The 62812-nt window shown below is 40.0% G+C and overlaps 8 protein-coding genes across 8 annotated transcripts in view; 4 read left to right on the plus strand and 4 right to left on the minus strand.

Moving 5' to 3' along the window:
* LOC121749388 overlaps window positions 1–1220 on the plus strand; it is a 2451-nt gene extending 1231 nt beyond the window's left edge. The window contains exons 3-4 of the mRNA XM_042143960.1: window positions 17–128; window positions 678–1220. Of these exons, the coding sequence (XP_041999894.1) occupies window positions 17–128; window positions 678–1220 (655 nt within the window). The remainder of the gene's footprint in view (window positions 1–16; window positions 129–677) is intronic.
* A 5576-nt stretch (window positions 1221–6796) lies between these two features.
* LOC121748759 (ectonucleotide pyrophosphatase/phosphodiesterase family member 3-like) lies at window positions 6797–8370 on the plus strand. The gene has a single exon (XM_042143258.1). The coding sequence runs from the start codon at window positions 6877–6879 to the stop codon at window positions 8275–8277; it is 1401 nt and encodes a 466-aa protein (XP_041999192.1). The 5' UTR covers window positions 6797–6876; the 3' UTR covers window positions 8278–8370.
* A 13738-nt stretch (window positions 8371–22108) lies between these two features.
* On the plus strand, window positions 22109–24309 carry LOC121747994 (60S ribosomal protein L18-2-like). Its single transcript, XM_042142189.1, has 5 exons — window positions 22109–22307; window positions 22384–22473; window positions 22548–22676; window positions 23382–23564; window positions 23982–24309. Exons 1-5 carry the CDS (start codon window positions 22305–22307, stop codon window positions 24138–24140), a joined length of 564 nt encoding a protein of 187 aa, XP_041998123.1. The 5' UTR covers window positions 22109–22304; the 3' UTR covers window positions 24141–24309.
* A 609-nt stretch (window positions 24310–24918) lies between these two features.
* LOC121747993 (tetraspanin-2-like) lies at window positions 24919–27223 on the minus strand. The gene is made up of 2 exons (XM_042142188.1): window positions 26599–27223; window positions 24919–25368 (listed from the first exon to the last, which is right to left on the minus strand). Exons 1-2 carry the CDS (start codon window positions 27085–27087, stop codon window positions 25057–25059), a joined length of 801 nt encoding a protein of 266 aa, XP_041998122.1. The 5' UTR covers window positions 27088–27223; the 3' UTR covers window positions 24919–25056.
* Window positions 27224–35582: 8359 nt separating this feature from the next.
* Window positions 35583–36782, minus strand: LOC121747826 (1-aminocyclopropane-1-carboxylate oxidase 1-like). The gene is made up of 2 exons (XM_042141950.1): window positions 36616–36782; window positions 35583–36535 (listed from the first exon to the last, which is right to left on the minus strand). Exons 1-2 carry the CDS (start codon window positions 36718–36720, stop codon window positions 35735–35737), a joined length of 906 nt encoding a protein of 301 aa, XP_041997884.1. The 5' UTR covers window positions 36721–36782; the 3' UTR covers window positions 35583–35734.
* Window positions 36783–39780: 2998 nt separating this feature from the next.
* Window positions 39781–41369, plus strand: LOC121747825. The gene is made up of 3 exons (XM_042141949.1): window positions 39781–40068; window positions 40315–40653; window positions 40856–41369. Exons 1-3 carry the CDS (start codon window positions 39781–39783, stop codon window positions 41336–41338), a joined length of 1110 nt encoding a protein of 369 aa, XP_041997883.1. The 3' UTR covers window positions 41339–41369.
* Window positions 41370–41397: 28 nt separating this feature from the next.
* LOC121747824 (protein EFFECTOR OF TRANSCRIPTION 2-like) lies at window positions 41398–44194 on the minus strand. Its single transcript, XM_042141948.1, has 3 exons — window positions 44004–44194; window positions 42881–43240; window positions 41398–42478 (listed from the first exon to the last, which is right to left on the minus strand). The coding sequence occupies exons 1-3, from the start codon at window positions 44103–44105 to the stop codon at window positions 41786–41788; spliced, it is 1155 nt and encodes a 384-aa protein (XP_041997882.1). The 5' UTR covers window positions 44106–44194; the 3' UTR covers window positions 41398–41785.
* An 862-nt stretch (window positions 44195–45056) lies between these two features.
* Window positions 45057–46334, minus strand: LOC121746787. Its single transcript, XM_042140719.1, has one exon. It carries the CDS (start codon window positions 46093–46095, stop codon window positions 45187–45189), a length of 909 nt encoding a protein of 302 aa, XP_041996653.1. The 5' UTR covers window positions 46096–46334; the 3' UTR covers window positions 45057–45186.
* Between the last annotated feature and the right edge of the window lie 16478 nt (window positions 46335–62812).

Consider the following 62812-nt stretch of genomic DNA (forward strand, 5'->3'; position numbering starts at 1 on the left):
TTGTGAATATGGTTAGGGCATCTTGTAAGAGAAAGGATCAACTTAGGAAGTTGCAACATGAAAGATTAGTTGCACAACTTGATGAAGAAGTGACTAGTGGAAGAGGTCAAAATCAAGAAACTACTTTGGTAAGACCAGGAGACACTCGTTGGGGCTCACATTACTCTACATTGCTTCGTTTATGCTCTATGTGGCCTGTGGTTGAGAAAGTGTTGGAAATTGTTAGAGATGATGCCACTATCCTTGATAATAGAAGTACTACTGAAGGCTTTATCGAAAGGATGGATAATTATGAGTTTGTTTTTACTTTGCACTTGATGAAACACTTACTAGGAACTACAAATGAATTGTCTCATGCCCTACAACGGAAAGATCAAAACATTGTACAAGCTATATCATTGATCCAAAGTGTGAAATATTAATTGCAGAGTTTTAGGGAAGATGGATGGGAAGCCATGTTAGACCAAACAAATAGATTTTGTGAGTTGCACAATATTTCACAAGTTAATATGGAGGACATTATACCACGCCCTAGTCGAAAAAAGCATGGAGCAGAGTTGATCACAAACTTACATCATTATCGGGTAGAGATTTTTTATCAGGTAATCTAATATTGTTATTCATATTTTTATCGATATATTTACTTGTCATTAACTTATTGTGGCTGCAATGTTAAGGTGGTTGATTTAATTATACAAGAGATGAATAATCGGTTTTCTGAAGCTAGCACCGACTTGCTAAAATGCATAGCGTGTCTTGATCCAAGAAATTATTTCTCTGAATTCAATGAGCATCAAGTCATTCATATTGCTACTTTATATCCCGAGGACTTCTCTGCGAGCGAATGTTTACATCTTCCACGGCAAGTTAGTAATTTTATTGCTAATGTGCGGTGTGATCCTCAATTTGTTGCGCTTAGTGATTTGAGAAGTTTTGCTATGAAAATGGTCAAAACTAAGAAGCATTTAGTTTTTCCATTGGTCTATCGGATTATTGAGTTGGCCTTGGTTTTACCTGTTGCTACTGCTTCTGTTGAGATAGCATTTTCTGCAATGAAGACTATCAAGACTGATTTACGAAATCGAATGGGAGACGAGTGGATGAATGACAGTCCAGTTGTGTACATTGAGAAGGATATTTTTTCAACGATTGATAACGAGCCGATCCTGCAGCATTTTCAATCGACGAAAACACGTAGAATTCAGTTGCCGCCGCTTTAGCAAACTGTATTATTCTTTTTGTCAAACTTGTTTTGGATTAATTTTATGTATTAGATATTTATTTATTTTTAGAATTTTTATTATTTTTTTTTTATAATATATATATATATATATATATATATATAGGATTGTGATCAAGATAGAACCATTCTTAAACGTAGAACCATTCTTAAACGTAGAACAAATGCCAAACGGAGGTCGTTAGATCTTTTAATCCAATGGTGTTGATTTGCACAACAACTTCCCATTACAACCAAAACTATTATTAATGGGTGAATGCAGATAAGTGAAAAAATAAAGCATGCATGGACTCTTCTTCGTTTCATTCATTCTTCCATCAACATGTGAGTTTTTTCACATGTTGAGTCCGGAATGTCGTGAAAACATAGTCTAATATGTATGATTTTTAATCTTGACCGTCATTTTTTCCTCATCCAATGAATAAAATATGTAGAGTTCTAGGTTCTACACTTAGGAATGGTTCTATCTTTAACGCAACCCTATATATATATATATATATATATATATATATATATATATATATATATATATGGGAGCGTTATTCTCCTATTCATCCCTTAGATCCTTTATTCTTCTAATATGAGCCGTTAGATCTCATTCATCAACGGTCCAGATGATCTGCATTATTACACTGTAATGGTTCATTATTAGTCGGTGTGCATTATTCAATTGAATATCTGCATTATTACACTATAATGGTGCATTATTAGTCGGTGTGCATTATTCAACTGAAAATCTGCATAATTATTAAATGAAACGTGTCACCAATCTAACCGTCGGATGACAAAATCGTGGGGCTGAGAATAAAAAGAACAAAGAACAAAAGATACAAAAAGGAAATGAATACATCTATATATATATATATATAATGTGTGTGTCCCCTGCCAAGATTTTTTAGTGAAGCTCCTGCCAAAATTTATTCATGCGTCCGCCACTGTCCATGCCTACAAGAAATGTCTCTATTAACAAGAAATGAATGGAGTAATTTTATAATAAAATGTTACTGAGAATGAGTCAGTGAAATATAATAAACTTGTGAGACAGAGAGTAGCAATTTAATTTTGACCAAAACAGAGGTACTAAAACAATCAACAATATGCACCGTTTAATAAAAAAATAAACAATATCAAAGCAGTCAATTCTAGATATTATGACATAACAAGAATCCTAAAATTGGAAGAATATCCATTAATTTTACAGTAACATAAAATTATTGATTAAAGAAAAAATTACAAACTAGTAGTAAAACTAAAAATAAACAGAAATGTAATCACATCATATCACGATTTAAAACATAAGAAAAGCAATAGAAGAAAAACATGCAGAGTGATAAACCTATAGCGGCGATCATAAGGAGAGAGAACGAAAGAGCGAAGCTTGATTCCGTGATTGCTTCGAGCACCGAGAGCGAGAAGAAGTGAGACTATAATTGTTGCCTTGGGATACCTCGTCAATGCTCTCCATTGTTATGAATCCGAAGAAGTATATAATTTTGCAATTATATTAGTACACAAAATGATTGGGAAGAATCTATACATATTAGCCAAATTAACAAATATTATCTCAACTCACAAAAAACTTAAATTGATTGGGAAAATTCTAGACATATTAGCCAAATTAAAAAAAATATTATCTCAACTCAATTTGTAAGTTCGTTCCGATAAATGTCTTAAATATTTTCAAATCCTAAAAAATTGTTGTATCAAATCAAATCATATTTTGTTTTCTTTCTTTTTCATTCTCTTACGGTCATGACTAACGAGAGCATCCACATCCGTGCTCTTGCCAACGAGCACGAATGTAGGCCCAGTCCCACTTTTACTCCCTGCTCTTAGGCAAGAGCACAACACCCACATTTGTGCTCTTCCGCAAGGACAAACTCAAGGGTCCCACCATTCTATTATTCAATTTAAATAAAAACATTTCCACAAAATTAAAATGCATTAAAAATACCTGGAATAATATTACAAATTACAAAAAAAATAAAAATTACATAATTAAAATACTAAAAATTAAAAATTACATAATTAAAATCCTAAAAATTAAAAATTACATAATTAAACAACTAAAAATTAAAAATTACCCCCTGGATGACTATTCATCCGGCTCTACCCCCAATGTTCTTTGGAGACCCCGTATCATCGCCACATGCGATCGAAGTTGCTCAGGAGTCATAGTTGACCTATCGGCCAAATTGAGTTGGGTCAAAATCCCCCACAGCGAGTTGGTGGGGGGTTGAGGTGGCACATAGGGAGCGGGAGCGGGTTCGGGAGCCGGTAGCCACCCGGAACTTGCGATCCTTGGGTTTGAGGAGGGGCCGAATATTCCATTTCCGGACTAGGAAATGGTTGTAAACCGAACCAATTGGGGTTCCAACCGTGGGAGCCGGAGAGGTGATCGCCGGAGCCGGACATTTTTTTTGTTGTGAGTGTAAGAAAGATTGAGAATTGTAATAATAGAAATGAGAGAATTTAGATGAGAATTGTGTAGTGTGGTGTGAATTTTGGAAGTGGGTATTTATAGATGAAAATGTGTATTTTTGGAGAAAAAATTTGAAAAATAAATTAAAAGTGTGTAGAAAACGGATATAATTTTTTGGGAAGTGGGAAAATATTTTTTTTTATTTTTAATCAGATTTTTTAATTAAAATCCGATTTTTTTTAAAAATCAAATTAACAACGACATTGTCGTTATACTCGAGGTCGTTGCCGACTACTGGCTATGGATTTGGCATGCATATTTCGGGGTCCTGGGATCGAACAACGACGTCAACGTGCTCAACCAATCCGACCTCTTCACCGAAGTTTTGAATGGTAAAGCGTCGGCCATCAACTTCATCGCTAACAACTGGCATTATAAAATGGGGTACTATCTTGCCGACGGCATCTATCCAAACTGGCCAACCTTCGTGAAGACGCTCAACAGGCCGGTGAACGAAAAACATGTTCTTTTTTAGCAGAAGCAAGAGGCTACTTGCAAGGATGTGGAGAGAGCGTTCGGGGTTCTCCAAGCTCGCTTCAACATTATCAAAGCTCCGGCTCGTACGTGGTTTATGGAGAATATGGTCGACATCATGTATACTTGCATAATCTTGCACAACTAATCTTGTCGCCGACGAAGGACCTGAGGCGGGAAATTGGTTCGACCCTGAAACCCCGGGAAGCTATACCGCAAGTAATCCGCCTCGCAGTGGAGTGCATCCGTCTATGCAAGATCGGTTGTCTATTCGGGCAAGGACACGTGATTGTACTGCCCACGCCCAACTCCAAGATGATCTAATGGAGCACATTTGGGCAAACTTTGGCAACCAGTAGAGTGCACCGAAGAAATTAAATTATGTATTTTTTATATTTTTTTAGGATTTTAATTATGTGTTTTTTAAATTTTTTAGAATTTGAAGTTGTAATTTTATTTTATTTTGTTTAATGAATTGTGTTTTTATTAATTGAATTTGTTGGAAATAAAAATAAAAAATGAAATTGAATGAATAGTTAAGAGATGAGATTATTAAGAGACGGATAAGAGATGGAGGGTTGCAGGTGATGTCTCTTAGTTCAGAGATGGAGTGAAAAGTAAAGTGGGGCCCATGAATAGTTAAGAGATGAGACGATTAAGAGACGGATAAAAGATCGCGTTGCAGATGGCCTTAATATAAATATAAATGGGTCGTTGATGGAGTAGTATCTTTATTCTTTAGAGCATGCACAACGGTGAGCAAGACGGCGTCCGTCCGTCTGTGCCAGCGGCACGGAGACACTGTCCGCCGCTGCGCTCGCGCCGCTGGCACGGCGCTGCTCGATGCATCGAGCACGTCCGTGCCAGCGAGCAGGTGACGTGGCAGCCAATTTTGAATTTTTTTTTAAAAAAAATCAGTTTTCAATTAAAAAAACCGATTAAAAATAAAAAAAAAATATTTTCCCACTTCCCAAAAAATATATATTTGTTTTCTACCCACTTTTAATTTTTTTTCATTTTTTCCCCAAAAATACACATTTTCATCTATAAATACTCCCACTTTCACACCCAAAAATTCACACCACACTACACAATTCTCATCTACATTCTCTCATTTCCATTCTCATCTACATTCTCTCATCTCCACTCTCAATCTTTCTTCCACTCCTACAACATAACAATGTCCGGCCACGGCGATCACCCCCCGGGCTCCCACGGTTTGAGCCCCGATTGGTTCGGTTCACAACCGTTACCTAGTCCGGAAACGGAATATTCGACACCTCCTCAAACCCATAGTTCGGGAGTTCCGGGTGGCTACCGGCCTTACCCGATCGACGACCAAGATGCCCTCGAAGGGCAATACGGGTGGACACCCGATCCTAGAGCGAGGTCGAGCGGCCCCTCCCAAACTCCGACTCCTCCTATTCGCGGTGTCCACACACCGTATACTCCGGCAGAGATGGAGCAATTGTTCAAGGCGTTCTTGTCAATCTCCGAAGATCCGGAGGTTGGCACGAACCAATCCGGCGATCATTATTGGTGTCGCATCTGTCGCCGGTACAATGAAAATCGGTCGGCGGGAACAATCGAGCGCAACGAGAGTATGGTGCGCAACACCATATACAGAGCCAACGAAGAAATCCAAAAGTTCCAGGGGTATTACCTCCAGGAAGAGCGGTCGGAGCGAGGTCGACATCATCAGTTCGCCTTGTCGACCTACCAATCCATGAACTACAAGCCGTTCAAGTACCTCAACATTTGGCAGGAGACGTGGTGGCATCCGAAGTATAGGGGAGGCGTAACATCCTCCTCTAGCGGCTCCTCCAAACGGTCAAGGTCGGTATCCCTATCCGACGCCGGCTCCGAAGACGTGGCTAGCCAACTTGTCGGAGCTAACTTAGGTAGCCCCGACGCCTACCGCAAGGAAGGAAGAAGGCGGCGGCCAACCGCCGTCGCGCCGCGACTCCATCCGGCGATGCTCCCGAACCCGCTGCCGTTCCCGTTCCCGTTCCCTATGCGCCACCTCCACCCCCACCAACTTGTTGTGGGTGATTTTTGCCCAACTCAATATGGCCGATGATAGGTCAACTATGACCCCCGCGCAACTTCGATCGCATGAGGCCATGATATTGGGTCTCCAAAAACAATCAGGGGTAGTGCCGCCGGATGAATAGTCTTCCACGGGGGTATTTTTAGCCTTTAATTATGTAATTTTTAATTTTTAGGAGTTTAATTATGTAATTTTTAATTTGTAGGAGTTTAAGTATGTAATTTTTAATTTTTAGGATTTTAATTATGTAATTTTTATTTTTTAGGATTTTAATTATGTAATTTTTATTTTATTTGTAATTTGTAATATTATTTCAGTTTTTTTTTAATGAATTTTAATATTATGAAAATGTTTTTATTTAAATTGAATAATAGAATGGTGGGACCCTTGTGCTCGTCCTTGCGGAAGAGTACGACTGTGGGTGCTGTGCTCTTGCGTAAGAGCAGGCAGAAAAAGTGGGGTTGGGCCCACAACCGTATTCGTTGGCAAGAGCAGGGTCGTGGATGCTTTTAGTAGTGTCCCCTACCTACCCTTCTCTTCCTGGCGGCCATTGACCCCAACTGTTGATTAGCCATCTCACACTCCCTTAAATCTCCTCAATAATCTCTCACCTTTCTTAATTCCACACCAATGGCTTCCCATCAAGAATCCTCTGCCCTCCTATCCACCGCCGGCCCCAGGAAAACCGCCGCTTCAACACTCGTATTCATCTCCCTCGCCATCACCACCGCCGTCGCTCTCTCCGCCGCCGCGGCATTCTCCTTCCTTTTCTTCTCTTCCTCTTCATCTCCCAGCCCCCATTCCACCGAGGCCCTCTCCTCCCGGCCCCTCTCCAAGCTCAAACACCCCGTCGTCCTAATCATCTCCTCCGACGGCTTCCGCTTCGGCTACCAATTCAAAACCGATCTCCCCAACATCAATCGCCTCATCCGCAACGGCACCGCAGCCGAGCTCGGCCTAATTCCGGTCTTCCCAACCCTAACTTTCCCCAATCACTACTCCATCGTCACCGGATTGTACCCTCCCTACCACGGCATCATCAACAATTATTTCACCGATCCAATCGACGGCCAGGTTTTCAATATGGGCAGCCACGAGCCGAAGTGGTGGCTGGGCGAGCCCCTCTGGGAGACCGTCTCGAATCACGGATTGAAAGCCTCCACCTATTTCTGGCCCGGCTCTGAGGTACACAAGGGGTCTTGGAATTGCCCTAGCAATTACTGTATGCCTTACAATGAATCTGTTCCATTTGAAGAAAGAGTTGATACAGTTCTTAGCTACTTCGATTTGCCTAGTGATCAAATTCCCTCGTTTATGACCTTGTATTTCGAGGATCCTGATCATCAGGGCCACCAGTACGGCCCTGATGATGTCCGGATTACTAATGCTGTTGTTGAGATTGATGCATTGATGGGGAGATTGATTCGTGGAATGGAGGAAAGAGGAGTTTTTCAGGATGTGAATATAATCTTGCTAGGTGATCATGGTATGGCTGGCACTTGTGACAAAAGAGTCATAGCTTTAGATGATCTTGCTGAATGGGTTAAAATCCCGAAAGAATGGGTGCAGTCTTACACTCCGCTGCTGTCAATCCGCCCGCCTCCTGGCTACTCCACGAGCGATATTGTTGCTAAAATGAACGAGGGGTTGGAGTCGGGTAGAGTGGGGAATGGTGAGTTCTTGAGAGTTTATCTCAAGGAGGACTTGCCTAGTAGGCTGCATTACTCGGATAGTTATAGGATTCCGCCTATAGTGGGATTGGTCGGGGAGGGGTTCACGGTGAAGCAGACGAGATCAAGTGGGCAGGAATGTGGTGGAGCTCACGGATACGACAATGCATTCTTCTCGATGAGGACTATATTCATTGCTCATGGGCCGCGATTTGCGAGGGGGAGGAAAGTGCCATCTTTTGAGAATGTGCAGATATATAACATGGTTACTAGAATCTTGAAAATTGATGGAGCCTCCAATAATGGTTCAGTGTCATTTGCAGACGCTGTTGTTTTGCCTACTCACTCAAATTTGGAGTGATGACTGCAATTAACAACACTGGTATTTGCAAGTTCATGTAGTCATCAAGTCTTTGTTGTATGATTAAGTGAATAATGGTGTTGGTTTTTATCATTTTTATGTGCTTCTTCTGCACTGTCTCTTGAATATTCGACTGATCCTTGTGGCCGTTTTTCATTAGAGGTTAGCTGCAAAGCTAGTTTATTCCATCATGTACTGATTTGATGGAAATTAGTGTTTCTTAGAGCATCTCCAGTGGGCGGACATCCCACTAGGACATCCACTAGAACATACCAAAAACACCTCCTGCCACGTCACTAGGACTTCCCATCCCACTGCCACGTCACTAGGACATCCTCTCCTATGTCCGCCCTTCCCATTGCCCTTCCCACTAGGACATCCCGCAATAAAAAAAATCATACATTTACAAATAAAACAATTTACATTTACGGAAATAAAATTTGACGTCAACCCCTCCGAGTTCAAACCTCATACATTATTCGAAAAAATTACGGGAAAAATTAACAACTTCATCGGAAAAATTAACAACTTCATCGGAAAAAACATACATGATTCGAAAAAAAAAAATTGCATACTAATAAAAAAAACCTCATACATTATCACGTCAACCCCTCCGAGTCCAAACCTCTTCGATGATATCCTGCTGAAGTCGAACATGGGCATCTGTTTGCCGCATGTCGGCAAATGCACGCAGCCGCGCGACCTCTCCATGAGGTACCCCCATATTCACATTCGCGGTGGCCACGCCGTGACTTGGACCTGCACCCGTATCAACAGCGACCTCCAACTCATTCTCGCTATCACTTTCACTAGACATTCTAGATATACTTGAAATTAGAGATGTAGAGAGACTAACTTGTTAACACAAGTGGTGCGAATGAAATAAAATTCGACGAGCTGTATATATAGAGTTTTAAAAAAAATTTTAAAAACGGGACGTCCGACTGGACGCCACAATGGCGGACGTCCGCCCGCCCGTCGCGCCGACGTCCGAGGACACCCGACGTCCTCACGGAACGTCCGTATCCGACCCTAAACGCCACAATGGCGGACGTCCCGGTCGCCCGTCGCAATGTCCGACCGGACGTCCGCCATTGGAGATGCTCTTAGTTGTGCATTAACTTCTCTTTTCCAATACTAATTAAGTTGAAGTGCCAATATAATAAGCCTTGTGATTTTAGTGGATAACGAGTACCTAATATGGATGGAACTATAGAGTGGACTAGCAAAATTTAAATATACTAATGTCAACTTTTTATTATAAAAAATGTCAAATAGGATTAAAACACGAAGTTCACTATAAGAGCGTTTTAATTTATAATATGGATTTGAAAACACCAAGTTAAACCAAAGCGCTATTATAATGAGGAATTAGGATTTAGTTCACTACAAAGACGTTTAGTTTATAACACTGTTTTAAAAACACAGAATGAACCAAAACGTAATTATAGTGAATTTGGTATTTTCAAAATCCATTCAATCCCATCTTTCTATATTTTGATTAAATGGTTGAGATTTGTCTTTAGTTATGCATTAAGAATTAGTTATGCATTGATTTATCTCATTATATGGATATATATTGGGTCCTACTAAAATATTACCACTATCTTAATGGATAAAGACAATTCTCTCTCCATTGAATACAATAAATATTTTTTTCTTAATATTTGAGCAAAAAGAAACGCCTCAACTATGGTGCTATAGTGGAATGAGGAAGTAGTTGATATTACCAAAAATGTACTAGTTAACATTTTAAGCATCCCTATATATAGCTATATAATCATATGATAACTTACATCAATAATAATAACTAAGGTCATCCGCAACGCTGTCTCTTATCCGTCTCTTAACCGTCTTATCTCTTCACTATTTATGGGCTCACTGTACTTTTCATCTCATCTCTTAACTAAGAGACAACACCTGCAACCCTCCATCTCTTAACCATCTCATCCCTTAACTATTCATTCAATTTCATTTAAATTTTTATTTCCAACAAATTCAATTAATAAAAACACACTTCATTAAATAAAATAAAATTACAATTTAAAATCCTAAAAAAATAAAAAAGTGGAAAAAGAATAAAAACACATAATAAAAAAGTGGAAAAAAAATTAAAATACATAATTTAAAAAAAAAATTATATAAATTATAAAAACTACTTCCGCCGGCGAATCATCCCCCGAAGGCGGTGGCGGTGCAATCAAGCCACCTGTAGGCGGAATATCAATTTGTCTTGCCATATACTCAATTCCGGCAAGATGAGCTTGATATTGGGGAGGCGTCATGCGGGAAGTGTCAGCCATCGTGGCGGTCAAATACATGGACAATAGGGTGTTCGAGCTCGAGACCGAGCCCGCATGGCTTGATTCACCTCGGCCCTTCCTCTCTCTAGCTGCCTTCGCCGCCTTGGTCGACGGCGCCCACTGGAGGAGCCCCCTGCATCGGTGGCCGTGCCCTCAACCTCCTGTGACCCATTGCCTGACCCGCCCTCACTAGACGAGTATTGGCCACTCGCCGTGTGTTTCGTGCGTTTCGAGCTCGAGCCCGTGCTGGACTGGACACCGCCAGCCCACCTTTCAACGTCTTTGACCGCCTCCCAAACATCAACATGTTTGAATTCTTTGCTGTTGTCGTCAAAAAAGACTCGCAAAGCCACTCTCAGAATGTCGGCTCCACTGACTCCGCTTTGGTAATTCGCCGCTTCATTCTTGTAGATTCCGCAAAATTTTTTGACATCTCTGTCGACTCGGTCAAAATGATTGCGGTGCATCTTCATGGTGCGGCGGCGTGAGCCCTTTGGCTTGTTCTCGTTGTAGGCATCGGTGACCTTTTCCCTAAAACACTTGCGGGTTTGTTGATTCCCGACGATGAGATCGTACGAGACGCTGACCCAAGCGTTGAATAGAGTCATCGTGTCTTTGCGGCTGAATGGATGACGACCTACATCCTCTCCTCCTCGATCTCCTCCTCCTCTTCCTCCACGACGTCGAATGCGCGACCCCCGGAGCTTCCACCGCCTCGTCCTCTTTCCGGAGTGGGTTCAGCCGGAAAATCCTACCTAATTTGGGATAATCCCTGCGATTGACCATACCTCAGGACGAGGGACGAGAGTATGCATCCACGTCAAAATAGGGTGGTTGGTACGCTGCCTGCGTCGACAAACCGGAACCGGAAGCACCCAAGACATTGTACATGCCCCACAGTCGCCAAACGTGTTCAAGTCATAGCCGCCAGAGTTTCCGTCGCCGGACATTTTGAGATTAAAATTGGAGAGGTGACATGAAAATTTGAGAGGAAAGATAATGATTTGAGAAGAATAGATGTGTGTTTGTGTGTATAATGAGAATGAAAGAGAAGTATTTATTTTTAAATTTTTTTTATTAAAATCAAATTTTAAAAAAAAATAGTTTATTGCGTCAGCATGACGACGCCCACTCGCAAGCCGGCGCGTGACGAGCTGTTTCGTGAACCCACCCTCCGGGACGAGACAGGGGACGAGACCGGGACGAGACGAAGGGCTGCATCGGCGTCTTGCTGCCGTCTCGTCTCGAAAGAGACGCGACCGAGACGGGGGCGAGACGCGTTGTTGATGCTCTAATAACTTATTTTAGACCATATAATCTTAATATCTAGTGGCTACAATTAATCCCTCGTTTTCTGTAATGACCCGACCTTTGAAAACTTTTATAGACTCGGAAGACATATGTCATGAGTTGAATACATGAATTTTATGTTATAATCTTTGAGATATCACAAGATGTTAAAGAAAGACTAAGTTGTGATTATATAAAAATCAAGACAAGCTATGTAAGAAACATGGTTGTGTTCTTTTGTTTTGAGAAACGTATTTGAATACAAATTGTTTTGAATATCCATTTGTGAAAGAATAATCCCAAAATGTTCGCTTCACTAATATGAAAGTTTGATAGATACAAGACAATCAAATGATAATCTATTACAAGTAAAGATGAGATACCAAGTCTTCGGGCATTGCTAATGTCTTCCAAATGGTCTTTCTCCATGAAAGAGAAATAGAGAAATTTATTGAAAGAATACAAGTATCTAGAAAATATCATATCCAGATTTGAAAATTTCAATAAAATCCTAAAAAGGATTATTATCAAGATTTACTTGAGAGGGTAATATATGCATTGATTCAAAAATATTCATAGCATGTCAACAAATCTTAAGGCATTAAATGTTGTCCAAATTGAGAGGTGAATTAAATGATACTAATGGTTCCCAAGGAAAAATCAAATCTCTCAAAATATTTTTTTACCAAACACAAATTTCTTTGGCAAAAGGACAAACATGTGTATTTAATTCAAACTATCATTTTACAGATTTGGAAATCCTAAATGATCATTTAGGTTGGCAGAGCATATCAAAGAAAAGATTTTGTCAGGCATCAAGCTAAGCTATTTGACAAAAGGGTATGCGATTTTGTGATAATATATTCGTCCAATAAAAATAGTCTTCCTTTTCCATCTTGGGGTGTCCCACAAAATTAGCCACATTCTACTTTTGGCATATTTTTTTCTCTCTTATAAGGTTGGTCTCATTTTCTATTAACAAAATACTCCAATCACTTTTTCTTTCCATCTCTCTCATACTATCAATTTTGCATCAAAATTCTTGTTATCCCCAAAGTTTCTATTTTTATGGAACGGGTGAAGTAGATAACATTCTTTAGAAACACCAACACTTTCATTAGCCCACCACCAAAACATTGAAACTTTCAAGCATTTTAAATTATCAACCGAATGAGAAGAGGTGCAAACAATTAGAGAAATAGGCCAACAATCTTTTCCTCACCACTTTCGGTGTGAATTCTATAATTATTTTTCTTTAAATTACATGCATCGTATAAAAAACTTTAAACTTGCTCCAAAGCACCTATTGGTGCAAGATACAATCAAATGATAATTACCAAACATGTAAATATACAATAATAATACCAAAGCACATTCAATTCACCAAATTAATCAAATACTAGTCATATATTCCAAAATGTACATGTTAAGCGACGAAGTGGTAGAGTAAGTGTTACTAAGAAAAGACATTTGATTCAGTCATATTAAGACTCTTGGTCCAATGTCTCCATTCATGGAACTGCATTCAATTGCTTCTATTTTGCATTTTAAAAGTTTCAAGTCTATATTGTTTCAAGACTCATATATTGAAATTTATACGAACAACTACTCGAGTCTTTATAATCGAGTATTTCTAGTTCTAAGTACCACCAATTGATGGCCATGAGTTGCAACCAATGTTTGATCTTAATTTCCCTATTTATTTTCCCCACTTCTTATACATTTACTCATAATTCCCTATATTATGCTATCCTTAGCAAATGCGATAGTAACAATGTGGTTTCAGAAAAGTTCCTTTTTGCTCCCGAATGCGAGAGTCTCCTTTCACCTATCAGTGTAGGTTCGTTCCACTAGACTATCTAATTAGCCAACTCAGCACTCCACCTATAGCACTCAACGAGGAAAAGGTAACTTGTTCTTTTGTAAAATACAAACAAGAAGTTTTAAAAGTTTGAAAGGTAGAGATAACTCGTTCAATTGTTTTACGTGAACAATTGAATGTATGAAGCTTCGTAAAACAATTGAATGTATGAAGCTTTAAATAAAGAGTTGATATGTCTTTAGTGACTAAAGAATTTGACCGTATGAATGAATGAAGTAACTTTTCCTTTTGGGAAAAAGTATTGAAATATGAAAGAAGCAGGTATATCAGTTCTGTACAAATTACTGGAGAAAGAAATATTGTTCATCTTCAACGAAAGTTAAAAATTTTCTGAAAGGACGTCTCTTTTTGAGTTAGTTTGTGTATCACGTTGCAAGAATGGGGATATCAAAATTCCCAAGAACTTAGGTTTTTTAAGTCAAGTGTTCCTTCTAGAACACAATATGAGCTCGAACTTAGAAGAACTATTATAAACATTTCTTGCTTTTCCGAGCGATAGAAAAAAAAGTATGTGATCAGAATGGAATTTAGTAGTGAGGAAAAAAATTAAGTTGAGAAAAAATAATATTTCTTGAAAATGGCAAGGAACAAACGTTATTCTATACGTCCCAACAACGTCAATAATCTGAGTTAGCTACTGTCTTTTGGGACAATCCAATAATAACAAAGAATTGTACCCTTAGTCCAACTAAACAATGTAATATCAAGAGAATTTGAGTACAATCCAGTTAATGAATCTAGACTCGTGTAATAAATCAAAAGTAACAATGCTTTACAAGAATGACTGTTATGATGTGCTGGGAATGCCAAATAATAATAATTTTCACTCATGGTCATCTGACACGATCATTAAGTGAATGCAACTTGAGATCAAAGTTTTCCATAATTCATATTCCATATCATTCCACCAATGAGATAAACGAGGGAGTATCGCCCTTATAGATGGTAATGATGATTTCAATCTACAACTTACTTAGATTCTCATGAATTTGGAGCCTTCTTGTCCGACTAAGACCTTAAATGACTCATGTTTACAAAGTAATATGCCTCTATTTTCTCTTTTCGATGTCCATGTTGTGCCTCACTTTCAGTTTAATTATGGTGAGCTTGCTCTCATGTTTTTAGACCACCTTGATTGACTATTGTTCTTCTTGACTCATCATGTGTAAAAGCAATATCTTCATTCTAGGAGTTCCTACCTCCAAATTCAAGGATAATATATTCTACCAAGATGACTAGTTGACATTTTGTGTCTTCGAACATGACAAGCTCTTTAATGTTATATGAGCAATCCTTTCTTCTCAATTCCAATACAATTATTGTTTACTGCTTCACGTTTTTCTGCAGCTCCAAGTTTGAGGCGAGCAATTTGCCTTCTCCTTAACCAGTTTGCTCCGGTTGCCTTCTCTATCTCTATGAGTTAATTCCCTTGATTTTCTTTGATCAAATGACAATTGTTTGTCTTTCTTCTTTTTCAAATGCACTTGTGACCAATCATTTTATGTCTTATTATATTGGAGTTGTCATCTAGTGATACCCGAAGCTTTTCAATTAGACTATTAATTTAGATAATATTATTGTCAGCCTATCATGGAAATCTACATTCGATTCATTCATACCCTCATTTTTGCAATTAATTTCGACTGACAAGCTCTTCCTAGAAGGAATTTCTCAATCTCTGAGTACAGCTAAAAACCGTTGAAGTTCTAATTTTTTCTTAAGTGGACGTGATGACTCCAATTGAACCTAGTCTTTGCACTTCAGGAAGACTCATCGTTGCAAGTTACCAGTAAGTGTCTTTGGTAAAACTATATGATCATGTAATCGAACAACTCCGCTAGATTATCAATTGACTTCACATAGTCAATTGTAATCACCCCTGTTGTGATCAAATGTCTCACGGTGTTATGTCGTCGACGAATGTGTCGAGACTTCCCGTTGTACAAGCCATTATTCACCCTTCCAATAGCGGCTTGGCTATCGCAGTGAATCATCACCAGAGGCACAGGTTTAGACCAACATGGAATGTCCTCGAGGAAATTCTTAAGCCACTCGGCTTCCTCACCAGCTTTGTCTAAAGCTATGAACTCGGATTCCATAGTTGATCGGGCTATACAAGTTTGTTTCGTGGATTTCCACGAGACAGCAACACCCCCAATAGTAAAGACATATCCACTAGTGGAAAGTGAGTTTTTATTATCGGATATCCAGTTCGTATCACAGTACCCTTCAAGTACCGGGGGTTTCTTGCAAAATGCAACCCATGATTTTGAGTATGTTTTAAGTATCTCAAAACCCTTACAAGAGCTTTCCAATGTTCTTTGCTTGGATTACTCGTGTAGCGTGCTAACTTGTTCACGGCGCAAACAATATTGGCTCTCGTACAATTAGTCAAGTACATAATGCACCCGATAACCTTCGCATAGTCTTCTTGTGCGACAGGTTCGCCTTTGTTCTTGCTAAGGTGAACATTTAGCTCTATAGGCGTCTTAGCCGGCGTGCTGTCATTAGCATTGAATCTTTTTAGCACTTTCTCCAGATAGTGAGATTGTGTTAAGGTGATTCCCTCGGGTGTTCTTAGAATCTCCATTCCAAGAATTACATCGGCTAGACCCATGTCCTTCATGTCAAAATTTCTTTTCAACATGGCTTTAGTTTCGTTAATTATTCGGGTACTACTGCCCATGATTAACATGTCATCAACGTAGAGACATACTATAACATATCCATTATTAGTATTCTTAATATAGACACACTTGTCACACTCGTTGATTTTAAATTCATTTGATAACATTACATTATCAAATTTTAAGTGTCATTGGAGCGGCGCTTGTTTTAATCCACATAAGGACTTAACCAGTTTGCAGACCTTATTCTCTTGTCCATGTACTACAAAACCTTCAGGTTGTTCCATATAGATCTCATCTTCGAGTTCACCATTTATAAATGCAGTTTTGACGTCCATTTGGTGAATCCCAAGATTGTGCAATGCAGCAATCGCGAGAAACACTCTTATAGAAGATTCTCGTTACAAGTGAGTACGTATCAAAGAAGTCATGTCCTTCCTTTTGTTTAAATCCCTTGACTACTAATCGGGCTTTATATTTATCAACTGTTCCATCGGCCTTAAATTTCCTTTTAAGGACCCATTTACATCCTAGAGGTTTAGCACCTTCGGGAAGATCAACCAACACCCAAGTGTGGTTTAGCAAAATTGAGTCAATTTCGCTTTGAACAACTTCTCTCCAATGCAGCCCGTCTGGGCCTGCATATGCTACTTTCAAAGACGTTAGTTCTTCATCCAACATGAAGGCAATGTAGTCGGGACCAAAAGATTTTGGTGTTCTAATCTTATTGCTTCGTCTCGTTACTGCCTCATTTGGATCAGGCCTAGCACGCTTGCGAGATTCAGGATCTTTATCTAATGACTTAGAGCTCGTTATTTCATCATCAATTCTTGCTTCAGAATTAGGTGCTACATTTTCTTATTTTTTACAAGGAAATGTATTTTTCAAGAAATGCAGCATTTCTTGATTCAATTGTTGTTCCAACAGTCACAGTCGATATTTCAGACTTGTGAACAACAAATCTATATGCACTACTGTTAAGTGCATATCCAATGAAGATGCAATCAACCGTTTTAGGTCTTATTGTAACTTCTTTGGGTGGAGGAACGATCACCTTTGTCAAACACCCACACACTTTGAGGTATTTGTAGGATGACTTCCTTCCTTTCCACAACTCATAAGGAGTAATATCTTTTCCTCTGAGAGGGATTTTATTCAAGATATAGTTGGCTATCAGAACAACTTCCCCCCACATGTTATGTGGTAATCCTGAAGTCAGAAGCAGTGCATTCATCATCTTTTTTAGAGTTTGATTTTTGCGTTCTGCAACCCCATTAGATTGGGGTGAATAGGGAGCAGTTGTTTGATGAATTATGCCACTTGCGTTGCATAGTTCTTCAAACGGAGCTACATATTCGCCTCTTCTATCGCTTCGAATAATTTTGATTTTACAACCAAGTTGATTCTCAACTTCGTTCTTATAATTTATGAACGCTTCTATTGCTTCATCTTTACTTCTTAAAAGATAAATGTAGCAATACCTTGTGCAATCATCTATGAAAGTGATAAAGTACTTTTTACCACCTCTAGTTTGCACCATCTTTAAATCACATACGCCCGTGTGAATTAATTCAAGGGGTTTTGTGCTTCGTTAAACCGAGTGAAACGACAACTTAGCCATTTTTGCTTCAAGACAGATTTCACATTTATCTTGGGTATCCACTTCATTAGCCTTTAGTAAATCTAAATTCATTAATCTTTTAATGGCTTTTGAATTTACATGTCCCAATCTACAATGCCACAAATTTGAACATTCAGTCAAGTAAGAGGAAGTAGATGCTTTATTGTTATTAGCCAACGGCTTTGCAACACTTCGAGTTGCCACACTAAGCTTGAAAAGTCTATCGGTTACATAACCTTTTCCGAGTGACTTTCCAAACTTTTACAATGCAAACCTATCAGGCTCAAATACAAGTTTAAACCCCTTATTAACTAGTATTGATCATGACACTAGGTTCTTGCGGATGTGCGGGACATGCAGCACATCCTTCAAAGTGATAGTGACGCCATACGTCATCATGAGAATCACGTTGTCAACGCTGAGGATTTCGGACGATGCTTGATTCCACATGTTCATCTTCCTCCCTTCAACAGCAGTGTAGGAGGCAAACTTGCTCCTATCTGAGCAGACATGAGCAGTAGCGCCGGTGTCGATGTACCAGCCACCCTTGTTATCAACAAGGTTAACTTCCTTAGTGACCACAGCAATGAGGTCGTTTTCATCCCAGTCTTTGAACTCCTTCTCAACGACGTGGGCTGCCGGCTTCTTCTTCTTGCTGCGGCAGTCTTTGGCAAAGTGACCCGGTTTGCCACTTTTGTAGCAGTCGCCTTCAAACTTCTTTGTAGGCTGTTTTCCCTTTCCTTTGTCACTTAGACGACTTGGACGAGGACGTTTGTTGGAGGGACCGCCCCGCTCCAACAGGTTGACTTTTGCATCAAAAGAGCCCTTATCCTTTTGATCGATTTTTCGCACGTCTGCCTCTATGCGCAGTTTCACGATCAAGTCTTCAAAAGTCATCTCCTTTCGCTTGTGCTTGAGGTAGCTTTTGAAGTCCCTCCAGCTAGGTGGAAGCTTCTCAATGGTCGTGCCCGTTGTAAAGTTTTCGGGCAACGCCATTCCTTCGGCAGCAAGTTCATGGATGATCATTTGGAACTCCTGAACTTGTTCCATGACTGGTCTTGTATCGACCATTTTGTAGTCTAGGAACTTAGCTATTACAAACTTCTTATTTCCCGCATTATCACTGCGGTACTTTCTCTCTAGGTTTTCCCACACTTGCCTAGAGGTGTTTACAACTGAGTATACATTGTACAAACTATCATCTAAAGCATTTAGAATAAAGTTTTTACAAAGGTAATCTCCTCTGCGCCATGTATCATAGTGGGCCATGACCTCGATGTTCGTCTCTTGGTCACTTGGCGCGGGCGGCTCGTCTTCTGTGAGGAAGTTCACGACGCCCAATGCTGTCAAGTAGAACAACATCTTTTGGTGCCCCTCTTGAAGTCCGAACCTCCAAACTTTGGTGGCTTCTCGGTGGGTGGCATCATTCTTGGTGTCATTGGTGCCGGATTGACCCCATGGAAGGAGCCTATCCCGTTGCCCCCGTAGGAGCCAACAGTTGGGTTGGGCATAGAACCCCCCAGGTTCGTGTTGGGCATAGTGCCCCCCACATTCGTGTTGATCCCGAAAGATCCAACACTAGTATTGAGCCCGAAGGTACCAACACTCGATCCATTAAAGGATCCGAAGGAACCACTAAAAGTGGAACCAACCGAACCACCAAAGGTGGAACCAGTTGACGCCCCAAAAGGGTTGTCCCAAACCCATAGGACAGTTGAAGAGGCGGCTGGGAAGCTAGGGGTCGGCATCATCGAGATGGTGGATGCATTGACAGATGCACCGGTTGATGGAGTGGAGAAAGGGACGGCGGCGTTGGTGGCCGAAACAGTGGATGCGGCGGTGGCCGGAGTGGTGGCAGCGGTGGTGTTGACGTTGGTCGACATTTCCAGCAAATGATTAAGTTTCGAAAGTTTTATTTCGTTTTTTGAAAGTCTAAGGTCTTCTGTAGTGTCTATCTCGTCTTGCGATTGTTGGAGATATAGCTATAAAACACTAACCGGGCGTAATACAACCCGAGAGAAGATCGAAGAAAGAAAAAAAAAATAGAAACGGAAATTACAATTGAAATTCGATACTGTACATATGAACTTATCCGAGTCGAGGAAGGCCTCTTTCCGCAAGACGAGATACGCCCCGGTAGTGTTCTCGGTTTTGGCGCGTCGTCCCCAAAGATAAAACGACTACGTCTCGTTCGTTGCAACACCGCAGTTGGAACGAGCTCCGACGAACTGGAAGAGGAAGAGGGCAGAGCTTCGAAAAGACTATGCAGAGAAGAAGTATGCTTGTGATGGATATTCAGTGTGATGGATATTCAGTGTGTGAATATCCATCACAAGCCATGAAGGCTCATCACGGCGCATTCGTAACCGTCGGCGGTTACAAGCTTGTGGTAGGAGTGTGCCTTTCGCGTGTGAATTTCTCACGTGGCAGCTTTGATTGTGCCACGCTTGACGATGTGTCAAGCTACTTGGATTGCTGACTCAGCGGTGGTCTAAAAAGATTACTACGGGTCCAGACCCGAGCCCAAAGACCACCCAAAGACCAATTGTCAAGTCCAAGACCAAGACCAAGACCAAGACCAAGATCAAGATCAAGACCGAGACCGAGACCAGGCCCGAGGCCCGCGACCGCGAGCACGGGCGGGCGGGCGGCGCGCGCGTGTGGACTCTTTCACCCATCTTGATCCACTATAATTATTAAGTAACATAAAGTCACTTAATTTAAGCACCTTAAAAGATGTGTCACTTCTCCTATGTGGGATAATTAACACTAGTTAATTATTCCCTAAACTCAAACTCCAAGTTTTAATTAAAAGCTAATTATGTCCAACTTTAATGCACTATTTCTCACTCACCGGAAATCGGATTTGAGAATGTGAATATACTACATTTATCTACGTAAAATGTAGATCGACGTTATATCATTTAATTTCACAAAATTAGATGTCTCATCACTTTTATTATTTGGTCAAAATCCATTGACCGGACATATTTTATTCCATGATTTCTACACGGGAAAGGGAAAGCATTAATCTTTGTAGAAAACATCCAAAGAGAAAATAGCCTGAAATAATAGTTAACCTTATTTTCACTAATTCTACTGGCACTACCTTTTCAAACCTATATTCTAAATTTACCTTAATACCTTATAGCTACACCAATATTTAAAAAAACAATAATTACAAATGGATAAATTGTCAAAATTCAAATGAACAGGGTCCCATAAAAAGTTTGAAATATAAATTAAAAATGAAATAGATCTAAAACTCTTTGAAACGAATATATGGAGATGGTCAATGAAATTGTTGTTAATTACTCGCTCCGCTTCCTTAAAATTTGTTATTTGTTTTCATTTTTACTCATCTAAATTTATTACCTTTCACTTTTATCATTTTTTTAATAGACCTCCGCATTCCACTAATTCATTACTAATTACATTTTATTATAAAATTAATATATAAAAATAGGACTCACATGCCACAAACTTTTTCAACCCATTTTATATTACATTCTTAAAACTTGGTATGTAAAAATTAAACAAAACATGATTCTTTTAAATTCATAATGAGACACACGGTAAATTTATAATTGCATATAATTTATATCAAAGATGTATTTTGATTAATAGTAGAATACTACTCGTCTACTCCCTATTCCCACAAGAATATGCACTTTTGGTCGGGCACGAGTTTTAATGCACGATTGGTAAAGTAAGAGAGAAGTAGCAGAAATAAAGTAATTAAAGATTGTTAGTGAAGAATGAAAAGATTTTCTATAATTAGAAAGTGCATATTTTTGTGGAACACACAAAAAAGGAAAAAAGTATCTTCTTGTGGAACAGAGGGAGTAGTATTTTGTAACTCACGCCTCTAAATTACTACTCCCTCACTCCCATTAAGATGACATACTTTTTTTTAGTTTTTCCACCAAGATGTCATATTTTCATTTTTAGTAATTTTTCTCTCTCCAATAAATAAACAAATAACTTTTTTTGCTCTCTTCAATTAAATATTTAGCTCTCTTTTTCTCTCTATTTAATATTTGAACAGTTAAACTCACTCACTCTCTCTCTAATTAATGATGATCAATAATTTCTAAAATCTAGTGTTAAACAAAGACAAAAAAAAAAGTTGTTCCAAAGTTTGGGCTACCTCCCCAAATCTGTGAGCTTAAATGGGCAGCCTATTCTGTTCTGAATAGTAGTTCGATTAACCCTAACTCATTGTAAACCCTAAACCTAATTCCCAAATAAATACAAGCAATCCTTAGTTTAATCAAATTACCAGCAGGTGCGGCGGAATAGCCATGGTACGCCGCCGATCTTCGTTTACCCGTGATTCCGCGATGTCAGTTTTCTCTAATTGTTTGATTGTCTTGTGTCTAGGGTATTGATTTGGAAGCCGGAGGCAAGTGCAAGAAGACCAAGCGCACCGCGCCTAAATCCAATGATATTTACCTCAAACTTCTCGTCAAGGTTTCTCTCTCTTCCCTTCTCTCCTCAGAATCACCGAATTATCAATCTCACTTGTCAATTTTGATTGTGATTAGCTGTACCGGTTTCTCGTGAGGAGGACTGCGAGCCGGTTTAATGCGGTCATATTGAAGCGTTTGATCATGAGCAGGGTCAACAAATCCCCGCTTTCGCTCTCCCGGCTCACGCAGCTTATGAAGACCAAGGTGTAGTAGCTTTTTATTAGGTTATAAGCTTTCTAATTTGTTTAGTTATTCATGTTAGCTTAATATTTACTGTAATTAGGAAATTGAGTTGATGGAAAATTTGCATTTTTATTTATGTTAGCTGAGTTGATGTTCTATTTTCATGTAGAAAATAGTATCAAAATATAATCTAGGATTAATTTGTGAGATTATTTTAATTGGAGTAGGTTGGCTATGACTATTAGATTCAATCTCATGAACCAAACACACTATATATTTAATCCCGAAATACAGTTTTGCGAATCAGACAGACAGCCCCTTAATAGGCTGTTTAGTCTTTCGTTATTGAATTAATTGTGTTTGTATTGTTAAAAAGATGTGTAATGCCTTATTGTAGGTTGTAAGATGGAAAGTGAATCATTCCCCAATAAGGGGAGATTAATCATTAATGTTGATGGCATTGCTGAATATTTGAATTTCAATTGATTCATGTGATTAATTTATCATTTGTGGGATGATGTATTGGCACTGCTTATGTATGTTTGGTAATTTTAGCCTTAGATGGTCATATTAACAATTTCATTCGTATATGATGTAGGGTATCCTGTGTTGGTTGTTTAGTTGTAGGTGGTTGGCCATAATAACAATTTCAATCATGCATCTTATCCTTTGTAGTTTGTGTATAATTAATGGTTTAGTGTTTTTTGACATTTGTGTTATTGGTAGGAGGACAAAATTGCTGTAGTTGTAGGGCCTGTCACAGATGATATCCGGGTGCATGACATCCCTACCATGAAGGTAACTGCCCTGAGGTTCACAGAAAGAGCCAGGGCCAGGATTGAGAAGGCTGGTGGAGAATGCTTGACTTTTGACCAGCTCGCACTCCGAGCTCCTCTTGGGCAAAATACGGTATTCATTCTTTTCTTTTGAAAAGCTGTTTTATATGTTGATGGAAGTTAACTCAATGACTTGGAAATGGATAGGATTATGTTACTTTCTTGTTGCTTCTTTTTTAAGGGACCAGAGAGTTTGAATTTAGTTTTATATAGCTTCTGTAACCAAAAATTTCTAAGTGTTGTTTTGAAAGGTATCGTGAGCTCCTCTTGACTTTTGATTTCCTAATTTTTTGAGTTGAACAACCTAGTTTGAAAAGACTACTTCAGTTCTATTGATGAAGCAGTAACCTAATATGTGACATATATATCTTGCCTTTCCCTGAAGGGAAGGCAGTTCTCATGCTCGTATTTCAAATGTTGATATAGTGTCTTTTTTTCTAGTGTGTCTCTATGAAAGTAAAATCGACTATACCATGCTTGTGCATTACAGGTACTACTGAGAGGTTCTCCTAAAGCTCGTGAAGCTGTGAAGCACTTCGGTCCAGCTCCTGGTGTGCCACACAGCCACACTAAGCCTTATGTCCGAGCCAAGGGAAGGAAGTTTGAGAGGGCAAGAGGAAAAAGAAACAGCAGGGGATTCAGGGTTTGAGTAAATTATTTTATTATCATAAAAAGTTGATTTGCAAATTTTTCTTTGGTTGAAAGTGAGATTTTGGCCTTGCCCTCTTAGTTTCTTTTTTTTTCAATGTTTGATGTAAACCTTTGATTATATTCTATATTTACTGGTGAAATGACACATCTAATTCTTCGCTTGCTTAGTTTTTTTTTTCAAATTTCGCCCAAGTAGGTTGGTCAGTCGTTTTTGTTGTCCATTTCAGTCTCTTAGTTTAGCTAGGTAGTGTACATAGGAAGACCACAATCATGATGGTTTTTTACTATAAATTCATTATAAAATTATGTTCCCTGTAACAATAGACTTTAGGGATGACACTTATTTAATCTAAAATTAGTAGAGGAGAAGATAACAAAATTTAACGCGAGATTATTAAAGTAAGAGGAAAAAAAATTTTAATTATAGTATTATTAAAGTAAGAGATAAAAAAAATTTAATTATAGTATTGACAGTAAAGAATGTGGTAATGAGACATGCTGAAATGACAAAAGGAGACTACTAATACTACTAAGTACTATCAGGCTTTAAAAGATTTTTGTCAAAATAGAAGAGCATATAAATCATAATACATTTTGAAACGTTAGTCAAAATGGAAATGCACAGTTTAAATGACATGTTCACAGAGGTGATTTTACACACAAAATTTAGATACATCACCATAATCAAATAGACATGGTCTACTTTTAGTGGACGGTTAGATCGATCAGGAGAGCACCATGACCAAGTTAGTAGGAAGAGAATTCAAAACACAAAGTTGCCAAATTCAAATTCAAATTCAAATTCAAATTCAAATTCAAATTCAAATTCAAATTCAAATCGAAAGATGACGACCTAGAATAACAGAAAAGAATATATACCTGTAAATTGATCATGAAAAACATAATAAAAGAAATCAAGCCCATCCCTGCTTGTATCTGGCGAAGAGTTCTTCCGTTTGAGCATTCTTGTAAGCGCTGCAAGCGATCAGATACACCCAGATCAGAACCACCACCGTGACGATGAGTATGACATTCACCTTCCTCCACTCGTGCCTTAGGTTCCCCAGCAACCCAGCCTTGCACGAATCGCAGTTATAGCACAGCTGGCTTGGGTCGTTGCTCCACTTGCCACAGTCCGCATCTGCTGCCACGTTGCCTGCCCCATTCCATATTGTCGCCCCTGCATACTCATACCCGCATATCATCGGCGGCTTGCAGCATCCGGCCTTGGAATTAAGATCATGAATGTTTGTTGGTTTCATGGAAACGAGAACAGAGCACAACATCTACATTCTCTATAGCATATTTGTATCATCACAACTACTTTTTGGCATAATTAGAATAGTACGATCCCCATAAATCAAATACTATGACTTTGTTTAATAGATGATTATAAGTGGGAATAACACCATAAGGATGGGAAAATGCTCAAGGGACCTACACCTACTACCAATAGGTAAAAGATTGATGGGGTGATTTTAAGTTATAATGAAGTCTCTTGACAAATTTCAATCAACACATGACATTGTTTGTATCAAGATAAGGGTCCACAAAAATTATTTAATTTGAGGGTCTATAAAATATCATGCTTGCATCCTCTCAACTAATTACAGAGTGTCTCCGCAATAATGAAATGCGATCCAGAAGATCAAACCATAACAAAGACAATAATGCACCCATAAATCAACTTGTGATTGTTCAATAATACTAATTCCGTCTAAAAAAATTAGACAAAGTTGTAAATGTCACATATTTTATTGCACAATTGGTAAAGTGAGAAAGAAGAAAAAAATAGTAGAAGTAGTGTTAGCAGATTATGAAATCCATATTTAGAATTATTTGTTGGGTTACTACTCCATCTTTCTCTGAAAATTTGTCACTTATTTTCATTTTTGTTCATCCACAAAAAATTGCCACTTATTTCTATTTTCGTGAGTCCCTAAAAATTTGTCATCTTTCACTTTTACCATATTCTATTAACTCATCTCTACTCACGTTATATTATAAAACTAATATAAAAGTAGGATCTACATCTCACTAACTTTTTCAACTCACTTTCTATTACATTTCTTAAAACAAAACTAATATAAAAGTAGGATCTACATTCCACTAACTTTTTCAACTCACTTTCTATTACACTTCTATCCCACTAACTTTTTCAACTCATTTTGTATTACATTTTTATCTCACTAACTTTTTCAACTAACTTTCTATTACATTTCTTAAAACACGTGTCGAGTCAAATAGTAACAAATTATTAGGGATGGGAGAGTATTTGTTTAAACTTCAATATTCTAATTTTTATAGATAAGCTAAAATGGTACTCCATAATTAGTGAGGTAGTATAAGTAATTGAGATGGGAGATGGGAATAAAATAAGAAATTAAACAGTGGAAAAGCAAAAGGCAGTAAAATATTCGGTGAGAAAGAGCAAAAGAGAAAGGGGTTTGATTGACCTGAATAGGAGAGAGATGTGCAGCGAAGAAATCAGCGGCGGAGACGTAATTTTGGGAGCAGATTTGCGAGTCAGCCAAACAGGCCCTAATCCGGGGCCAATTATCATCGCTGGTGACGTGGTCGCGGAGCCAGCCCGAGAAGCCTCCAAGGCGGTACTCGCGGAAAGCGACGCCGGGGACGGAGTAGGCCCCACCCGGGCGAGTGACGACGAAGGCGAGGACGAGGAGGATGAGGAGGAGGAGGATGAGGATGAACATACAGACGAGGTAGAGGCCGAGGAGGCCTTCCTTCTTCCAATAGGCGCCGACGAAGCCGGTGAGGGCGACGAGGAGGAAGGCAATTCCGATGAAGACGAGAGGCCAGCGGAGCCACCTGATGCACTCGTTGTCGGGCTTCGAGGCCAGCCAGATGCCCGCGGCTATGATGGGGACAGAGCACATCAGGGCGATGAAATTCAGCAACGCGGTGATGTTGTTGCTCATAGCCATTGCCTTGATTGATTTTCACTTTTTGAGAGAGAGTTAGATAGAGATTGGAGAGAGTGAGAAATGGAGGAAATTTGTTGGAAGTTGGTCAAAGGTTAAGTTGAAGAGAATTGATGATGTGGATAGTGAATGTCATACGTGTCGAAAATAATCATGGACAATAATTTGTTTATATACTCTTGTGTGCTAATAAAGTTTGGGAAAAAATAGGATAAAATCTTTATAATAAAACTTACTTCTATGAATTTTAAAAGTTACTACTGCTACTAAGAATAATAAAATTCATAGTAATAAACAGAATCGAACAATTACTCCAGTGAATTCGTAATAATAATAGACTATGTTTATCGGTTGGGTTGGCCGACCGCCACATAATTTTGGATTAAAAAAAAAAAGAAAAATTGAATGGAGCGGTCCCCCTCTCTCCAGGACCGTGGCCTCCTTCACCCTAAACATGCACAAACCGAACCGGCCCGTTGGTCAACCGGCGGTTCGGGCCCACTGGAACCGGCGGTTTGAACCGTCCGGCGGGTTCGCGGTTCAGGCGGGCCGGTTCAGGGTCGAGGGATTATTGAGCTGTGAACCGGCGGTTCAACGGTTCCAACGGTGGATTCCGGCTAGGGGCGTACGGTTGCAAGCTAGGGTTGCGGTTCAAACCGGCGGTTTCTGACGAAAACCGCCGGTTTCCGGCGGTTCCGGTGACTTTTCAGGTGGCAGGTCGTAGGCCTGAAAATCGGTCAGAAACCGGCGGTTTCCGTCAGAAAACCGTGGATTGAACCGCCGGTTTATGGTTGAACCACCGGTTTCGGCCGAATTTGAAATTTCAATTTTTTTTATTTCTTCCAATTTTACTCCTATAAATACCCCACTTCCCACTCATTTTTACTCACCACATTCTTGTGTTGACAAGGATTTCATTATGAATCTCTATTTCTCTATTCTCTCCTCATTCTCTCTAATTGCTCAAGTTGTTTACTAGTTACTAGTTTACTTAGGGCTGGGTAAAAATACTGAAATACCGCATTTATCGTATCGAAAAATACCGAAAATACCGGATTTTCGGTATACCGCAATTTTCGGTAAGGTATCATACCTTACCGATTTATTTCGGTACGGTAACTGTATGAATTTTCATATACCGAGGTATACCGGGGTATACCGAAAATACGGTATATACCGTAATTTTAGGTATATACCGAAAATATGGTATATACCATAATTTTCGGTATATACCGATATCTATGCCAAATTATATCAAGTAAATTCATACTTTTACCAAACAAATAAATATTTACATGTAGAAATCAAAGTTTGCCTCATTATAGTTGTCGGATAATCATGTAAATATAAAATCAAATAAACTCAATTAGGAAAACTTGATATCGTTGAATAAATTAGTTTCAAACAAATATAAGATTTTAGTTAAATTAGTTCCAAACAAATATCGTTGAACGTTATGTGCTTGCATGGAGTTTAATTGTTGCAGTTTTTTTATTGAATATGTTTGAGTTTGATTAAATTTCAAGTTTTTTTAAGTATTTTTGAATTTTTATTTTTATTTGTGTTTGTATTTAGAATTATTTACAAAATAATGATATTTTGGTATGACGTATTGTAGTCCGATATACCGTAAAACTCTGGTATACCGCAAAAGTACGGTATACCGAATTTAGATATGACACACTGAAAATAAGGTATGGTATCGATATTGAAATTTGTCATACCGAAAATAAGGTATACCGAAGTTCGGTATACCGAAGTTCGGTATACCGAAAATTTTGGTAAGGTAAAGGTATGATATTTTCTCATATCGAATTTTCGGTAAGGTATACGGTATGATGGTTTCGGTAAGGTATACCGTACCTACCCACCCCTAAGTTTACTAGTTACTACTTACTACTTACTACTATATTTGTTGTTGTGCTCGTAATTTACCACTTATTCCATACTTCATATTCAATCCATACTACTTTCATTTATCACTATGTCTTCTTCTCGTGGTGGACCGGGACGTGGAGATCGGGGCAAGAGAATTGCCCAAGATCAAAGTATTAGTCGTCCCTCAAAATCAAGGCGACATAGTCGTCGAGAAGTTATGGAAGAGGTTTCCCGAGTGGCGGCTGAACGCATGCAAGTAAGTAATGAAAAATTATTTTTACAATTCATAATTTCATAAGATTGAGTTTTTAAATTTTTTGTGTTCCTAATTAAACTTCAACTTATATTATATTTATAGATAGAAGAAGATCATAGGATGGTCATGCTACTCGCTGAAATGCATCAAGGTGGGGGCGGGGGCGGTGGTTCCCAACAAAATGACGAGTACGACGTGTCTATATCGTCGGACTCGGACAACAACGATGATAGATCTCATTCTCGTATTCCGTCTAGCACCGGTGGAAATGAGGAGATGCCTCCCCCCTCCACCCACTAACACGACAAAAGCTTTGAAATCTGATATTTTTGTCAAACACTACAAGAAGGTCCCGGTGGTGATTCCAAGTCCTCATGATCCGCACTCTCAAGAAGAGACATCGGCGTTTCATGCGTATTGCAACTATTGTGATAAAGTCTACAAGTTCTCGAGTGGTGGGGGATATGGCACCCTCCATCGCCATTTGGTGACAAAACATCAGGTAGAATGCGGCACTACCTCTACCCAAACCCAACTAAACTTCCAACCCGGTGGCTCGGGTTCGTCAGGTACGCCTCTTTTTAAATATGATCAAAAAAATTTTCTGATGTTATGACTAGATGGGCGACAATGAAGCATTTTCCTTTTAACGTTTATGATGACAAAAAAATTGAGGTTACTATGCAAAGTGGTTTAAACGTAGCTATCAAAAGAATATGGCGAATGACCGTTCAACGATCTACCGTTAGGCAATGTTTAGAGAAAAAGGTTGAATTATCACGTTATTTAGTTAACTTGGGCCACAAAGTGAACATTTGCTCAGATGTGTGGATTGATTGTTTTAACCGGCATTCATACATAGGCATTACGGTTCACTTTGTGGACAATAGTTGGACTTTAAACAATCGTTAAATAGGTTTTAGAGAATTTGAAACTCCAGACACTGCACCCGAAATTACTTCTTTGATTATACAAGTTTTGAATGAGTTTCAATTATGCAACAAGATATTTTCTATTGGTTTTGATAATGCAACTGCTAACACCGCAAGTATTAGCGATTTGATTGCGGCTTGTGCTCCGGTAATTGGAGGTAAGTATTTTCATCAAAGATGCATATGCCATATTTTAAATTTATGTATACAAGATGCGCTTGAATTATGAAAAAAGCATGTTAGTCCTATTAGAACTGCAGTTAGATTAATCCATCAAAAGCCGGCTATTGGCAAAGCATGGAAGAAATATTGCCATCAAAAGAATGTTAGATATACGAATTTACTATGGATGTGTCTCATATATGGAATTCGACATATGATTGTCTGAATTCTACTTTGACGCATAAAGATTCTTTATGTGATTTTCATAGAACCTATCCCGTTCATGATTTATATCTTTCACATAGTTGTTGGGAACATAGCGTGGCTTTATTTAAATTGTTCAAATATTTCAAAAATGCTACTGTTGAATTATCAGGTGTTTATTACTTCACTGTTGTTCGTGTTTTAGAGCATTGCATGTATATATCACTTAGTTTTAAAAATGCAATGAAAATGCTTCCTCTTCACCTGAATTAATGTATTTTATATTATATGATTGAAAAATGGCTTAAGTATTTCAGTGAGATTCCAACCATGTTTTTGATTGCAAAGGTATTGGATCCAAAATGGAAATTAGCCGGTACCTCTAGGATTTTAGATTTTTATTATAACAATTTGAGTTCTATTGATCTTGGCCCCCTTCAAGCATTCCAATCCGATACCAGTGACGAATTTGGAGTAGACCTCTCAGAAACATTTCAAATAACCCTCCCGGACCGGTCCATTATCCAACAAACCCTGGAGTTTAACTTGTGCGCTCTCTACACCGAATATGAAACTAAATATAACACTACCCACCAAGTCAGAAGACCCCCCCTCCTCCACAACATAACTATGGCTTCGCATTTCAAGCCGATTATGATGACCCCGACGCGCAATCCCAATTAGCCGACCTATACAGCTACAGCACCGGCGGAAGGTCCTCAGGTATGGTGAGTGAATTAGATTTATATTTCGATTCACTATTTTCCTTTGGTGATGAAGGTCCTACTCCTCCCGCCCAAATCGACGTCCTCGATTGGTGGGGAACCCACGAGAAAGATTTTCTCATCCTTGCGTCAATGGCCAAGGAGATTTTTTTGTTCCAGTTTCCACTGTCGCCGTCGAGTCCGCTTTTAGTGTTGGCTCGCGTGTGTTGGATGAATCAAGAAGTAAGCTCTCGGCGAAAAATATGGAAGCCGTGATGTTACTTAATGATTGGGCCAAAGCTGACGTCCGAGAACAAGAAAATGATTGGGATGATCATCAGGAGGGATCACAAGATGAATTCACAGGGGATGAATCGTAGGCCAACCGTCAGCCGCCGCCGGCCAAGCCAAATAGGTAAGTAAGGTAAGAGAACTACGTGTGCTTTGATTCCCTAATGCAAATGAGCATTGGGGATACGTAGGCACCTCAACTTAAATTTTAAATTTAAGTTGAGCTCAAGTCCTTTTTCCTTTATTTCTTTTTTTTCTATTTGTTCCTACTTTAAAAATATGCAAATACAATTACATAATTGTATTTGTATATACTCTATTCGATGAAGTAGATTTCTCTATACGGCTAAATCCGGGAAACTTTTGACAATTCTACTATAATTGTTGATTGTTAGACTAAACTCAACATTTAAAGTTGAATTGCTAAAGGTGTCCTTAATTTAGTTATGTAGAGAGATCTCATTCGCCGATTAAGAGTATATATACTTATAAGTTTTTTTTATAAGAACTTCTACGTCTTTTTTGTCATTTGTAATTAGCTTCGTTGTTGACTAGTACTCTTGTTTGTATTTAAATTTTTGTTTAAGACTTCAAGACCTCAAGGTTTTTTCGATTTGTAATTGTTGTAAACGTGTAATCTCAATAAAATTGCAACTTTCATCGTATTTTTTTGAAATTTATTTACGCACATTTCATACATAAACAAATAAAAATAATGCAAAAAAAAAATTGGACGAACCACCGAACCGGCGGTTTTGAACCGACACGTAAACCGCCGGTTTTTTGAACCGGAACCCTTGGCGGGCCGGTTTCGGTTCATGCATATGATGAACCATGAACCGCCGGTTCATGAACCGGAACCGGCGGTTCCCTTCATCCAAAATGGCACAATCTCACTGGTTGATATAATTTTTTTATAATTGATATATCTTTAATATATTATATTAAAAAATTATAAAAATTATATCAAAATTCATAAATTTTCTTCCTCTATAAATAAAGACCACATTTGCTATAGTTTTGCATACAAAAAATTATCATCTTTTCTCCTCCTATAATCCTTGTTTGATAAAATTTCAAATTTTTTAGTTTCCTTTGTTGCTAAGAGCATCCACAGTGGGACGGATGTCCCGACGGACTTCCCAAAAACAACTCCTGTCGCATCATAAGGACCTCCCACTGCACTGCCACGTCATAAGGACATCCTACTGCACAATGTCGGACATCCACAATAATAAAAATTCACAAATTCACCAAATTAAACAATTTATGGAATTAAAATTTCGACACGAATACAGACGGAGAAAGTGCAATGATAATTTCTTTAAATTAAAAAATAAAAAAAGTACAGTTCAACAAAAAAAACTTAAACTAATTACATTAAAAATATCAACGTGCACCCCTCCGCATCCATAGCTCTTCAATTATATCATTCTGGAGTCGAATATGGGCACATGTCGGTAAATGCACGGACCCGATCGGCCTCTTCATGGGGTATCCCCATACGTAAATTGGCGGTGGCCACGCCGTGGCTTGGACCGACAGCATCAACATCATCACTGGCCCAATCAGTCAGTGCTGGACCTTCATCTTCGACAATCATGTTGTGCATGATAATACATGCGTACATGACATCAGTGATGCTGTCAATATACCACATCCGTGATGGACCCTTCACTGCCGCCCATCGAGCTTGGAGCACACCAAATGCCCGCTCCACATCCTTGTGCGCTGCCTCCTGACGACCCGCAAAATAGATCTTCTTTTCGTCTGTTACGCATCTGATCGTCTTCACAAAGACGGGCCACATAGGGTATATCACATCCACCAAATAATAGCCAATATTGTGCTGGTTGCCATTGGCGACGAAACTGACGGCCTGACCAACGCCCATGCACTGCTCGTTGAAAAGGGGCGACGACTGAAGGACGTTGATTTCGGTGTTCGACCCGGCTACTCCAAAATACGCATGCCAAATCACAGCAGGTAGTCAGCTACCGCTTCAAGGATAATCGTGGGATTCTTGCTTTTGAAGCCGGTAGTGTACATCCCTTTCCAGGCGGCGGGGCTGTTCTTCCACTCGCATTGCATACAATCTATGCTGCCCAACATTTCCGGAAACCCGTGCTGACTCCCGTGCATATCCCTCAGAGCCTGGCAGTCTTCGTAGGTAGGCTTCCGAAGATACTCATCCCCGAATATCTCCCTAACGCCCTCACAAAAATATTTCAGGCAATCACGGTCAGTCATCTCGCCGATGTTGAGGTACTCATCAAACATGTCGGTCGCACCTCCGTATGCCAGTTTCCTGATTGCGGCAGTGCACTTCTGTATGTGCGTGTGGTCGGGTTTACCAACTGCATCCTCCCTCATCCTGAAATACTCGTATCGACACTCTAAAGCGCCCACAATACGCAGAAATATCGGACAACGCATCCTAAAACGTCGCCGTAACATGTTCTCCCCAAACCGCGGCTCCGGAGCGAAGTAGTCCTCATACAACCTACGGTGTGCAGCGATGTGGTCCCGGTGTACTATAGCTCGACGTCCGCCATTGCTAATGCTGTAACTATGGAGGATGATGAGAATAATATATTTTCCGATTCCTCAAATTTCTATCACTCCCTAAACTTCAACCCTTCCCAAAATTCTAATCTTTCTCAAGATTATTTCCCTAGCTTTGATGATTTTCCGAATTCTGGTCAATTCCAAAGTTCATGTCTTATTTGGGATCGTGATATTATGGAGATAATAATGATTACTTGCATAATCTTGCACAATATGATAGTGGAAGACGAAAGAAGAACGTATTCGAACAATTGTGATCCAACAGAATTTATTCAAGATCGACTTGACAAAGTAGTCGTGAGAATGAAGATGGAAATGCGAATAATGATTTCATATATTCTACAAATAGGATTGCGAGTCTAGCTTCTTACATGAATAATAAAAGCCCAACTTCAAAACAAAGAAGCTCACAAAGCTCTGCTAAACGATTTGACTGAGCACATATGGAAAAAATTCGGCAATTGCAATAATATAATTTTTAATTTCATATTTCAATTATTGTAATTCTTTTACTTATTACATGTATTTTCAATTTCATATTTCAATTATTGTAATTTATGTTTTTTATTTGTTTGTTCTTATAATTTTTAGTTTGTCATTTATTACGTTTTTCTATAAATTTACAATAATAAGTATTTCATGTAATAATAATATTATAAAAAAATAATATAAAAATAAATATATAATAGTGTGATTGGGTGGTCATTGATAAACCATGAAAATGTGTGTGGTTGAGTTGGATGAATATTGATGATGTGGAGGAGAAAGAAATGAATTAAATATTGAAAAAGTGGATAGTTGGGTTGGGGGTTGCTGATAAACTTAGTCTTATAGGCGATGGTCACAATAATACACCTCAACTGGTTCGTAAATAATATCCTTTCGTTTGCGAATAAGAGTTTTATTTTTCTATTTTACTCCGTTTGCGAATAGAATTCACGATTAATTATTACTGTAAAAAAAAGTCTTTTCTAATCTTTAATGCATGTGCACAAAAATACGGCACTTGAGAGGAATTACATAACAATGATAACATGAATACAAAATATTTAAAAGGGATACGATTTGTCGATTGTCAAAATTTGTTTCCAAGAATGGATAAATCGAGCAAGAAATAACTTCAAAGTTTATTTTTTGATTGAAATATCATATTTTCAAGGGTAACTAAGCTGTTGATATGCTAAAATATGAGGTGGAGAAAACATCCTGATTGTATTCATTGGATAAACGATGTCAAATGATGAACTTACTAGTTTAATTTGGTGAATAAAGTGAATCATGCGTGCACAGAGCAAGTCTTATTTAATTGCTTGAAGCAGGAATTCTCTGTAAATATCAAAATAAGAAGGATTAGAGAGCCATTATGTCTCCAAAACTTAAGCCGTAAAACACTCTTAATGATGTCACAATCATAATTCAATCAAGGACTAAACTTTTTGCTGCCTTTAATTTTGGTTGTTCCCTCTCTTTTGACTTGGTACATTGTAAATCAATATCTAGAAGTAAAAGAAGGTGGAAAACGTTGATTGAAGAATTCTCAGATAGAAATTAAGTTTGACAGACTTTATGCATACTCAAAGATGCATTTCTTTAATGAAGGTAAAAATGAAGAAGAGCAACAAAAGCATAGAAAGCCGATGGGTTCGGTTATGAGCCTAGTTGTTAGTGGCCATGGCTTTAAGGGACTGAAAGCGGATGGCTTTGTCCCCAAATTTGGTCTGAGTGTATAAGCTCAGATAATCCTTAAACCTAATATCCTTGGGGAGCAGGAGGTCGGCTGCCGGAGAAATCACGGCGTCGCCAGCCGGGTTGTAGAATGTAGCAATGGAGAGGCGGTTCCCCTCCTTCATCGCCATCACTCTGTGCACCGCGCTCTTGTACACCCCGTTGCTCAAGATCTCCACTTGGTCCCCTATGTTGACAAATATCCTGTCATTCTTGGAAGGCGGGATTTTGACCCATTCCCCGCCTTTCAAGAACTCTAGCCCTGGGACCTGGTCGTCCTGGAGGAGGAGTATGATCCCTCCAGCGTCCGTGTGCTCCCTGAGGCCCCTCATGAGGTCGGGCCGTGGGCACTCTGGGTACATTGCCACTTTGGTCCCGACCGAGGGGCCTCTGCACCCGGAGAAGGCCTCCATCATATGGGTCCTTTTGATCCCAAGATTCTGGCACATGAGCTCTGACAGCTTCTCAGCCAGCCTCATCAGCTGGCTGATGTACTCCTCCATCAACTGCCTGAGGCAGTTGGGGAGGGCGGTGGTAGTGCTGTCAGGGTGGTGCCAAATGAAGAAGCTACTCTCCCAGTCGCGGTCGTGGATGTACTCGTTTTTGGTGGAGGAGAGGCTCTTGGCGGTCTCTGAGGCCAGGAAGGCGGGCTTCATGGCCTGCTCGTAGTGGGCCTTGGTCTGCGCCTTCACCTTCTCCATCACCTCCATATCCACATTGTGATTCTCAATCTGCAACACAACCAAACAAACCTCAATACAATGCAGAATGGTCCTGTATAAGAAGTTGGTTAATTTGTCACTTTGGTTACCATGAAGAAGCCCCAATTTTCGCAGGCCTCGTGGAGGAGCGCCATGGTTTCGCTTGTCTCGAGCTTGCTGAAGTCGATCACGGGTATCTCCATCTTCATCTCCATCTCTCACAAATATTCACTTCTTTTTTTGCTCTCTATGTTGTGTGTGTGTGAGGGTGATGTTAGTTTGCTAACTTGGTTGGATATATATAGGCGTGGCGTGGACACGTGATGTGAGAGAGGGAAACTAGAATTAGTATTTGCATGATACTCCGTTCATTCATCACTTAAAAATATGAACTATTTTCATTTTAGTCTGTCCATTTAATTTTGATTTTAAAAAAAAATTCTCTCTAATGAGATAAGACCCATTCTCGTTCTTTCTGTCTCCTTGCTTTAACAATTATACATTAAAACGTGTATACAGGTAAAAATTCATATTTTTAAGGGAGTGAAGGAGTATAAAAATGAAAACAGTTGATTGCAGTTACAGTTAATAAAATCGACAAGTCAGATCGTTAGATTACAGGATGCATGTGATCTCTCCTTTTTTTTTTAACTCGTCAACGCCCCTGCACTCTATTGTATGGTATTGCCCTTTTCTTCTGCTCTAAGTTTGTCTTGTAGCTTTAGATCATTGTTTTCCAAAACTAGGTGCACTTATGGTAATGGAGTTTTCTTCAACAATTCTACTAAAGTATTTTATATGAACAATCATAAATTTCAAATATTCGTTCTAGACTTCTAGTAATAGGTTTGTGATGAATTTTGATACGTATCCATTAGATTAACTAATGAGGGCCTTCATGGACATGGATAGTTTATATGTGAAGAATTTATATTGTTAAAATTTATTCTAGTTAAAGGATAAATTGCTAATAAATAACATAATATTGTCGATTCTGGTTCATCTCACACTTTTGAAAAATCTAAAAAATAAATTAGGAAAAATGAAATTTTCTCAATTATCACATTTTCCCATTTCCTATGAATTACACACTAATGTAGCAGATAGTTTAAAATATGTGGATAAAACATCGTTGGAAAGATAATATTTATTTTTTTAAATGGAAAGAGACTAAAGTATTATATTTCTCTTACTTTACTATTTTTTTATTTTAAATATTATTTTCTTAAAATAATTACTTAAAAGAAACGCATAGTTTATCATGTGCCAGAGGAGAGTAATTTATTTGAGAATTTTGCCCCACTATAATGAGATGTAGAGTGGAAGTTTATACTCTATTCGTCCCACAAGAATATGTATTTTTGGTTGAACATGAGTTTTAATGTATAATGGATAAAATAAGAGAAGTAGAAAATATATAATTAAAATATTATTAATGAAGAATGTGATCCATTTCATTAAAAAAATAAATTTAGAAAATACATATTCTTTTATCTTATGGGACGAAGGAGTATAAGTTATTAAAACCACATTTGGGAAAAGGGAAGGGGTTCCAAATTCCAATGGGCAGTAAGATCTGTGGGCGCGATTATAAAATTTGACGGAACATGATTCTATGTCACAAACAGCCCTACTCCTGGTCTAATATGAGTATTTGGTATTTTGTGGATTGCTAATTTCTTCTAACCAATTATTACTAGAGGTATCATTTCATGAGCTTTTTGAATCCTAAATACTCTTTCTTGCTCTATAAATTCAATATACAATGAGCGGACTTGAATCCATCATATCGAATAAGTAAGTCATTTCAAACTTTTATTATTCACTCCCACAAAAGTATGCATCCATCATCGAATAAGTAAGTTATTTCAAGCTTTTATTACTCACTCCCACAAAAGTTTTAATTGAACACAAATTTTAATATATTATTCGCTTTTATTACTCACTCCCACAAAAGTTTTAGTTGAACACAAATTTTAATATATAATTAATAAAATAAGAAAAACAGAATGAAAAAATAATTGAAGTATTATTAATAAAAAATTAGTTGCACCTCATTAGAGAGAAAAAATTTCCAAAATTAAAACGTGCATACTCTTGTGGAACAGACTGAAAATAAAATAGTGCGTACTTTTGTGAGATAGATGAAATAGTATTATTTGACCAAGGAAATCATTATTTAATATGGAGATCCTTTTGATTTTCCAAGCCAAGTTTTGAATATCAAAAGTGATATACTCCATCCGTCCCACTCTAAGTGCAATATTTCTAGTTTGGCATTTTATGTATTACTGTTTTGTGAGTAAATTGGAGAAATAAAGTAAAAGAGCGGAAAAATATATAGTCATGTGGTGTTTTTATATTTAAAAATGTGTCATTTAGAGTGAGACATACTACATATATCACTTAAAATGAGACATATTAAGAGTAGAACAGCCTAAAAAGAAAAATATGTCACTTAGAATGAGATAGAATAGAACACAGAGAGATGGAGTAGTTAGCTCAAAAACAGTTGTATGATCCATTGTCGTCTATTATTGTCCAAACCTAATATTGTGCCTTATACTATGTCTTTTTCATATGTATTCTATATATTATGGGAGGACATAGAGTTTTAGTTTGCTAGTACTACTATAGATTGATTTTCCTTCTTATTTTAACCATAGTTCCCTGAATTCTACTATTAATTAAATACTTATGTTTCATTTTTTTCAAACATAATTATTTAGTTGATCCATGATATAATGTTTTACAATTTACAGTTACAACTTATAGGTTAGCCATGAATCATTTTCAGTGAAAACATTGTAAATTGAGTAGTATAGGAAAAATGTAAAATATGTTTTCATTAATACGTGAGCATTAACAATTACATATGTGAACTATGGATAGAATCACGCAAAAATAGAGTCTTATATTCAAAAGTCAAGTTAAAAGTAATAATTGAATAAAATCAATTATCGAAGGCAATGTGGTTCTTGTAAATTTAGTGTGTCTATGTATTTTCTTATGTCATACACTATATGGCACGTGGGCATGATAAATAATCAAAGAGGATCACTCGGATCTTGTATACTTCCTAACACAAATTTATTTCGAAAAACATATCACATATCACGTAAAAATATTCATCGTGCCCACACGACTCCTACAACAACGCCAGCCCACCTAAAAATCATTTGAAAGAATCAAAAGAAAAAAATAGTTGATCATTGCAAGAGATTTTGTGCAATCTGAGAAAAATGGCGTCGGCTAAGAACAAGCAGAAATTAGTAATGCGGAAAATATGCCCGAATTTCGAGCGTGAGGACACACTGGAGACGGTGCTGGAGGTGCCGATCCCGGAGGAGATGTTCAGCCCATTGGGCAGCAACGGGGCTCAGCGGTGGCAGGCGATGGCATCGTGGATGAAGGCTCAGACGGCTGACAAGTGGTCATCACCGCTGGTCGTGGGACGGTACAACGAGATGAGCTTCATTCTTAGCATCGTGGGGTGCCCCATCCTCCCCTTCCAGATCCAAGTGGACCGTTCCGTTGAACGTGCCGTCAAGCACGCCTCCATCGTCAGTAGTAGTAGTAATAGTAATAGTAATAGTAGTAGTAGTAGTACTGCGTGTGAGTTGCTCAAGCAATAGAGAGGATAATGTGCGACCTTTAAATTTAAATTCAGTTACTAATTTAAATTTAAAGGCCGCACTAACTTGAACCTGAGATATTTGGCCTCAGGCATTAACCTTCATAGTCAGTAGTAGTAATATTAGTAGTAGTCCGGCCTTTTCCGTGACTGAGCGTGTGTGCATGCAATGCAGGAGGCGTCGACGGCCAAGTACATCGTGCAGCAATACATAGCGGCGATGGGTGGGCAGGCGGCGCTGAATGCCCTTAGCAGCATGTGCGTTGTCGGGCAGGTGAAGATCAGCGCCTCCGAGTTCTACCAGGGGGACGAGTCCGTCAAGACCAAGAGCAACGAGCAGGCTGGCGGCTTCGTCCTCTGGCAGAAGAATCCTGACAAGTGGTGCCTAGAGATGCTCATTTCCGGCTCCAAAATCATCTCCGGTAGCAACGGGAACCTCTCTTGGAGACAGTCCTCCAACCAACTCAGGCCCATCTCCAAGGGCCCACCCCGATTACTACGCCGATTCTTACAGGTATCTTATATGATGATCCTTTCCTTGGGTGGCACCAGATTTTATGCAAATTAATTTAAAGTAAGAGAGATGGAATAAAGTAAAGATAAATGTGTTTCTATTTTTAATAATGAGTTATTTTGGTTGGGACAAACTAAAAAGGAAAGTAGGTATTTTAATCAATTGCTTTGTTTCGCCACACTCTGAATCCTACTACTAGCAGGGACTGGATCCACGAGCCGCGGCCAATTTGTTCATAGATGCCGTCTGCATTGGCGAAAAGATCATCAACGACGAGGATTGCTTCATACTCAAGATCGACACCAACCAGTCCACGCTGGAGGCGCAGAGCAGCCCGAAGCATGAGATCATCCACCACACCATATGGGGCTACTTCAGCCAGAGATCGGGACTCCTCGTTAAGCTCGAGGACTCGAGGCTGCTCTCTGTCAAGACCTGCAAAGAAGATGGAGACGTTTTCTGGGAGACCAGCACCGAGTCTGTCATCGAAGATTACAAGCTCGTTGACGGCGTCAACATCGCCCACAGTGGCAAGACCTTCTTCACCGTATTTCGATACGGTGAACAGTCTGCAAACCACAAACGGGAGTTGCAGGAGACATGGAAGCTTGAAGAGGTTGATTTCAACGTCTACGGATTGAAACCCGAATTCTTTATGCCTCCAACCGAATTTAAGCTGATATGAATGTACAATCTGATTCTTTTTAGGATCACTAGCAATAAATTAATTGGTATACTAATGTGTTCATACATGACTTGCTCTTTTTATTATTGTTACAAGTTTACAACAAATTTGTTCCAATTATATACAACATTCTGGAATTTGCTCATCATACAAGACAACACCTTCATCCTCCGCCCTCGTCAACGCGCAATTTCGCACAAAATGAAGCCGATCTAAGTGTTTGATCAATTATTAACTATGCAGCTACAGCTTGTATGATCATCTTCAGTAAATACACGGGCAATCGCACGTAACCTTCCTTCAACTTCACATCTTCGTTCACATCTTCATATCTAGATGTAGTCAATCTTGCCAACAATCAGCTGTCTATCAGAGCTTAGGAGTTGAAGAATTACGTTGGTTAGCTCAGTCGGCTGATAACTAAGCAACGTTTCCATAGTTCTTCGTCTACGAGCTTAGTTTGGATCTGCGGATCCTCCTTCCTTTATGCTCCAAACACCTTTTATTTCCTTGAACAGGGCATCTTTTACAAGGAGAACCATCTTCCAAAATAAATCCACAAGTGAGGTTAACCTTTTTGCTAGTGGCTTTCTCACAAGGATGACGGTTCTCTGTGATATATCTCCGTGTCTGATCTTGAAAATCGTTACACTCTTGATCAGTTTCTACACTAGATTTCAGGCTGGCTGCATTAGGAGGAACTCTTACTTTTGTATCCAACTTTAAACTATATCCGCTGATTCTCGGCCCTTTGTGCACAGCACATCGTTTTCTTCCTGCAACTGGTGATGAAGTGCAAACAGATCCGTGACCAGTGGCAACTCCACAAATATTATCACCAAACTCGCCACAATCAGATTGTACCGGTCTTGCCTGCAACCTCCTAACTCCAAGTATTCTCGAGAATATTGAACTATTACCCGTGTTAGAGCCGTTTCCGATTTTAATGCCCACTTCCCTCTGCTTGGAGAACAGAGACTTTTTAGCAAGAAGAGAAAACTTGGATGCGCTTTCAAGGAGTTCAAGTTTTTTGTAGATATCATCTTGGCGGCGTGAAACATTGCTGCCTTTGTTCCATGCATAATCAAATCTGTCAAGCAGCTGTTTCTCAGTTATCTCGGCTTCCTTCTTACTTTTCATCTGAAAACAAAATTCAAGAAATGAGACCAAGTCCGATACTAAGACAAATTAGCAACATCAAACATTGATATGTTATCCAAGGATTCAATTTGAGTTTAGACTTTTGATTCACACACGACAGACTACCTTAATTGTCCATGCTTTACTGGAGAAGCACCAAGTATCATTACAATTTACAAGTATACATAGTTTCGACAATTTCATCCACAACTATAATTTTGAGCCAAATTGTTGAGTTTCATGCACAATTTTCTTTATCCGCGTCCCAAATAAGCAAACCTATGAGAGATTAAGATGAAGAGCATGATCCAAACATAATCATAATACAGTCGGTGCAACGCAAGTTTCTCATTTTTCTGCAAATGGACAATTATGTTGAGGAAACGCAGATATAGTACTTACAGGAGCACATCTATATACGATTGGCAGCCCTCTTGAGAATATATCTGTAAACAATCCGAGTCCCTTATGAGCAAAAACACTTTGGCAATCAACAGTCTTGCTAGTTGAACAACCATTTTCCAAATGGGCACCATTACGGCCATACTGCTGCAGTCTGATCCTAAGATTATCGGCCTGTCCAAGATATACGGGAATGACAGAAGCTGAGTCCAGTTTTCTGGTTTCTTTTCCAGATTGTGCAACCCCGAGCTCATAAACTCCTGGACATGAAGTCCAGTTAGGGAGGTTTTGCGTCCTGTACCTTTCTACTCCTTCTTTTCCCATCGAATGGTCTTCCCAATCGAAAGCTCCTATTAGAATCTGATCATTACAATGCTATACATCAGCATCAAAATAATGCAGTGACAGGAACCTAAACTCCTTCAACTCTTGCTTCTAGACTATAAACATTCACTACAAAAAAACTTATCGTTTTAGGGACACAAAAATTGAGACGCAATTACTAGCGATTGGAAATTTTAAAAAATAACCATAATTTAGGACGCAAAAGAAAGCGTCCCTATGAGCAAATTATCTTAAATCTTTTGCTTGTTTAGGACACTTCTATTTGCATCCCCTAATTTTAGTTGGGACACTAACAATAGGGACACATTATGAAGCTTTAATGGTATAATTAGCAACACAAATTAGCGTACTTGATAGCATTAAAAAGTGTCCATATCCGATTTTTTTGTTGTAGTGATTGTTTGGAAACAATTGTCAGTCTCATTCCTTTGGCAATTAATTTTCCATTCACATCTCGCTAATGCTAAATTGTGGTATAACTTATAAGCATCTATTTTGAAATTGTGAATAATAACTAACTTCCTTGCATCATTAATCCAGAAATCAAAGGTGGAGATACCAATGGTAGCCTCTGAGTATTTTCAATTTTTATCTAAATAGGTCTACGCTCTAAAAAAGCCCCAATAAGAGAATTCTCCCCATTTTTCTTCTTGTTCGAGAGTTAAAGTCAACCAGAGAAACAAGATCAATTAATTCGTCAAGAGCACAATTGAAAAGCACGGATAACAGAAGTTATGCAGCTAGAAATAGAAAGATTGTTAAATTGAGGAAAGATAACCTTCCAATGGGAGAAAGCAGAGTCGTGTTTGGTGCGGCGGAAATCTTCTCTCTTCAGCCGTGTGGTGGTGTCGGAAGCGGAGCTGCGCGATCGAACTCCCATTGAGCTGAGCTGAGCTGACCGTTGAGAATGGTATCACCATGGGATTCTCTATTCATCCTAATTCAAATCAATAACATGGAATCTGCAGATTTGGGCCTTTTGCTCCTAGTGGGCCGACTCCAAATCATCCCTACCGTTCAACTATATATGTACTCTCTTCGTCCACCATTTGAAGTCCCGGTTTACCATTTTAGTCTGACCGCCATTAGGAGTCTCCGTTCATTTTTACTATAAACCGACGGTGAACGAGCGGTCAAACAACCGCTTAAGTTGAGACTTAAACACCGACAGCTTCACGACATCGCTCGGGATCCAGTCGATTGGCTAAATTCTCGTCGAAAAAGTTGATTTTCCACTACGTTGGGATCGCTCATCTTCTGGGCGCCGTGCCTCGTCTTCCTCGAGGTGGAAGCACTCGTAGGCGGTGTTGGCAAAAAACAACCTATTTCTTCTTTCTTATTTTACTCACTCTTACTTTATTCTCTCTTCATTTCTCTACCATTTTCCTCTCCTACCTTATTCTTCCTTCATTTAACTCATTTTTATCACAATTTTTTAATTCTTGTGCAGAAAAGAAACGTTTCTACTACAGATGGGTGGAAGAATTATTCATTTCAAACTCTCACGTCTCACCCAGAAGAAGCATCCAAAGTTAAATAAGTACTCCATCCATCCCATAAAAATATAGACATTTTCCATTTTGAGATGTCCAATAAAAATAACTCTTCTTTTTTTGGCAACTTCTTTCTATCTAATAAGGTGCGTCATTCTCCACTAACAATATTATGATTACTTATTTTTATCTCTCAATTACTTTAACAATTTTGTATTAATTCTCGTATCGTCCCAAATGTCCATATTTTTGTGAAACGACTTGAGTAAATCAAAAAGCCCTTTAACTATGATAATATATCTATCTAAGATAGATTCTCCTGATAAAAAAATAAAAAATAAAAAATAAAAATAAAAAATTAAAAGTCAAAGATATTACTCTAAAATAATCTTGAACAACAATCTATCGCCTGAGAATTGATATCATTCATCAGTTTCATAGCATCAATCAATTATATAAGGTAACAATCTACGGTTTGCAGCGATCAAACGTTATGACGAAGCAGGGGAGCACAGCCCTCGGATTAAAAACCAGAATCTCATCCTCCTCGTTATTTCCCAACACCGAATCGAACCCTGGATCCTCCTTATCCACCTCCCACGGCTCGCACCCAACCCGACCCGCAACAACCCGGCACACGAGCACAGCCCGCCTGATGTTCATGAACCCGAACTCTTCCTCGATGTCCGCCGGCATCGACACGTGTGCGGCGTAGCCAGTCGGCAGCGTCGAGATTCCGTCCATCTTGGGCGAGAATCCGCTACGGATGATCCCGCACAGGCTGCAGTAGACCCGCCCGCACACGCCCGACTCGAGCTCGCCGCACGCGAAGGTGGTGCAGTGGAACCTCAGCAGCTCGTTGCCATCGGCCGCGCACCGCCCCGCCGCGGCCGCGCGTGACTTGACGCGCTCCCGGTGCTCCTCGAAGCGGGAGGTGATCGTCGGGCTGTTGTGGATTTTGAGGACCCGGTCGATGTTTGGGATTCGGGATGGGTCGGGCCAGCCCGTTTTGAATATGATCCGCACGACGTTCTCGTCGCCGTCGGGCAGCTCTGAGATGAGGTGGGTGGTGGAGCGGTGGCGCTCGAGGAAGTGCGGCGATTGGAATACTTGGCTGCAGGCGGAGCACGGGTGCGTGTCAGCGGTGAGGTTTAAGGAGCGCGTGGAGGAGGATGGAGAGCGGGTCGGGGGTGGTGGTGGTACTGGGTTAAAATTAGAGGATGCGGATGCGGATGAGGAGGAGAAGAGGCGTTTGAAGAAGGAGATGATGTAGCTTTTTGGAGCGAAGGAGGAGTTGCGGCGGCGGAGGCGAGGTGAGGCGGAGAAGCAAGGGATGTGGAGGAGGAGGAGGAAGACGATGAAGCGAATGCTAACCATAGTTTTGTGAAGGGAATAATTGAGGTTTGAAACATGGAAATAATGGAGTAATATTTATTGGAGGGGGGACGAGTGCTGGATGAATAAAGCTAAAATATGGTGGGTCGAAGCTATCTTGGATTCTAGAGAAAAGAATTTTACATTTCATTAGCTTCTTTTGTGTTGGTTTTGGTATTTGATGTTATTGGTTACTTATATGTTTCCAATAATTATTTTTCTTTGTATCAACTACAAAATACAATGTAGTTCATATATTCATCTTTGTACGATTTTAAGATTTTTGTCGAACAAGCAAGTAACATAATACATACGTAAAAAATTAACATAAAAACATTATAGGAAATATCAAAACCCTAAATTATACTATCATGGATACCACTGAACAAAATCTCGTGCCAGAAACCATATGTTTCATATTTATTGAGACGAGGAGTATAATAATAACTAGTAGTAATATAATTCAATTTCCAATAATATCCATGTTGACATTTTTTACACATCGAGTTGACATCTCGTAAGATTTGATATTGTCAGAGCCTGCATTTCGTAAGATTTGATATTGTCAGAGCCTGCATTTCGTAATGATAGAAAACACAAGTGATTGCTACTAGGTGGGGGGATTAAGAAGGCGGGGAAGAAAGGGGGGGAAATGAGGAGATGGGAATACATGGACATTCAAAACGAAAGATCACTTATTATATACTCTCTTCGTCCCACAATAATTGTCACTCTTGGTGTTGGTACGAGTTTTAAGGAATGTAAAGAAAAGTTGGTTGGAAAAGTTTGTGGAATGTGGGACCCACTTTTTTTTTTGGTTTTATAATAAAATGTGGGACCTACTTACCATATATGGTAAAAATGAAGTGTGACAATTGTTGTGGGACGGACCAAAATGGAAAATAGTGACAATTATTTTGCTTTAAAATTCCCACAACACTAAACATTTTCCATTTTTGTTAAAGTAGGTTTCAATTCGACTCAAATCTATCCTAAATCCATAGCCAATTTTATAAAGTAACACTAGTCATAAATGTAATTACACTTGTAACTTATAACTGTGATTATTATTATGAAATAAAAATAATTATTATGCTAAATAAAAATGTATTATTATTATTATTATTATTATAAGTAAAAGCGATTATGTTCATGATCTTGATTACATACAATCTGAATTGTTTATGTGAAGCAGTTATTTCATACCAATACACGAAATATCTCATCAACCACGTATACAAACCCCTTAAAATAGAATAAGATTAAAATGATGCACTTAAACTAAGAAACAGAGGAGGAGAAGAGGAATGTAAGAACTAAATAATGCTGACTACCTGATTTCTAATGTACAGAAACATAAAAGTACAGATATTATGTACATAAACACAAAAGTATACATATTATGCATAGAAGCACAAAAGTATAAGCAGTCCATTACACATTCATGTGCTCGGACTATCAACTGCCGAAGTTGGTATGACAGCTTATGGATTTAGACTATTTATTGCATCTCTAATAATTCAGACATTATTTGAACCAACTGAACATGCAAGTATTACAAGATAGTTTCAGCTTAGAGGCAGTTGTTTTACCCAACTGGGAATTATGATAAAAAAATCAGAATCAGTTGATAGAATGAACTTACTCTCCACAAATGCAAACCGGATGTAGGACATATAGATTATCATCTAGAATCACCACTGTAAATGTAAACCTAAGACCAATACTCCAAATTTTATCCAACACAGACCATTACAACTCACCAATTGCATGCCTATATCACATTGTTAATTAATTCGACTATTGCATCCCCTCCAGTAGTATGAGCACCATGTTCTCAGAGTTGTGACAATGGACTTTGTATCTCAATTATATGTCTGACGATTAACAAATAGCTTTAAGATCAGCTGCACAAAGTTCAAGTTGTGACAACAGCCTTGCATATTAGCTTCAATATCAGCTGCACAAAGTTAAATTAATACAAAAAAGAAACTTTTATTTATTAATAATAAAAAAATTTACATTGCACTTTGTTGTCAAGTTGACAACAGACTTCGTAGCACAATTATATGTCTAAAGATGAACAAATAACTTCAAGATCAGTTGCACAAGGTTCATATACGATCCCGGAATCGAACCCTACCCCTCTTTCTTTCTCTCTCCATCTCCACTTCTTCAGAAACCCTAAAGCTCTCCACCTCCTCCAACTAGCGCCAGCCTTTAATGGCTGTGAAAGCTAGAAATTGAGCTTGATTATCTCGAATCGAACCCTATCCCTATCCCTCTCACTCACTCTCTCCACTTCTTCAGAAACCCTAAAGATTCCATCGAATCGAACCCTATACCTCTTACTCTTTCTCTCTCTCCACTTCTTCAGAAACCCTAACTCCCCAACAATGCCAACTCCTCGCGGCCCTTCAATGGAAGATGAGTTCTCTATCCAAAGTGTTGATTTCGGGTCTCAATTTAATACGCAGATGCCAGAATTTGAACATCAACCAATGTCAAACTCAAGGTCAATCATTAGCAATTCTCCAGAACATTCTCGTCCAATGTATTAGGTGCAGGTCAATCGTGAGCCATTCTCCAGCAAATTCACGTCCAATGCTATGGTTGCAGTCACTTGAGGAGTCCACCCACTTCTACACAAGTGTGCTCGGTATTGAGCGAGTGGCTAGGCCATCCTCCTTCACTTTCCCGAGAGTTTGGCTCCACAGGCATGGGATAGGTATCCACATTCTCTTGACCGAAGATGTGAACAAGCTATCGAAGAAGACGCCCCTCGACCCCAGAAAGAACCATGTGTCATTCTAGTGTGAGGACTTGGAGGCAGCCGGTCAGAGGTTGGTCGCACTAGGCATTGATGCCGTGCGACAGACCATCGTCGAAGCTGGAGTGGTGGTGCATCAGATCTTCTTCCATGACCCGGATGGGTACATGGTAGAGATCTGTAGCTGCACCAACCTCATGGTGGTGCCGATCTAGCCGTTCCTGTTTCCCGATGGTGCCGATTCTAGCTGTCCCTGATAGTATATCGCTTTCTCAATATCTTTAATATCATGATTTGCGGCCTTTCTGTAATTGCCCCTATTATATTTTAAGGATCTAATTGATAAGAAAGATTTGGGTTAAAAAAAAAGTTTAGATGTTTCTATGCATGAAGATTCTCAGCTTTCTCTTTAGCCGATGAAGTTTATTTCAATTCTATGTACTTCGTCAAATCGACAAAGTCTAGCATAGACAAATCGCATACCTTTATAATCTTTGAAGAAGCTTTCAAGTTGAAATTTTCTTTTGAGCTCTTCCTCATTAGTGAGGAGGAGGGGGATGAGTTCACATTCTTATCAGGATTGGGATTCGAGTAGGATAACTTTATATTGTCAGTAGTGGTGTTTAGAAAATGTATTAAATTTTGATGTAGAAAACAAGTAGAAAGTGTGGTGAATGATTTATGGTGTAGAGAGAATATAGAGAGTGACTTAGATTTAGATTGTTATGACATGGTGTACAAGGAGTCGTATTTATAATTAATAAGAAACTATCTAGTATGAAAAACTTAAAATACTTAAGAACCATCTAAATAATTGAATCATACTTATATTCTAGATGATTGAATTTCTCTTTAATATAGTGAGAATAATTAAGAATTATCTAGAAATTTGCACCACTCTTAATACACTCCCATTTTTGCATGTACGAGTTATTATTCATTTTGACAATATTTCATTTCAATGTATCTGAATGGACTCTTAGAAAATGGTATCAAAGCCAAGATGGTTTGGGTCGGGCTCTAAAAGGACTTGCTTAGGGTAGGGCCCTAATAAGTCATGTTAGAATCAGGCCCTGGATAATCTAAGGGTTAGGCTAAGGAAAACTCAGTTTAGACGCGAGCCCAGAATGACTCGATGTATCAACTACGTTCCCAACTTGTTAGAAAAGTATTCAAATTAGCCTTGTACATCGATCGAATAGAGTTGCACACTTTCCTCCTGACTTAGTACTTCAACCTACACACTTTAGCAACTATTTTGCAGAAATTATCCAATTAAGCACGTTATCCTGACCAGTAACCAAGGCCTAGAACGAGACTCATCAAACTGCTCACACTTAACACACTTGTCCTCAAGTATGAAGAAACAGGTCAAATAAAAACAATGAGTCTAGTTCGCCAGCTTGGTTATCTCCTCTGACCAACCTAAGAGTCTAAAAACTAAAAAGACTATAAAAACATATAACTGACTCACATAAAACACGTAACAACAAAACAGACAAAAGAAAAAAAACATTTAAACATATTACACAGGCTATATTTTCAATCAATCCTCCCCCTTGGGTTGAATCAATCCGGCTGTAAACAACTCCGAAATTCTGCTACCCTCCCATTCACCTGCTAGTCTATCCGCTTGTCAAGATCGCCACTCTTATTGCTAAACCACGTATGCTTCGAGCTTAGATCTCACAAGTAGCTCCTAAGGGTCTTACAAGGGTTGTAATGGGGCTAGAGGGTTATGATGTATAGGTTAGGTCCTAGGGTATCTAAGTTCAAAATTATTTTTATTGTGGAAAATGGGGAAGACATGAATGGTAAGGACAATTGACAAGGTTCTTCTCGATCAGGCTTCAAGTCTTCTCTTCTTCGCTCAACCAGCTAGTTATTAGGATCATTGGACATTTTGTCCTTATTTGCACTCATCTTTTTGTTTTCTCTTCTTTTGGACCAGATGTAGACTCCTGGTCAGTTTTCTCTTCCTTTATTTCTTGACTCCTCTTATTTTTATCTTCTTTTTGAGACCATGGTGTATGTTCCTGGTCGTTTTCTTCTTTTTCTTTTCACTCTCTCTTTTATTGGTTAAGGTTGCATTTGCTCTTTTTCCAATTTTTTTTTCTTTTTCTTCTAACTGGTTTTTGTGCCTTGCCTCTTGGTCAGTTGCCCATGCCTCATGCTCTTTCTCATACATGCTCCGTGTGGCTTTTTTAGGTTACATAAGAAGGGTTTTAAAAGGTTTAAAATGGTTGCTAAGGGTAGGATATTTTTTTAGGGGGGATTTCCTACCGCCCTTAAGATTACTACTCGCAGTCACATTGCCCTAGGCATCATATGATAGCCACTCTTTGTTCTTTTAACTGTTTAGTGGAAAGTGGTTCCTTTTTAGGCTTTTAACTGACCATTTCAAGAGGGCTTTCGCAATTGGCTTCTAATTGGGCTTTTCTCTCATACTTGCATCTTATAAACTAGCATGGATCTAAAAAAGGTGGTTTCTACTCTTAGTGTGTTTTATTTCCATCGGTCATCTCACCTTAAGATTGGATCAGTTGAGTTTTAAGCCCGTGTTTTAACACATATCCTTAAAAAAACTTAACCTAAACTGACTTACTAGGGACTGACTTGACACATGACAACACATATACAATTACATTGGTCATTATCTTCCCCCTCCCACTCCATCCTTGCTTGCCCTCAAGCGAGCTTAGTGAAGTGGAAAATAGGATGGCCAGTATTAAACACGTAAAAACGCAGAAAACCAGAAAACACATAACACATGGAAAACATATTATATATAAAACTTCTCACTCTTAGACTATGCAATAGGATAAGTGGGAGAAGAATAACGAACATAGAGAGCTGATAAGGCTCGTTTCATGCATCTATTTTAGATATAAATTCTGTGTTTTCTATAGTGCTAACACGCATTTATAAGTCCAGGTGCATGAAAAATCTGCTAGACCCAGGAAGGAAGAGCAATCACCAGGAGAGCAATCACAAGGGCAGATGAAATAGAAGAGAAAAAGTGAAGAAAAAGAGTGAAATCCTCAAGGGCACAATTGTCAATTCACGAAGTCTGTTGCCCTAGGGATTTGAGCCACGTCTATAAATACAAGGAAGCTTGCGATAAGAAGGAGGCTCTTAGTTAGAAAATTTCCTTGGGTATTTCGGCCTGCTCTGAATTTACACACTTAGCTCGCGCACTTGGTTCCATGGGAGATCTGGGGTAGTATAGTGTGGTGTTTTGTTCAGCTTGGAAGTGTAACACCACTCCGATAAGAAGCAAAGAAACAATATACTTTTCGCACGTACTCTCTCTCGCCGATTTCCTTGCCGGAAATTCGGCGACTGTTTTGTGACTTGATTTGCAGTTTATGGTTAATCTAGTTTCGTTTTCAGTTTTGTTTTGGGATCTGATGCTTACTGTTCTGTTTACTGAGTTGGATGCTTTTCGCAATTGAATTGTTGATCGGAGTTGAGATCGAAGTTGATCTATTGAATTGAGGTTGAATCGGAGTCGGAATGGTATAGAACATTGTGGATCTGGTTTAGTTGGTGATGAATCTGATAGATCTAGCTTAGATTTTCTTCTGATTGTTCGAATCTGAGTACGTGAGTTTGGATCTACATGGAAATCTCTGTTGTCGCTGATTAACTTGGTCCAGTTGATTAGATCTAATAGTTCTTAGTTTAATCTTAGCGTTCATTGTTTGATTTGAAGTATGCTCTGTTTTTATGTTATGTTTTGTTCATTTCGTGCCCGCTTGTTGAAGAAGATGATGTCGATCAGTAGTTATAGTCGATTTTGCTTTAGTTTGTTAATTGCAGCTTTCTGTCAGTAGCCAGTTAGGGAAATCTGTTTTGTCGTTAATTTTGCATGTCTTGTGCCTAGCTATGTTAGAAAACTCATTTACTTGACCCAGGAAGTTTGGTGAATATTCTACGTTGAATTTTGTTCTGAACCATGCATGCAGTTATATTCTACGTATTTTCAATTCTCCAGATCTGGTAGTTAGAATAGATTAGATTTAATTTCCCAGGCCTAGTAGTTAAAACTCAACCCTCATGTTGCGTGGCAGTAGTCGAACCATCTAAAAGTTCCCTCAATGCATTCTAACCCTTCCGTCCTCGTGGATTCGATCCCGACTTCACTATACTAGCCAATAGTGTAGAGGGTTGAGGTTTTGAAGCGGGGGTTGCTGCGACAACGACTGCATTCTGAAAGTTCATGATCTCCTAGGCCCTGTGCTCTAGCGAATCCTCTGGACCTAGGAATTCACCATCAAAAGAATCATACAGTCAGCACATCTCCCGGACCCTTTAAATGGCGCCGTTGCCGGGGATGGATGGCGTTATTTATGTTGTGTTTAGGGACTTTTGGCGTACATAGTTTTAATTTGTTGTTTTTTCGTTTTCTTTTCAGTTTATGAGTAGAGGTTCATGGTTTGGACACTGGAATAGCTCATCTGGTTGGAAAGAAGCTCAAACTAGTTGGCAGATCAAGAAAACAGTCTCCCCTATTACTACCCGCTCTGGGTTGACAATGGGAGATCCGGTCCAGCTGAGTTCGGAAAGTGACGAAGACCTAGTCCCACCCATCAAGGAGGAAGTTGAGTCAACTGCAGACTCAGACGAAGAAGGAACCGTCAGAATGGCGGCTGAACCAGACAACGATCCAGAGATCGGTTAACTCAACGCTCATTTGAAAGGCGACCCGGCACAAGCGATAGTGATCACCCCAACTCAGAGGTTAATAGACATCAAGAACAATGTACTGGCGGTTATGCCACACTTCTATGGCTGTAAGACAGAATGTCCCTACGAGTTCCTACACGAGTTTTGCAAGCTCTGCCACATTCAGAAGAGGCCACCCAACTCAACCGAGGAAGACTATAAGCTAAGTGCTATTCCTTTCGCACTGAAGAGAGAGGCAAATACCTGGTTACTAAGGCTGCCGGCAAACTCTATAAGCTCGTGGGCGGATTTTAGGCTATTATTCTTGGACTATTTTTTCCCGTCGAATAAGACGAATGCAATTAAGAAAGAAATTCTGGCATGTCGATAGGATTATGATGAGTCTCTAAGCCAGTATTGGTCGTGTTTCAAGGGATTGCTTGATTCATGCCCGAACAACCGAATATGCGAAGCAGAGGTTTACAACATCTTTTATGAAGGGGCGAATCCGGAATCCAAGGATTTACTAAACTCTTCGAGCGAGGGAAATTTCACCAAGAAGCACGTCAGCGAGGCCCGAGATATTTTGGGTAGGCTGATCGATGCTAAGAAGGCGTACGACTCACCTCGCACCATCCTTAAAAGGGGGAGTGTAGAGGAAGTGAATGTGCAGAGTGAAGAACGGATAGATGCAAGGTAGATAAGCTGGAGAAAGCAATTCTGATTGCCTTAGGGAAGAACAATCCCTCAGACCTAGGAGAAAAGAACAAGCAAATGCCGGGTCTAGAGGAAGTATTCCAGTGCTATGTTCAGCAAAACGAGGGAGATATCCAAGATCAGGAAAATGCCACGGGGAGCTAGAATCCTAACGGAAGTTGGAACTCAGGCATGCAAAGGGATGCTCCCTGGAGGGACCACCCAAACTTTAGATGGTCCGACAATAATATGAATCTACCACCCCAACAACAGAGCAACAACTATTCAAATCCTCAGGAGCGGCAACCGAACTGGGTGAACAGAAATCAGGAGGGGAATAATTGGGGCAACCGGCACCAAAATGACCATCCCAACTGGGCAAACAGGAATCAAAATAACCCAGCAAGTTCATATGTGCCGCCAAATCAAAGGAATTACCAAAGCAACACTCAAAATTCTCAGCCCAACCACCAAGGCCATCAGGGACAGAATCCTCAATACAACAACCCTCCAGGAAACTTCCGCCCGAATCAGAGGAATAGTCCAAACCACCCTCCAGGGCCGAATACCAGCCATCAGAGTTCTAGACAGCCAAAAAGCATTGACGAATTGGTGAATGATCTGGTGAACTCGCAGCAGCACATTCAGAACAACATGCAATCTAACAATGACGTGGTGCATAAGCTTCAAGATGCGCAAACTGAGCAGAAGGCGGCCATGGACATGTTAGCGAAATAGCTCTCTGAGATCGCGACTTCTTTGAGCGAGATGCGCGGGAACGAAGGAAGGATCCCCGCCTTGATTAAACCACCAGATAGGGAAAACATCAGCCAGATAACCCTAAGATCGGGGCGTGGATATGGCGGACCGAGTGTGAAGAAAGATGAAGGACCCACTCCAACTTCACTTGGGAAGGAAACCGAAACAGAGGAAACTGGAACAGGGGAAGCTGAAACAGGGGAGATTAGAACAGAGGATGATGATCAGGACAAGAACGGTGAAAAACCAGTACCCCGAGAAGCTGACCAACACTTCTCTGGCCCAGGAGTTGAGGTAGAGATAGAAGAGATCCGGAAAGAAATTGGAGAATCTTCCAAGGGAGACGTTCGCAACAATGAAAGGCAAGTGAAACCCTTTCCCTACAAAGGGGAACTTAGGAAGAAAAAGAAGGATCCAACGGACTTCAAGGAAATTTTTGGGAAGATGGAAATTAATCTACTGTTTCTCCAAGCTTTAAGCTGCCAATCTTCAGCAAGTTTATCAAGGAGTTTATCGCTGGAAAGACTAAACCCAACGGGAAAATAGTGATTGGAGAAACCGTGTCGGCAGTGATTCAGAAAAGAAGAATGCCCTCCAAGCGTACTGATCCAGGTATGTTCACTCTCCCCATTTCGATTGGGAACATTAAAGTCTAGCATGCTATGTGTGATCTAGGTGCATCAATAAATGTTTTACCGCTTTCGCTTTATATGAAACTGGAAGGAGTGAGAATGGCTGATACGAAGGTGGTAATTTAATTAGCTGATAGGTCGTGCATCAGTCCCGAGGGCGTGTTAGAAAATGTAATAGTCAAAGTGCATGATTTTTTGTATACTGCTGATTTTCACGTTATCAGGATGAGTGAGTACCATTCTGCTGAGTCTAGCAGAGTGCTCTTAGGAAGACCATTTTTACGCACCGCTAAGACAATCATTGATGTTTTTGATGGAACTATTTGCTTAGATTATCATGGAGAGAAGTTTACTTTTAACATTGATGAGACTATGAAAAAGCCACTGGATATATAAAATATGCATGTTGTAGATGTGATTAACCCCCTGGTCCAAGAACTTATTGAGACAGAATTGATGCAGGAACAGGTGGAAAATTCAGAATTGAGTCACTCCATGGACAAGGAGGTGGACAATTGGTGCAGTGTAGTAAACACACTGGGAATGACAGATGAAGAGTTAGCCGAAGCAATTCTGGAATTCTGTAAGAGCCCTGAATCTACCGGGTCTAAGGAGTCAGCTTGTGTAGCCAAGGTGGAAAATTTACCTGAGCCTGAAGGATTAATCACCAAGGAGGTAAAGAAGAACCCATTACCCCAGGATACAAGTTCAGCAAAGAAAGAACTGAAGACATTGCCTCCCGGCCTCAAATATGCTTATTTGGAAGAAAACGAGATGTTCCCGGTGATCATCAACAACAACCTGACCAGGAAGCAGGAATTACTTGAAGTGCTCAGGAGGAATAAGACAACAATAGGATGGACTCGGTCAGACCTGGTGGGAATCAGTCCTGACCTCTGCATGCATCACATTCGTTTAGAGGAAGGAGCGAAACCCCACCGAGACCCACAGAAAAAGTTGAACCCGAACATGAGAGAAGAGGTTCTGAAGGAAGTGCTCAAGCTGCTGTCATTGGGGATCATATACTCCATACCCGACAGTAAGTAAGCCCCGTCCATATGGTACCAAAAAAGTCAGGAATCCAAGTGGTGACAAATGAGAAAAATGAGTTGGTGCCTACAAGACTAGTAACCGGTTGGCGGATGTGCATCGATTACCAGAAACTAAATGAGGCCACGCGGAAAGACCATTTTCCGTTACCATTCATAGACCAAATGTTGGAAAGGTTGGCATGCAAGAAGTTTTTCAGTTCCCTAGACGGATACAGTGGATACTTCCAGATTTACGTTAATCCAGAAGATCAGGAAAAGCCAACCTTCACGTGCCCATTCGGGACGTACGCATATAGAAGGATGCCTTTTGGATTGTGTAACGCACCAGACACTTTTCAGAGGTGCATGATGAGTATTTTCTCAGACTTGTTGGAGGAATGTATCGAGATTTTTATGGATGACTTCACGGTCTACGGAAATTCCTTCGAAGCTTGCCTCGCCAATTTGGATCTGGTATTACAAAGATGCAGAGAGAAAAATCTGGTGCTGAACTTTGAGAAATGCCACTTTATGGTACAGGAGGGAATTGTTCTGGGACACGTTGTCTCGGAAAAGGGTATTCAGGTGGATAAGGTAAAGGTAGACGTAATCTCAAGGCTCCCGTATCCTATGAATCAGAAGGAGATTAGGGGATTTCTGGGCCATGCTGGGTTCTACCGATGGTTTATCAAAGACTTTGCAAAGATCGCACAACCACTTACCCGCCTCCTGCAGAATGATGTAGACTTCAACTTTGACGACATGTCATGGGGCCTTCCAACTTCTGAAAGAAAAACTTGTATCAGCCCCCATTATCAGAGCTCCAGACTGGAATTATCCCTTTGAAGTAATGTGTGACGCCAGTGATTATGCAGTCGGAGTAGTCCTAGGTCAAAGAATTGAAGGGAAGAATTATGTGATTTTCTACGCATCGAAAACCCTGAACCAAGCCCAGAAGAATTATGACACCACGGAAAAAGATATGTTGGCTGTCGTGTACTCCTTTGAGAAGTTCCGACCATACTTGTTGGGGTCGAAAGTAATAGTATTCACTGATCACGCAGCGATCAAGTATCTACTGGCAAAGAAGGAGTCCAAGCCACGGCTGATCCGATGGGTGTTATTACTTCAAGAGTTCGACTGGGAAGTGAAAGACAAGAAGGGCGCCGAGAACAGGGCAGCTGACCATCTCAGCAGAATTTTTCAAGGAGATACTGAAAAAGCTATACCAGATGCGTTCCCAGAGGAACATCTATACTTTATAGGGGAGACCTCGAGCCTGATCTGTTGGGATAAGGTGATGGTCGCAACTAGAGCAGGAGTTTCTGACAAAGGGAAGTACCAGCTGAATGCAGAAGCATGGTTCGCTGACTAAGCAAACTATTTAGTCACGGGGGAACTGCCCAGTGCTCCAGAGATTTCCCAGGCCCAAAGGATGAAAATCAGAAGCAAGGCCAAGTACTATTTTTGGGATGATCCGTATCTATGGAGAATGGGATCCAACCAAGTAATCAGGAGATGCATTCCAGAAAGGGAGCAAAGAAACGTACTAGACCACTGCCATGCATTTGCGTGCGGTGGACATTTTGGTCCAAGGAAGACTGCTCGGAAGGTTCTAGATAGCGTATTCTATTGGCCGACATTGAACAAGGATGCTTACGAGTACTGCCAGAATTGTAACCAATGCCAGCAGACCGGGGGAATTTCCACTGGAGACGAGATGCCCCAGATTCTTGTGATCGTCTGTGAGGTGTTCGATGTTTGGGGGATGGACTTCATGGGCTATTCCCATCTTCCTATGGTAACTCTTACATACTGGTGGCAGTAGATTACGTGTCAAAATGGATAGAAGGCAAGGCAACGGCCACGTGTGAGGCGAAGGAGGTCACGAAGTTCCTCAAAGCGAATATTTTCAGTAGATATGGGGTACCAAGGGCGGTCATTTCAGACCAAGGAATGCATTTCTGCAATCGGACGATGGAAGCACTTATGAAGATATATGAGGTACATCACAGACTCTCCACCCCGTATCACCCACAGAGTAACGGTTAAGCAGAAATCTCCAACAGAGAGATCAAGGGGATTTTTAGAAGACTGTTAACCCATCAAGAAAGGATTGGAGCAAAAGGCTAGATGATGAGCTCTGGGCCCATTGAACTGCGTTCAAGACCCCAATCGGTATGTCGCCGTACAGACTCGTATTTGGCAAGATGTGCCACCTTTCGGTTGGAATAGAGCACAAGGCTTATTGGGCAGTCAGAGAGATGAACATGAAACCTCAAGCATGTGAAGAGGAAATGAAGCTGCAACTGCAAGAGCTGGAGGAATTAAGAATCGAATCCTACGATGCTGCAATGTGGTACAAGGAGAAAACCAAGTTGGGGCACGATAAAAACCTCCGGGTGAAGGAACTGCAGGTTGGACAGAAGGTGCTCCTTTTCTAGTCAAGGCTGAAGCTGATGCCCGGGAAACTGAAGTCTAAGTGGACCGGACCTTACACTATTGTGAGCCTCAGAGCTAATGGAGCTGTGGAAATTCAGGGATGTACTCCTAACTCTATCCCTTTTCTCGTTAATGGTCATAGAGTCAAACGGTTCAGGGATAGTTCAGAGTTGTGTGTGGTGGAAGAAGTTCCACTGCGCATGCTTCCCACTATCGCCTAGTTTGTTGAAAGGTTTAAGTATTCTTCGGGAATTCTTGGGTAAAAAAATGGCATGAAGTTTGGAAATTTTAAAGATAAAACCATATTCCAAAGAATATTTAAACAGTTTTTTGTACATATTGAGAATATTTCTTTTAAGTTCTCTAAAGAAAACCCAAACAAAGGAAAAAAAATCATTTAATCCAAAAATATTTTTGAAATATCGAACAACCCTTGAAAGATTAGATGAACTTTGAAATGTTTTTCTATCTAAATTCCTTCGACCTGGGAGTTCGATGTTTCATTCTTTTGTTTAATGTGTTTTCAAGTTTTGTCGTGTGCAGGAACGCAGCAGTTAAGGTTAGGGAGAGCAGAGGAAAAGGCAGGAGTTTTGATTTTGAAATTTAAAATTCAAAAGTGCAAGGGAACGAACGGTCGCTGATGTCATCACGCAACCTTTCGTTTTTCCCTCAATATTTCCTTAATCTTTCTTTCCCCAAAATAAACTCCTTTCAATTTGTTAACCCTCTCCCGTAACCCCAAAAATCTCTCTCATATGCTACGAATATTCTTCGCAGGAAACAAAGAAAACCCTCACCGTAGCTACACACAACTGCGATGAAGAATCAAACTGCCACCAGTCAACCCCGACGGAAGAACTCATACTCACAGGAAACAACGAAGGGGGAGCCGTCACAAAGGGCTGCCCAGGAATTTCGAGAGAAGTCTGGAACTGCCGGACTCGCTACTGCTCAAATTGGGGAAACCGCATCCAATCCAACTTTAGGAAGACCCACCTCTTCAACCACCCTTGTCGCGACTGCGGTAGCCAACAAACTTAATCCAGAGGAGATTATGCGAGAATTCCTCAACAAATTTGGCCAGGGTATAAATGCCAGCTAGCTTTTTGCGCGTATGGCTGCGGCTTGTCAGGAGGAAGTGGCCACCGAAACCCTAACCCCCTTGGAAATCCCACCGAGGCCTCAATCACTTATTGAGACTCCTACAGCCCGAGCATTGAACTCGATAAGAAACAACCCTAGCATTCCAGCCGAAACCTTGCCCCCTCAAGATGTTACCGAAGCCCTTATCAAGTACTCGGGAAGGGGAATCACGGCCATCAACGAACAAGACATGCGGTTGGGAGTAGAAGGTGTGGAGGTCAGAACATAGAGTGTAGGAGTTGCGGAGTCAAGAGATGAAGGCGATATGGAGCCAACTGAGGCCGGTGTGTCGGGGAAAAACAAGTTGGGGACAGAAGATGATGTGCAATTCGATGAGTTACAAGAACTATTGGAGAGGATGCTCCCTGATGAAGCAGAGCCGATAACCACTGATGATGAAATCTGTCCTACTGAGAAAGATAAATGAGAGACAATGATAGAAGCCGAGATCATTGTACTCGATGATGTAACTACGGATAACAACGGAGTTTCAGCAGATGAAAGGCTGGCCAGAAGGAAGTTTCGGCGATTCAGACGTTTGGAAGACATAACTGCAAAAGAGGGGTTGGAGTCGAATGCTACAGAGATGGACTTTTCCCAAAACAGAGAGATGCCTATAGAGGAGGCCCTGGACGAACACTATGCCTACACAGGAGGCCCTGGGCGAACACTATGCCTCAGAGAGGAAGTGAAAGGGGAAACAAGTAGCTGAACCTATTCTCAAGAAACCCCGCCGAACACCCGCTAGCCTGGGAGTCCAAGAGGCTGACCCTGAAACTATAGTGGTCCCCTTCGATCAGCTATCTGATCCAGAGATATCATGGACCGATGATGAGGAAGAGGTGGAGATGGATAAACCCAGGAAGCGGAGGGGGCATTTGAGAGGATAGAAATTCTGGTGACTAAGAGGTTGTTGTATGACATGGCCAAATTTGAGGATCCTAAGCAAAGTGCAGCGTACGCAGGGTGATAGTCCAGCCGGAAGATGGATAAGTCAGGAAAGAAGTTGTGTCTTGAGGACCTAAAGGATTTAGTTGTGGATGAAAAGTTCACCAATTACTTTGTGCAAATTGGATTTCAATGGTTCTTGAGCGACTTTACCGAAGAGGTTCCGGTGACTCTGGCCAGAGAATTCTTTACAACCTTCACATTCAAATCCACCACGGATCCAGATGCAGACTCTGTCTCCTTCCGGCTGTACAACCAGGAATTCATATTGAGTATCAGGGAATTGTCCTTACGGTTGGGTCTCTTTACATCATATGAGGACGAACAAGGTGCTTGGAATGAAAGAGCCATTGGCCCGCCCAAGAAGACAACGTTGACGAAGCCTGGAAGATAGTGGCTCACAGAAGAGGGGGGAAGTTTAAGACAAGCCACTTGAAAGGAGCAGACATCACTGACCCCGACCTCCGATTAGCCCAGGTTTACATTGGATACAACCTTTTGGGGCAAGTTGGGGCCACTCTCACCACACCAGAGCTCTACTTTATGTGGTGCATGGTCAATGGAGTCAAGGTGCATTTGGGATATTGGTTAGCTCACGCTTACCATATGGTTCGGATCCATCCTGATCGCCACCTTTTTACTTGTAACCTGCTGGGAGCGTTCCTCAAGAGAAACATAGTGATGAAAATTGCTGATACGGTCACTAACCTGCCCATGTGTGACACCTCATGGAGTTTTGATCTCCCTTCCTTCTTTAATAAGGGACTCACTATGCTTAAGGATGGTGAAGTCCAATTTTACGAAGGTGAAGGATAGGAAGTGGTGGCTGCACACCAAACCTAAGAAGAAGAGGCATCAACGTCGAAGGAAAGCGAGGACGACTGGAAGAAATGGATAGAGGCAATGCTGGTCAAGCTTGGCAAGGCTGCTGACTCACAGAGGCGAATTAGTGAGATTCAAACTAGGAAAATGACCCAGGCCATCGATGTCATGCTCAAAATGATAGATGTGGTCGAACGACGAATCCCCTCAGCACAGCCTCCCATTGCTACCCCTGTTCAGCAAGTACCAGTGCAACCAGTCGGCCCACCAAAACAAGCCAGGATGGATAACAAGGAAGCCTGGCCCCCGCAGGGACCAGGGAAAGAATTGATCCGACACCCCCCAGTAACCAAATAATTTTAATTTCTGCTTTATTTTTGGTTTTAGTTTAGGTTCCTTTTTAGTATGCATGCTAGGATGTCATTTTTTTTGTGTGCCTTCTTCCACTTAGCCCGTGGCTTGGCCTAAGTGTGAGAAGATTGTTTTGTATATATTTTGTTGTGTTTTGCCTTCTTACACTTAGCCCAATGCTTGGTCTAAGTGTGAGAAATTTATTTTTTGTGTTTTTCTATTTTTCTGTTTGTGTCGCCACTAACTACCCTGCTTTCCACTTCATAAGGATTGCTTGGGGACAAGCATAAATGAAGTGGGAGGGGGGGAAGCAGTTAGTGCAGTTAGTGCCATGTAAATATTTTGTTAGGTCTAAGAGTTAGTAGAAGGTTTTTTTAGGATCTGTGTTTATGCATAACTGGTATAATAAATAGCAAAAGCCATTTAGGGAAAGTAATTGAAGAGATAATACATGCCAA

Source organism: Salvia splendens, chromosome 9 (assembly GCF_004379255.2).
Source record: "Salvia splendens isolate huo1 chromosome 9, SspV2, whole genome shotgun sequence".
Lineage (NCBI taxonomy): Eukaryota > Viridiplantae > Streptophyta > Magnoliopsida > Lamiales > Lamiaceae > Salvia > Salvia splendens.

Bases quoted from the DNA above. Each gene is read 5' to 3' on its own strand.
- LOC121747993 (XM_042142188.1), bottom strand. From the start codon at position 27,087: ATGGCTATGAGCAACAACATCACCGCGTTGCTGAATTTCATCGCCCTG. The intron at 25,369-26,598 runs GTCAATCAAACC...CTTAATTCCAAG, and splicing joins CACATCTCTCTCCTATTCAG to GCCGGATGCTGCAAGCCGCC.
- LOC121746787 (XM_042140719.1), bottom strand. From the start codon at position 46,095: ATGGTTAGCATTCGCTTCATCGTCTTCCTCCTCCTCCTCCACATCCCT.
- LOC121747826 (XM_042141950.1), bottom strand. From the start codon at position 36,720: ATGGAGATGAAGATGGAGATACCCGTGATCGACTTCAGCAAGCTCGAG. The intron at 36,536-36,615 runs GTAACCAAAGTG...GTTGTGTTGCAG, and splicing joins AAAATTGGGGCTTCTTCATG to ATTGAGAATCACAATGTGGA.
- LOC121747825 (XM_042141949.1), top strand. From the start codon at position 39,781: ATGCGGAAAATATGCCCGAATTTCGAGCGTGAGGACACACTGGAGACG. The intron at 40,069-40,314 runs GTCAGTAGTAGT...CATGCAATGCAG, and splicing joins CCGTCAAGCACGCCTCCATC to GAGGCGTCGACGGCCAAGTA. The intron at 40,654-40,855 runs GTATCTTATATG...TACTACTAGCAG, and splicing joins TACTACGCCGATTCTTACAG to GGACTGGATCCACGAGCCGC.
- LOC121747824 (XM_042141948.1), bottom strand. From the start codon at position 44,105: ATGGGAGTTCGATCGCGCAGCTCCGCTTCCGACACCACCACACGGCTG. The intron at 43,241-44,003 runs GTTATCTTTCCT...TGTAATGATCAG, and splicing joins CTGCTTTCTCCCATTGGAAG to ATTCTAATAGGAGCTTTCGA. The intron at 42,479-42,880 runs GTAAGTACTATA...TTTTGTTTTCAG, and splicing joins TCGTATATAGATGTGCTCCT to ATGAAAAGTAAGAAGGAAGC.
- LOC121748759 (XM_042143258.1), top strand. From the start codon at position 6,877: ATGGCTTCCCATCAAGAATCCTCTGCCCTCCTATCCACCGCCGGCCCC.
- LOC121747994 (XM_042142189.1), top strand. The intron at 22,677-23,381 runs GTGTAGTAGCTT...TGTTATTGGTAG, and splicing joins CGCAGCTTATGAAGACCAAG to GAGGACAAAATTGCTGTAGT. The intron at 23,565-23,981 runs GTATTCATTCTT...TGTGCATTACAG, and splicing joins CTCCTCTTGGGCAAAATACG to GTACTACTGAGAGGTTCTCC.